Below are 69,641 nucleotides of genomic sequence, written 5' to 3'. Positions count from 1 at the left end.
GATCTGTATTTCTCACCAAACCCCCAGGAACATTTTTATTTTCTCCTCCTGGACATCTCTCCTGCTTTGTTTTGTTCAGTTTGTTTGCATGTGCACCCAAACTTCCTCATTAAACACCACCTGTACACGAACAATTATAAGAGAGTGCTAGTGCTTAATTATCATACTCTCACCTTCCTTTTCATTTATTGGTATTTCTCTTCTGTGGATTTTATTGCCCCCAAAGTTCTGCTAATCTGCCCATAAAAAGCCAAAACCTAACGAATTCTCATCCCATAATGCCGTTTTGTCAGACTCTGCCTGCATCTCTGCATTAAACACAAGGTGTCTTTGCTGTATCTGTGGGAGTATCATGCTCTTGTCCAACATAATCAATGCTAGTAGGCAGGTTAAAGGGGTGGTGGAAGTTACCAAATTATTGCGGCTTCCATGGCCTTTGGACCTTCATGTTTTTCCTTTGTTTGGCTTCATTACACCTAATTTAGCCATTTAGGTTTTTTTCTTTTTCGTTTTCACACTAACAAACCCACAAAATCAGGTTTAGGAATTAGAAATTACTTGGTTATTTTTACACAATGAAATCAAATATTGGTTATGTTTGGACTCCACATAGTACACAGTTGGGTTTTATCACGAAAAACTGCTCAGATTTAGGTACTAAAAACTAGCGTTCTTTTGGTTGAGGCTATCAATGCTACTCGATTAGCTGTAGGCACTGAAAGCCAATGTTAGGTTTAGGTGCTAAAAACAAATTGGTTAATTTTAGGCACTAACAAATATTTAATTAGGTTTTGGTGCTAAAAACTTCCAAGTTAGGTCTGTGTTCTAAAAAATGCTCAAAAGGTTTACACGGTAAAACTTGCTTGGTTAGCTTTACAGGCTAAAAACAGTTGTTAACTTGACGTACTGATATCTAGCCTACTTTGTTACTACACAGCTTTAGGTGCTTAAAACTTCTCCATTAAGTTTACATATTAAGGCATGGATGGTTTTAAACTTCCTTAACCTAACCTTTACTCTGGTGTTAGTCTGTCATCAGTTAGCCGCCTGCAGCCGGTCCAAAATACTACAGCACGGTTACTAACTGGCACACGCAGGCAAGACCACATATCCCCCATACTGGCATCATTACACTGGCTGCCAGTTAGTTTTAGAATTAATTTTAAGATTTTATTATTTGTTTTTAAGGCATTGCACGGGTTAGCACCCTCATACCTTTCTGATCTTTTAAATTGGTAGACTCCTGCAAGATCACTGAGGTCTACAGATCAAATGCTCCTGGCTGTCCCGAGGTCCAGAGGAGATCGGGCCTTTGATGTAACTGCTCCTAAAGTGTGGAATGAACTTCCCCTTCACATCAGGACCTCCCCAACATTGGACACTTTTAAAACCTGTCTGAAAACCCACTTTTATTCCTTGGCTTTAAATCAGAATGAGTTTGAATTACTTTTATTTGTCTTATATCTCACTCAAATCTTCTAATTTTATGATTCTTTTTGTTAACTCTTGTCATATCTCCCTATGTTTTCATTTCTTTCAATTATCTTAATTGTACAGCACCTTGGTCAACGGTTGTTGTTTTAAATGTGCTATATAAATAAATTTGGCTAAAAACTACTTGTGGAAATTTACATGCAACGATCTACGAGTTAGCTTTAGTTGATATAAACTACTTGGAAAGGTTTTGGTGTTTAAAATCTACTCGGTTAGCTTTGGGCGCTAAAAACGTATCAGTTAGGATTATGTTCAGATTAAGATTATGTACTTAAAGCTACACAGAATTAGATGCTATAAACTATTCTGAAAGTTTTAGGCAATAAATACTACTTGATTAGTTTAGGTCCTGAAAAGAGCACCTAAACCACTCATGTTTAGGTGCTAACAACTACTCATTGTGGTTTTGGTGCTAAAGATTCATTAGTTGAACTAATACATTTGGAATTGCGAAAAACACAAAACAGGATTTGTTCCTGATTAAAATTCTGACTGGGAACTCAGAATTTCCAAGTATGAAGTGCCAACATTTAATTTCAGCGTGAACATGTTTCCAAACAAATCATTACCAACCTTTCCTCATCTGGTCACAGTTAGGTTTCCTCCCATTGGTGGTTCTGAGAGATGACAGCAGATGAAAAATGTTTTTTGTTTTTTTTTGTTTTTTTCAGAAAGCCCAAGCTGGAGAGGCAGAAAGAAAGAGTGAGACGGCGATTAAAACCAGAGACAGAGAAATGGAGAGAAAAGAATAAAAAGAAGCTCAGAGTTCCTCTGGGTTCAACATCGAGCTCCTCAAACTTCTGCAATTTTAAACTGAGAGAAGAAAAGACAGAAAAAACTGCCTGTGATCAGGAATTAGCCTCCTCCATCCCTCCAGGATCTCTGCTCCATCATCCTTTCTCCCATCATGCCTCACCTGACAGAACATTACAGATGCATTATGGGGTCTGAGGGAGGAGGGCGAGGGGACGCAGAGCTTCATGAATATTTGATAAAACATGAGACGACCAAACAGAGGTCGTCAGGAGAGGAGGAGGGTCATCAATATTACATCAGAGCGCCACATTGACTGCCTCGCTTCACTCTTTTATTTCTGCTCTTTGTTTCATGGAAATTTAGGAAAGTTTGAAGAGAAGAAAGAGTTTATCCTCAGTACACCTCTCCGCTGCTGGAAAAAGAAAAAAAAAAGACAAAACTTTCCTCTGCAGGACTTCAGACTCCAGTACAGTTTTCCTGCATGGCTGTTTTTGCATGCAGGGTTTTGTGTTGTAGCTCCAAAAGTCATCAAATTAGAGTCAATTGTTTACTATAGTGTATAAAATTATCCTTTATTTGATCTATCATTTTTTTTAATTTTCCATGATGGTGGATTTTTTTTCTCTGTAAATGCAGATGGACTCAGCAGACAACACTGAAGTTATGAGCTGCAAAGATAATCAATAAGCAGAAGATGAGGGATGAAGCCTGTAGGGTTCAGATCTGTCACATAATTAAAGCTAACTAAGAATCAAAAGTGGGTTTCTATGGAAGCCCGTTTCCGCCACTAAAAAAAAAAAAAGGATCCATAACTCGAAATTTCGAGATAATAACTCGAAATTTCGAGTTATTATCTCGAAATTTCGACATATTAACTCGAAATTTCGACATATTAACTCGAAATTTTGAGAAAAGCAACTCAAAATTTCGAGTTAGCGCTGCCAATCAGTAATCTACGTGAATGACATCATTTCCATGTTACCCGGAAGCTGAAGCCCTCAGCTACAAATGCTACAGCTAAGCTACCGGTATTACATCCAGTCGTGAATGCACAGATTGCTGAGTGTTTTCAGCCTGGCTTCACAAATGATGAAATCCCTGTGTTATTAGCTGAATCGCATGGTGTTACTATCAGCAAACATACTTTAATTTGTTGGGATCCGTTTTTGAGTGCGCGGTCCTGCGCCATATGCTTCCGGGTAACAAGAAAGCGACCTCATTCACGTATATTTTTGATTGGCAGAGCTAACTCGAAATTTTGAGAAAAGTAACTCGAAATTTCAAGTTATATTTCTCGAAATTTCGAGATAATAACTCGAAATTTCGAGAAAATAACTCGAAATTTCGAGAAAATAACTCGAAATTTCGAGTTATGGATACTAGCTTTTTTTTTTTTTTTTAGTGGCGGAAACGGGCTTCCATAGGTTTCACTCATACAACCATGAATGTTTAGAAGACCTGCTATGAAGACTGAGATGGAGGTGGAAGAGTTGAAGATCATCCGTCAGAGAGAGCTCAGAGTCAAAGAAAGTGGAGATGGTTTGGATATGTGCAGAGGAGGAAGAGTGGATATACCGGAGCTGCCAGGCAGGAGGAGAGGAGGAAGACCTTAGAGGAGGTTCATGGATGTAGTGAAGGAGGTGTGACAAAGGAGGATGCCGGGATAAGAGGAGATGGCAGAAGATGACCCTGAAGGGAGCAGCTGAAAGAAGAAGAAAGATTTCCTGTTTGACGTGTAGAAGCTCAGCTCCTTAACTTTTAATACTCCATGTAAAAGTTCTGTTCTGTATGAAGATATATTTATTTTTTAAATCTGTGTGTTTTTATGTGCACTCGTTTCCCCTGATAAAATCCAACTGAAGATAAAGAAACCACTGCACTTCACAGTTGCTACAGTTCATTTTGTACCTGTTTGCAGTGTCGCTACCTTATTAAAAAGGTAAAAACCCACGACAGACTGACTATAAAAGTTGGACAGAGTACTGTGCTGTCAGCTATGTGTTTTTAAACAGGATGTGATGAACAGTTTCTCTGACTGAGAAACTGAGCATGGCAGTGACCTTTTATTGACACTGTAGCTCGTCCCCGGCTTTATCGTCTTTTTTTACTCTAGTGATGTCAAAATTTACAAAATGAAAACTATTTTTTATTTAATAAGAGTTAAAAACAGCAACTGAGACCATAAAGTCATCACTAAAACATTCACTGAAAACATTAATCAAGTGAGCAGTAGGGTCATTTTCTCATAGACTTCTATAGAGTCAGACTTCTTTGATCAGCGGGTGTGTCGCCCCCTGCTGGTCATTAAAAAAGTGCAGGTTCAGGACATTTTATTAATTTTGTGCTCGTTTTGTTGGTTACGTCTCGCTTTGACATGTTCTCCAGGCCTTTAAAATCAGCTGTAGTCTGAAGTATGTTTATACCTGTATTTTCCTTTGTAAATATTATGAGTTAAATGACACTGATATAAGAGCAGGTGGCATTTTTTGATGCCTCTCATTATAAAATTATTAATAACCTTCCTGTCAGGTCAGCGCTGGCTCACCCTTGAGACTCACTGTGATTACAGTCGTCTTTGTGTTCGGAGCGTCTGTGGTCCTGCGGGACGAGCGGTGACGCTGGCGGATCTGCCGCCGTCCCGCAGAGTGTCACACTGCAAAGGGGATGATGCTGAGCTTGTTTCACGCCGGCTCAAAGTGATGAAGACGTGACTTTGATCGCGGCCCTGTTGATGAAGATCAGACTAAATAATCAGGTTGTCGAACATGGAGGAAACATGAAGCCGTGAAGGAGATCGGAGAACGCAACTTTGAACCGTGAAAGCATAGAACTCACATCATTCATGAGGTGCAGCGACCTTCGACCTCCACCCAAGTGCAGCGTCTTTAACTTTTTGAGTATGAGATGTACATTTTTTGAGAGTTTAAAAAATTTGTTATTGGGTTTGTTATAAGAAGCTCATGACAAACACTTTAAATCCAGAAAGTCCACCTTAATCCGTGTTAAGGTGGACTGATTGTTAAAAGTTGAAGCTTTTTTATGATGCAAGTTTTCATAGGGCTCATTCATTCTGTTATCTGGTATTAAAATAAAACTAACTACACTTATCAAACAGAGGGATAAGGAAACAGCTCCATCAGTCCTTTGTGACCTCCTGGAGGGCTGCAGACCTCAGTTTGGACCCCTTTGCTGGGCTCTCTGAGGCCTGATGGGTCCCAGAGGATGGATTCAGTGTAATAGTCCTCCTGAATGTAGCAGGGTTATTTAAATTGCTAATTATGATGGAACAAATAAATAAAACATGACCTTAGCGTGTTTTTATGTCGCACTGTAAAAACTTTGGGCGACAGTAAATCTGTTCGCTGATGACTCGCCTGTTGTCGGGTAGAAGCTGCTGCTGCTGGGTAAATGTCACAGTGTTTAAACAGCAGAGAATCCACTTACATTTGTATTTAATTCTGCTTTTATGTTTTGATGCAATATCATTTTTGTCATGTTACACTTTACATATCAGCACTGTTGTTCAGTATAGCGCCTCAGTGCTTAATAGCTGACATTTCAACTATGATTTTCAGTTCTTTCTTTGCCTTACATCAGGTTTTGGTTCATTATCTATATGAAAAATGCTGTTTTAGCTCCTCCCTCCTCTCAGTCAACTTCCTTCTGATTGGTTGCCCTTCTGAAACTGATTGTTTAAACATCAGGTGGGTGGGGCTTCTGTGCCTGACATCACTGATGGCATCATACAGATCCAACAGTTGAAAGCTCAGCCTTCAGACTTCACTGTTTCACTGTTTGTTTATTTTGGCTCTGTGTGACGTCATAGAGGGATTGTTTACTAAATATTGAGCTAGAAACGAGCCCTGTTCTGACTCCATTAACTGCTTGTGAACAGCTTCTTTAGTGGTTTTGCTGAACACAGTGGGATTGGAGATTCTTCTGTAGCAGCTAATAAGAGACCTCTCTAAGAGGGCCTCCTTCGATGGTGGTTTAAAGCTAGCAGATTAAAGTGAGGTATGACATTTAACAAAGTGTAGAGAGGCAGTTACAATCGTTAAAATCTTCTTAGATTAACAGTTAGAAGTGCTTTTAAAAAAGGATGGAAAGGTGGGGTCAAGGGAGGTGTGGGAGGAGCATGACTTTGCCTTGATAGTCATATTTTTGTTGCAAAATCATCGCACCTGCCAAGTTGAAATAAAATCACCTGGTCCTGCATTTACAAACTTTCAGAGAGCTTGTAGCTTACCCTAAAAATATCAACAAGCACTCCCAGCTCAAAGCTCTGCCCACATGGGAAGCATTCAGCAGACATGTCAGTGACTCTCTGTGGTCTCTGGTCATCACCTCGCTGCTGGTTGCTTCTTGTGTGGACGCCCCTTCACAGTGGTTTAAAAAGACTAGAATCCAGTGTGGCTGAACCTGTCATTGAGTATGATATGACATTAAAATCAGCGGAGACCTGCATGCACAATCCGACTCCTTTCTACAGTAATGGAATCAATGAAAACAGAAAACAATCAAAGTTAGGCTGCAAATGTAGTTACTGCAGTCAAGAAACAGTCGCCATCTCTCCATTGTTTCTTAACCCACCTTGAATATCTCCGCCTTGTTCAGTCAGTTTGTTTTTATTGGTTCTCTTGGATGTCATGATTGGATCCCCTGGAGCTTAAAGGTGAAGATTAACAGGATGTTATGTCATGTAATTTCAGGTCTCTGCTCCTTACGAAGCTCATAAACGACCTTTAAGCGATAAGAACTCCTCAGATGACTTCTGATTAACATTTATTTTTACCGTGATTTAACTTTCAGGGTGAGTTCTTAGAGCACAAGGGTTGTTTGTAAGTTTGTCTAAAGTCTATTATGGTTAATTAAATTTCTTAAATCAGCTTTCTGAGGAAACCCGGTTGAACTAGCAGCGTAATCTCGTGCGGTATAACAGCGCAAACTACACTGGACAGATGCTGATGTTTTAACATGTAGTAGAGGTCCAAACATTAACGAGATTATTGCAAAAACGAGATGAATGCATGTGTCTTTGTTTTAACACGGGTCACAGTGCAGCATGATTTTTAAATTAGTTTCAGGCCATTTATTTTTATTTATTGTGAATTCTGACTCATGTGTTGCATGGTGAACCTAAATATGGGCCTGAAAATTGTAGGTTGAGGGGGGGGGGGTTCTTCCAATTAGTTAGAAGCTCGTATAAAACAATTCTTAAACTCTTAACAAGGATGTCCAGGCAAAGTTATTGAAGTAGCACTTTCATTTTGTTTGCTGGCTTGCTTTTGTAATAGCTAAACTAAACTAATTTATTTTTATAAAATATGGATCATTGAACAGTGTTTTATGGTTTTCGGAGCAGTTTAAAAACTCGCCTCGATGTTCAGGAGCCACTTTAGCTCGAGCTGTTGTTACACAAATGCAGATTAACTTCACTGATGAATATTTTACTTTAATTTCACTTAGCAGGATTGTGTTTGAGAGAAGTGATGTGAGCTGCTCCTCCATTTTAATGACAAAACACTTGATTTAAACATTAATGCCGCTGCAGATGTATATCCAGAGGAGGGAAATGGGGCAGAAACCTGAAGGAGAGGATCTCATCAGGTTTGGACAGTAAGTGCTCCGACGAACAAAACAGCCATACATAATGTAGAAACATCCATTTGTCATCTCTGAGTGTGACAGGGAGCAGAAACAAAGATCACCTCATTACTGTCATTATCACAGAATAAAAATCTAAAGGGAGGTTTGGAGAGGGCACAACATGGTCCCACAGTCAGCTTTAATTTTGGAGGGATTGTTCCTTTAAAAGCACCTGCTGTCAGATATGACTCCCACTAACAGAGAAGCAGGATCTTAATTATCCCCTCAGGACCAAATGTTGGACCCCATCAGCTGATTAAAGACACAAACTTCTTGTAATCAGTCAATGGACGAGTGTCTACTGGATATTTTTATCTCTTTCCATGTATGAGGCTGACTGTGGAGATTTTTCAGCTTCTTTTCTTTTACATTATAAATAAATTAAACTTCAAGTAAGCGTAAGCCTTCACTGTGGGCTCCAACATTTTCCCCTTGAATAACAGCTGAATACATCATTACACACCAAAAATAACATAAAACACTTAGAAAAGCTAAACGCTGTAATAATCACTTTATTTCAGTCGGAAAAAACAGCTTCAAGCTTTAAAACACATTAGGCTGGCAAACACCAAGCAGATGTAGCTTTAGCTCGGTAAGCTGCCTACACTGGCTAACAGCTCATTTAAGCACAACTGTTTACCTCCAGTTAGCGTTCAGTTGAAGAGAAGGACAAATATATACTTAGCTGCTGTATAATTAGAAAAAAAAAAGTTTTATCCCTGTTTACTTTATTTAAAGAATGCAAGAATATTACATAAAAAACTACTAACTATTATATTATATCATATTATATTATATTATATTATATTATATTATATTATATTATATTATATGATATTATATGATATTATATTATATTATATTATATTATATTCTTTAAAAAAATACTTTCATTTGCTGAAACCGATAATGACTTAAGAAGACGAGGCTCCTGTAGAAAGGTACCTCAGAGTACTTTGCTATCAAAATTGGAATTAAAGTTCATTACAGTGTGTACTTAATTAAAGCTCTTTGTATAAATTTCCAGCAGCTGAAGGATGGCTGTTTGTCATGCTTCCACCTGGTGACAATAAACAGTTACAACATGTAACTGATGGGCTGACGGCTCTGCATGCAGTGGCGTGTCTAGAAAATTTTTGTTGGGGGGGCCAGGTAGGGGCACAGATTTGGAGAAGGGTGGCAGATGTAATTGGCAGATAATGTTTAAAAAAAAAATTCTACCAACCCTTAACCATAATTCAATAACCCTGTAAACCTAATAACCAAATGCACTTTTAACTCTTATTAGAATGAGATTTTAACCACTACGGTGCAAAGTTTTTAGATACTGCGTTGATAAAGTACAAGAGATACAATCAGTGCTTTGTCAGTGTTTACTCAGCAGTCAAGGACATCAATATTTGCATAGTATTTTTACTGACATATAGTGCACATATGTTTTGGGCAAAAACATTTTTGAAAATTAAAATACGAACATTTGTAACAAACAATTGACAAATTAGCCAATGCCAATGCAAAACTTTATCTGCCTGTTAAAAAAAGAAGATAATCTTCTCACAAACTGGTGTTTGATTTTGAAACAGGAAAAAAGTGGGGAAACAACTGAAAAGACTAACATTTGAATAAAACCTGAAAGCAAGTAAATACTTTCTATGCTGCCTTATGGTAAACTTTGGTAATATTGATAAAGAACAACACTGGCTGATGATAAAATACAGTCAGCTGGCATGGTGACACTGCCAGTATTAACCTGCAGGGCTGGACTGGGACAGAAAATCTGGCATTTTGACTACAGACCGACCCACCAGGTATTAAAGCCATAAAGACTTTGAATGAAAACAAATGCTGTTGTGACAGTGATGTACAGTCTTTTTGGTATATGTATGATTTCTATACATTTTACGTCAGATAAAAACTTTGGTTGTAAGATTTAGATAATTATTTAATAAAAGCGAGATATTTTAAATGAGAATAAGAAAGAAAAGTATTTCTTTGTGCCCACCTTTCCCTGTTAATGCCCTACCTGGCCCCCTGGCAAAACTTTCCTAGACCCGCCCCTGCACAGTTACCAGCTGTCAGCTACATAAAAAAGGATCCTGGTGTTATTTGTCTCTCAGAAACAGTTCATAACTTCCCTTCAACTCATTCATGTCACCTAAAAGGTAAACCTGTTTCTCCATCACCTGTTCAGCTCTGATGATTCAGTAAGGACATCTCCTGGTTTCATCTTCATGTTTCCCTCTCACCACATATCTAAACAGACATCATGACCAGCAGCTTTACAGCTGTGGCTCCAGCAAACATCAGCTGATACTAGAAATTAATATTAAATACATTCTAACAACAGCTGATCAAGCTTAAACGTGCTGCTGTTGTTTAGCGCGACATCTGCAGGTTTCCTCTTTCTGGCGCAAAGTGAGTGATAAACAAACAAGAGAGAAAAGCCGATCAGCTGATCATTGATCAGTTTTATGATTGAAGTAGAAACAGGAGAGGGAGGGGGAGAGAATGAGAGAAGAGGCAGCTGTGCAGCATAAAGACAGAATAAATCCAGCTTTGTGTCTTTTTTCCATTATAGCTAAAGTCCGGGACAAACTGCGTCTCTTCTCAGCTCAATACGAAACGTGTAATATTTTCTCTGAATGAGGGACCATCCCATTTTTTTAAGGAGCCGTTGGCAACTCTACTAACCTTATGAATAAAATAAAGTTCACTATCAGTAACATCACCCACCTAAAAACTCCATCAAGCTGGCTAGAACGCAGTACGAGTTATTGCAACTGACAGTAAAAAGTCAGCAACATGAAAATAAACTCCACCTAAACTTGGTTTATATCTGACCCAGAGAGACTGCAGGTCATAACTTCTTACCTGAAGTTCAGTTCACCTGACACTCGGACTGGCGGCTGCTTCGGGGCTCTCCTCCTGCCTCCCCTTCCCTCATCCACCTGCTGGCCTCTGTGGAAGCCCCGCCATAGACACCACCAAACAACTGAGTTATTTTTACACATCTGCCAGCATCTGGCCAGCCCACCACCTGTCATTGTTCATGCCATTACAAAAAAAATTTAAAAAAAATAAGCCACCGGGCATATGCCCGGTATGCCCGATGGCCAGTCCAGCAATGTTAACCTGCAACCAAATCTGCAGCTCCATACAGCAATGTTACGACTTAGATGATATCTTATAACTCATGACTCTTATGTTAGCTGCCCTCAGTAGCATACTGTCTGAAATATACGACGGCTGCAATAATTCTTTAAGTGTTATTTTCTCCTTGGGATTCTAATTTCACCGAAGTTTACTAAACTCAACAAACTTAATATTACTTACCGGGACATTTATTCTGTCCTCATTTTCTTTCACCGAAAAATTGTTTCCTGCAGTGCCGTCTTTCGCGCTTGGCTCTCCTACCTTTGCTAACGTGATGCGCATAGCGCAGAAGCCGATGCTGCATTCACTTACACTCGGATATCTGAGCTTCACCGTGAAAACATAATCGTACATTTGATTGAATTTTATTGTTTTACCTTTGGGGTGGCACCTGGGGTGGCCAGTCTGGTTGGGGGGGTGGCCTGTGCCCCCCCAGGCCACCCCGCTGGACACGCCATTGTCTGCATGGAACCAACACACAACTAAACTACACCCGCAGCACTGCTGCACAGTGATATATATATACACAGGAAAGGATTTGTATCAAAGGAAGAATTTTTATAATAATAATAATAATAATCGTTGAAATTGTATGTGCTATCATTAAAATTATTACAGCTATTATGACTAGTATCAATACTGTTTATATCATCACCATTTCCATGAATGAAGAATTTCTTGATGTATCATTTATGTATAAATGCATATGTAGACTGGTATTAATTTAGCAGTAATGCATCCTGAAAACCTGAATATATTAAAGACAGATTTTTCCCTTTGTTTGAATGTTTGAATGCAAAGTTTTGTGACTGAAATGTTTTAAATACTGCATGTTTTATGTTACATTTACAAATTGTTACAAATTTTACAAATTACAAATTGTTCCGATTTTGTCGATTTTATCAGCAGCGCTGATAAATGAACTGATTGTGAAATTTGTTGAGGTTGTGTATGAATTTATTGCGTAGTTCAAGAAGAGTATTTTACTGAGTTATTTGAAACAGTACAAATACTTATGGTACTTGCAGTACACATTCTGCTGTACTCACAGCTCTGATAGCGGCCTCAGTGATGTACAACATGTGGTCTGTGGCTCCACCTGCTGTATGACTCCTACTAATAATAACAAGTTTACTTTTATTTCAGCAATTTTTCAGTGAGATGTTTTTGTTTTTATTGTGTTTCACCTTCATTTGTTTCAGCTGAAACATAATTTACTGTCATATTTTTAATGTACGGTATATGTTGCTGAATAAAGTGTCCTTATTCTTATGATATTTGTGTCTTTAACAGTAAATTTTCTATTTTTGATTTTAAGGCAACAAAAATGAGACAGGCTCAGTTTCTTCTTTCTTTCTCTCCTTTTTACGATTCTTCCTTTTTTTTTGTAAGTGTTATAATTTTCGTGTATTTCTTCTCCTGGTTTGAAATCTTGAAGTGAAAGTGAAGTGAAATCTAGATTTGTCTTGGATCATTACAATACACACACATATATATATTATTATATATTATATAGTTTATTAATTCAATGTATTTAAACCAGTTATGTTATTCTGCTGTTACTATATTTATTGTATTACGTTTTTGTTTATATTTTATTTTCATTTTGATATTTTATCTTGTTAACCTTTTATTAAAATATTTTACTGTTTTATCAAAAATGTATAGATCCTTGTTTTGTTCCTTTTTAACTTGTAAAACATGTAACGTGTTTTAATATTTAAATATTTATTTATATTAATTTACCCAGTGATCATTTTATTTTTAATTGCAGTATTTTGCAATTATTTATATTTTGTAACTGTCATATATTTACTGCATTAAAACAAATTTCCTTTATTATTATTATTATTATTATTATTTTATTATTTATTTATGGTTTATTTCTTGATTTCTTTTTTAATTTAGCTTTTAAAAATGATTTTAAATTTTTGGTGTGTTTCGTTAGAGACCGCCTGGTTATCAGTATATTAGTATACATTTATTAACATCACTTTGTTGTTTTTTTTATCCTTTTTGTGAATAAATGTTTTTGTTATTAGTTAAATTTGTTATATTTAGTGCGAGCGTCATATGTAAAGTATATCGTGTTTTTATTTTTTTTACTGTCTGCTCTGAATCTGAATGTTGTCTTCTTCATCTGCCTCAGCTTTCCAATCCACACAGGGAGGAGGAGGAGAGGTAAACGTTTAACAAGCACACCGAAGTCTTAGATCGCCACCTTGTGGTTACACACAACAACACAACAAAAAAATTACTGCAAATGAACTTCTCTAACATAATTCCACAAATTTATCCCAAAACATTTCATTTATCTATCAGATGAGCACCAGTAGGAGAAAAAACAAGTTAAGATTTTAAGTTTGGAGGACAGAAATTGAAACTAAACAAATTAATTAAATAAACTAAAAAACAAAACAAAAACAAAGTACATTAAAAGTACTTAAAAGCAAAATGCTGAATCACTTTGGGTAGATTTGATAATATACATCATATATGATCATATACACTTTTACTGTATATAAACAGTAAACACAAGCCATAAGAATATAAAAGAATAAGTCCCTCTAACAAATAAAGTATCTCAACACATAAAATTACAACAAATTAAGCGTTCACTTTAGTAAAATATAGCAGGTCAGTAAAACACTGAGTGAAAAGGTCAGTAAAATACAATAAATATATTTCTATAGACCAGTGCTTCTCAAACAGAGGCCAAGTGGGGCAATCAAAACATGATTTGCGTCCACTAAAATTAGTTTTCTGATACTATTCAGCTTCCTTGTTTTTCATTATTTTTTAAAATAGTTAATTCAGACATTATGTGTGACATGTGTGAAAATGTTGATAAGCTATAAAGTAACTTTAGTTATTTTGATTAATTAGCATTTATTTACATCCATATTCTCTAATATTTTTATTATATACATTTTATTTAATTTCCATTAATTTTATCTCAAATGATTGTTTTGTTATTTTTATTATTACTTTATTATTTTAGTACATACATTTTTGAATGGACTGTATTTTATTACTTACATTTTTTACATCATGTCATTTTACATTTAATCTATAAATATGTCTTAATTTTATTCATTATTTATAAATTTTAGTGTTTGTTACTTTTATCTCTGAAAATATTGTATTGTATTAATTTAGATTGTACTTTAAATTAATATAATATTCAATATATATATAATATATTACTAACCTAATATATTTTTTATGAATTTTAAATTTATGTATATATTATGCATTATTTTCATGTTTATTAATGTTTTCTTTAATAAATAATTTCAAGTGTAATATATTAATATATTAGCTTATTTTATATTTTAATAATAAATGTGTTTTCCTCCAAATTTTTTTTATTTTGGTTTAATTTAATTTGACAAAATTTTTAATTGATCTATTTTGTTTCAACTTGTTTTTCCCCACCAGCAGAGGGCGAGAATGCGTCGATGTACAGACCCCTGTAAACCGAAGAAGAAGAAGAAGAAGAAGAAGAAGAAGACGACGAAACAGCTAGGTTGCTTGCGGCTTTCAATCGTCGACTTTCTGCATCTGTTTTCGTGGAAAACGAAGCCAGCGGCAGGTCCAAGGTCCACGAGTTGTTTTTTTTGCCTGGAGCTGCGTGGATCACCTGAGAGGGCGCAGCGGTGATTTGAGGTGAGCCGCTGATTTTATTTCCTCCTCTACGTTTAGCCGCTAGCTAACTGTTAGCGGAGTTGTTTTCTACAAAGGTTAGAAATTAGACGGGTTTTTTGGTTCGGTTTTGTTCGACGATGTTTCTGATTGAAACTCGGCATTTTCTTAGATCACACTTTCAGTTCGACCACAATGAAACCACTGCGCGCTGAATTTCCTAGAAGCCTCTTTCTCTGAACGTTCAACACATCTCTGATCAGAGAGGATTAATTCGGGTTACACCAATCCTGCACAAACCCTGCTCTACATTAATGAAAATTACATGCATTTTTCCCGCTCTATGGCCAACATTTTCTATGTTTCTGTGTCGCGTTATAGTTCCACCTGTAAAACACAGTCTACCTGCGTCAGTGTCTCTATATTTAAACAGCTGGTTAAACTGATACTCCCCCCCCAAATAAAAATAAAAATAAATAAATAACAAAACAAAAACAAAACACTGATAATAAAAAATGGTCAAAAGAATATGGTAGGCAGAGGAGAAACTGATGCTGCATGAGGAAGTCAGGAGTGGTTGAGAAGTGAAGGTATAAGGGCAGGATATAAATGAGGACAGCGAGATGGTTTCAAGGTGGGATTGCATCAGGGATCTGCTCTGAGCTCCTTCGTGTTTGGACAGGCTGACAGATGAGTTCAGGGAGGAGTCTCTGTTTACTTTAATGTTTACTGACGACACTGTGATCTCTAGCAAAAGTGTGGAGAGGTGAATATATGCTCTGGTGAGGAGAGCAATGAAAGTCAGTAGAAGCAAGACAGAATATATGTGTGAATGAGAGGTGGGGAGGTGGACATGTGAAGAGCAGAGAGAGTAAACGTTTAGATAGGTTTGAATATCTGGTATCATGGACATTTGCAGAGGACGGAGAGTGGATGTATCGGAGCTGCGAGGCAGGAAGAAAAGAGGAAGACGTCAGAAGATGTTCATGGATTTAATGAAGGAGGACATGGTCTGGTGTGACAGAGGAGGGTGCTGGGATAGGAGAAGATGATGGCAGATAATCTGTTATACAGACCTCTAAAGCTAGCAGTTTAAAGAAGAACTGTGTTTATTTTTTATTAATTTCTTCTTTATTTTATTGAAGCTTAAACTAACAGCATTTAGGGATCAGCAGGATATTCTTATCACTTTTCTGGTTTTCTGTAATGTTACGTAGGGCTGTGTGATATGACCAAAATCTCATAACCTGATATAAGACATCTATCATCCCGATAACAATACAAATCACAAAATTTAAAATTTTCTGTAAATTCTGTGAATCTCGGGCAGCTCGACCTGCGTGAAGCGTTTCTAGTACCTGGAGTCGAGTGTTTTAACTGATGCATGAAACGATGCATTTTTAGACATAAGTTGTAACAGCCGCCGTTTGCTCTGTGAGTATTTATTACACCACGTTCTGCGGGGAAAAGCCTGTTCTAACGTTTGAGTCCAAGGTTTATTTTTTAGCACCTGGCGGCTCTTTTTGGCTTCTCATCCGTAAATACTCTGCATACTCTTTCACGTGATTCGGTTTATTTTGAAAAGTCTCAACAGGATCTTGAGCTTTATTGTGAAAGGTTTATGTGCAAAGTAAACCAGCGGACACGCGATGGTTTTACCGTCGTTAACAACGCATAAAGCAGGCGCTTGTCCGTCTGTAGTGTGGTTATATTAAATATAAGAGAAAGAGAGAACTTTAAGAAATTAATATAGCCACTACGGTGACCATCAAAACGATGAAAAAAATATTGCCGAAACAAACAATAGCATAAAATGAAAGAGACGTTTTTATATCGTCATCCGATATATATCGTTATATGAACAGCCGTAATTTTACGTTAACTGTGTACAACTATGGTTAAAAAGAAAAGTACACCTGCTTCAAATTCAAAGGTTTTCAGTATCAGGATGTAATGAAAATCATCTGATTCTTAGCAGGCCTTAAAATCATTTAAATACAACCTCAGATGAACAGCAACAGATGACATATTACATGTGTCATTATTTATTTCACAAAAACCTAGACAGAAGCAGAGTGTGAAAAACAAAGTTCATCCTTACGGCTTACATGGGAATGAAGAGGGTAAGTAGCAGCCGGGTGCTGGTAATCAAACGCATTGATTAGTTGATCTTCATCGAAGCGGAATTATGGTGGTCTGGATTACTCAGGTGTGTTAACAGAACAATCTTCCCAGGAGGGGACATCCCAGCAAATTCACCCGAGCTCAGCCCGTGCAATGATCAACTACAAGAAAACCCAAGAGCTCCGTGTCAGACTACAGGCCTCAGTTAGCATGTTAAAGTTCATGACAGCACAATTAGAATAACAGGTGTGGCTTGTTTGGAAGGTTTTCCAGGAGAAAGCCTCTTCTCTCTGAGAAGAACATGGCAGCACAACATAGGTTTGCAAAGCACAATCGCCTCAAACGAGCTGTCGGCACGGTGGTGGAAGGTTCATGTTTTGGGTACCTTGCAGTCCCTGAGTGAACAGTGAACTCTTTTCTCTACTAAAGTATTCTTGAGTCAAACGTGAGACCACCTGTCCCACAGCTAAAGCTCAGCTGATGTTCAGTTGTCCAGCAGGACGGTGATCCAAAGCACAGAAGCAAATCTCCACCAGTGGCTGAAAAAGAAAATAATCCCAATGCTGCAATGGTCCACACCTCAGCCTGACTGAGATGCTGTGGGTGGGACATTCACAGAGCTGTGCATGAGTGATTGCTGCAAACCTCAATGAACTGAAGCAAGAAGAGTTTGACCAGAACTCCTCCACTGCGATAACTCAGTTATTGCTGCTGGGTTTGTCGTTTTTCACACGCTGCTTCTGCATGTCCTCATACTTAAAACCTTACATCTGACAGAGGGTGTACTTCATCTTTCACCAAAACTGTATCAGGATGAACACTTTTTATGTTTTTGTTTACATTATCAGCAATTTCCTATCATAAAGTAGCCGAGGCAGACGTGACACAATCTAGAAAATAATGTTTTTTTTCCTTCTTCACTTCCTGAGCACGTGGTGTTCACTCTTAAGTGTTTTCTCTCAGGGCAACTCGTCCTCCACCTTCACATCACCTTTTACGTCTTCTGTCTTCCCTGACACCTTCTGTCTGCAGGAAACGCCCAGAGCGTTTCTCCACAGCTCGCCATCATGTCTCAGAATTACCCGTACAGAAAGCCGCCGCCTGACACCGACCTCAGAACTGATCCCGGGCCTTACAGATCTGTGGACTACCGCCACTCCTCAGCGGACCGTGACTTTTACAGGCAGCCACAAGACTCCTTCTCTGTCTCCTCCTCCTGCCCGTCCTCGTCCAGGGGCTCTGGAGTGCTGCAGTCATCGCAGGACAATGTTCTGAGCATCCTGAGCAGCTGCGGTCTGGAGCCCAGTGATCTGGCGCTGCTAGCTGAGCTGCCCGAAGACGTCCTCACTATTGAGTCTCTGCCACACATCCTCAGACAGATCAAATGCAAGAAAGGGACCGTCAAACCTTTCCCTCCCCGGGCTCCGTCTCCCTCCTCCTCTTCCTCCTACCCTCCCAGCTCCTCCTCCTCTAGAGACTGGGACCAGCTCCATCGCACGTCGGTCCAGTACCCGCTGGACCACCTGCCACCACCACCTCCTCCCTCGGAGCAGCTCATGGATCGCTGGAATAATCCGATTACCGTGAGCTCCGGCCGAGCAGAGCTGCCACCATCGTCATCCTTATCATCGTCGTCGTTGGGGTACACGGTGGACTTCCACCGCAGGCAGGGCCCCTCTGATTATGGTAAGGCTGGTCCAGTTCCTTCTTACAGCCCAGCGAGGCGAGGAGATAGAGCGCCGTCATCTCGATTCTCTGAGGCTGGACCAGCTGATTACAGGTCATCAGCGCTGGTGACGGCTTCTCCTCTTCCTAGCGAGCACCAGTCCAAACCTCTGGCAAGCCGCCGTGACACGTCCTCCACGAGGAGCAGTCAGTCCTCGCCCTCAATGCCTACACGGAAAGAAGCTCTGGATTTCCACGGGAAGGTCCCGCCGTCGTTCCCGTACTCGTGCTCGCTGTGTGATATCACTGTACTGTCGCAGAAGGTAAGTGCACCTGTCCTCGAATCTCTCTCTGCAGTCTGTGTGGGTGGTGTGAGGGTCTACATTCAGCAACAAAGGATGATGGGAGCTGCACGTGTCCTATGAGACCGGAGTGCCACAAAGAGAGATGGTAACGGGTTTACTTCCTGTTGTTTTTAGGTTTGGATTCAGCACGTGACTGGCAGGCACCATGCAGATGGACAGCTCAGCCTCCTGCAGCAGTGAGTTTACTTCACATCAACGCCAAGTTTCTCCATCTACTGCTTGCAGGGTTTAATAACACTCTCCCATCTCCTCCACAGGTTTCCTAACTGGGACTGCCGCATGCAGACGGTCCGAAGGTCAGTGACCGAAACCACATCATCGTTCTCACGCCTCTGAACAGAGATCTGAATTTTATCAAAGTGGAAAACTTTGGCATGTCTCAAAGATGAAATGTTGTTTTTTTGATGTGAATAAATAATCAGCGAGCCAAAAAAAACATGGATCAACTGAACAACGTGGATGTTAATGAACCCTGAAAAACGTTGACCAATTTACAAGGATATGACATTTAACCAAAGCGCCACATTTCAACAAACGACTGTAAAAATATTTTTTAGCAAGTTTCCCATTTTAAATTGCTCGATCTTTTAAAACTACTTCAGCCTGAAATATAAATGTCAAGTATCAATGATATAGTTCTTTAAAGAATAGGGACCCCAGCTGAGGTGGAGCAGAGGCTGCAAATGGACAGACTGGTTATTGCGTGTAAGCTTCCCACGTGGCACTGCTGGCTCTTCTTCTGTTCGTGCAAAACTCACACCGCCCTTACGCATGCTGAGGAGAGGGGCTTGCAGCAGCAGCAGCCAGCAGATTTGAATTGATTAACTTTTTGACTTGTGACCACCGAAAATGACCACCGAATTACTGTGTCCATGCTTTGAATAGTAAAAAGTAGTGCCATCTGGCGGACAAATAAAATAAAAATTTCAAATTGAAGGCGAGTGATCCAACATTAAAGAAATGCTTTGGTTGATGTCAGGATAAATGTGGGATCAGCGATTTTCAATTGAGCATTTTTTGGCTCCAGGATGAAATGTGGCCATTTTTGTGTAGCTTAGCTATTTTAAACTAATTTAAGGAACTGAGAGAACAATTCTAAAATTAAAAAAAAGAAAGAATGGCAAATATGAGCGATGTTCATTCAGCACAGCCAACTAAGTCTGGGAAAAAAATTAATAAAAAGCTGTGACCCTGCCAAAAATCAATCTTTTATTTTTCTAATAATTGAAGGACGGGTTTTTGGTCCAGATGTTAGCGGTCCTGATATTGATCCAAAGCTGCTGTGATCAGCTTTTTTTTATTTTTTATTGATAAGATGTTTGTTTTTCATTCAGTGGCTCTGTTTTTAATTTGTTTGATCGTCCTCTTTTTGTCATTTTTAGGGACGATAAATCTGAGAAGAAGAAAGATGGAGGAAAAGGCGCCCCGGCAGCTAGTCAAAGTAAGTCTGCCTCACTCGGCTGTGCCTTTGTGTTTACACGTTTAGGTTTTTCTGCTTAAACTTGTTCTTTCTGTTCTGCAGCATCGCAGTCGAATAGCAAGTGGAAGCAGAAGAAGGTAAAGAAGGTAGAGACACGTGTCTAAGATCTCGATGAGGTTCGCTTTAGCCCCTCCTGAATCAGCTGAAAGTCTTTGTGTTTGTTTCCTGTCAGAATTTGGAGAAAGGGAAGGTAGTGTGCATCAAGTTTCCGTCTCAGTCTGTCGATGAGAAATACCTCAGGAAGCTTGCAGAACCGTTCGGGAAGATCATCAAGGTCATCATGTTTCCGTCTCTGGTGAGTCTGCGAGGTTCTTCATCATCACACCGATGATATTTGCATGTTCGTTCATTTAAAGACGAGCAGCAGCTTTCTTTCTCTTTTTTGCACATGAGCATTATTAAAGTGGGTTTAAACCCTGCAGGGCTTCGTGGAGATGGGCTCGGTTGATCAGGCCAAAGACTTGGTGAAGTTTCACAGCAATTATCCTCCAACTGTGAACGGAGAGCAGCTCGTGTTCAGCGTCTCCAGCGCCTTCAACTTTCTCCAGGTAGAAGAGAAACACTTCCAGTGTCCAGTTTTTCCTGCATACGAAAAGTACAGAAAGTCCCAGTGTCAAACGTTTGGTTATTACTGAGAAAAATATCTCAGTCTGGAAAAGCTCCCGTCTCACAAACACAGCGAGAGGTGTCAACATTTATTTTTTATTTTTTTTACATGCAGGGAAATCCCTGCTTGCAGGCAGGTGGGGCTTCTGTGTTACAGCCGGGCCATATGAGAGTATTCCCTCTTTGTGACGTTGTACAGTTCAGTATTTAGAAAAACGTCTGTTTTCATTGTTGATAAAGTCTCTTCACACTTTGATGTCTCCTCAGAGCTCCCGGGTGGTGAGTTTCACGCCCGCTCCATCGGGAGAAGACGGAAAATCCGACCTGATCAATATCATCAAACGCTTCGGCCCGCCGCTCTACACCCTGTTCCTGCCATCAATGGTAAGGCTCAGCCCATTTAAAAAACTATACCGGAGAGGAAGACAGTTTCTTTGTTTTTCTTAAATAATCACTTTAAAAGACTTTAGAAAACACATACAAGGTGTTGTTTTCAGGTGTTCGTTGAGATGAAGAACGCCCCTGATGCTCAGAAGCTGGTGGATTATTACCTGTCCAACACTCTGAGGATCAACAGTGACTTGATTTGCGTCTCCTTCTCTGGAGAGTACAAGACTCTCATGTGAGTACGACCGACCCGATAGGAAGGTAACTGGCGGATTATCATCCAGGGGTGATCAGTGATAATGGTCCTGCTTTTGTCTGGTCTGTCCTGTAGGCGGGTTTCAAAAGCCAAGAGGTACGAAGAAGAAAACGAAAGTACAAAGAAGAGTACCACCAAGAGGACAAGGAGCTCAAGCCGAGACAGAACGACAGAAAATAAGAAAAGAAGGTCCAGATCCAGAGACAAGGCCAGCAAAGAGGAACGGACCAGAACAAGGTCCAGGTCCAGGGATAAATCTAAAGAAAAATCCAGCAGAGATGCCAAAACTAGATCTAGGTCCCAAGACAAGTTGGATAGAAAAAGGAAGAGCAGAACCCGGTCCAGGTCCAGAGATAAGTCCACTAGTGAGAAGCGGACCAGGACCAGGTCTAAGTCAGGGTCCAGAGAAAAAACAAAAGAAAAATCCAACAAGGAAAGCAAGAAAGGGTCCCAAGCGAAGAAGCCAGACGAATCGAGAGAAAAATCCAACAGAGACCAGAAGACCAGGTCCGCATCCAGAGACAAGTCCAGCAGAGAGACAAAAGCCAAGTCTACAACCCAAGAAAAGTCAAGCAAAGAAAGAAAAAGCAGGAGCAAATCTAGATCCGTGGAAAAATCCAGCAGAGATAAGAAATCCAGGTCTAGAGAGAGATCCAGCAACAAGTCCTCCAGACGGGACGGAGAAAAGACTGCAGAACCAGAGAAACCAGGTAAGAAAACGCAACACGATGCCAGGACCAGTCGCTCCAGACAGGCTGGTGTGAAATCTTCTTTTCTACACAGATGCAGAGTCCACATCCAAAAGACAACCGTCTCCTCTCGAAGACTCCAAACCTGAAGTTTCAAACACAGAAGAAGTGGAGGGGGAGGCAGCGTGAGTTCCTCATGTTGCTGTTTTTTGTTTTAGGTTTTTTTTTGTTTGCAGAAAAGCCTCTGCAAGTGAAACTAGAACAGTCTTAACTAAAGATGCCACTTCAGGTTGCCTGGAGAGGAGAGCGACATCGAGGGGATGGAGGTGATTGCTGAGGATGGAGAGAATCTGGCAGATGACGATGAGGAGGCTCTGCAAGAGGAAGAGAAAAAAGAGAGTCCTAAAGAGAGAGCACCTGAAAAAGGTAGAAAATGAGAGCTGAGCTTTCACAGCAAAGCTGGCTTTAAAGGAAAACAAAGGAAATGCTTGACTTTGTTTAAAAAAAAAACTCCCTTACAGATGAAGTAAAGGAGGTGATAGGTGGAGAGCCTGGCAATGAGGAGAAACCTGCGTCGGAGAAGGAGATAAAGAAGGAAGAGAAGGAGGAAGTAGAGGAGTCAAAGGAAGCAACAGAGACTCCTCTACAGGAGGATTTGGTAAAGACTTTTAGATGAACATGTTAGTGTGGACATATTTTAAGCTTTAAAGTGGAAAAAAGGGATTCAGTTGCAGCGATGTGCTTTTTCAGGAGGACTTCCCTGTAGACCTGGAAAACTGCATCACTCTGGATGAACTGGAAGAAGATGACTCTGACGACCAAGGTATACCTGGAAGTCTTGTGATGCTGAACACAAAACATATTGTTGTACCAGCACGTTTGGTTGACTTTTAAAGCTCACTGTTCAGTTTCTGATATTCTTCCTGTTTGATTTTGTTGCAGGTGGAGAATCAGCAGATGAGCCCAAGGTAAGTGTTACCTTTAATATAACGGCTGAGTTTTTGTCTGATATGTTGCTGATTTAACAGTTTGTTCTTTCTTTGCTTGTAGTCAACATCGAAATCCAGCAGGGTTTTTTACTTCGGCCACCTGCCACCTAATTACGCCCTCTTTGACTTCTTCCAACTGCTGCGAAATTTTGGGAAGGTGGTGCGCTATTACCTGATTGGCAATCGACGAGAGGTCAGTAAGAAAATGAGATGAGATTAAAAAAATTTTTTTTTTTTAGCTTTTTAAAATTTAAATACCGATTATAAATACATGATACAAAGGGAATATCTTTGTAAATGAAAATCAAATTTGATACAGTTATTAGCCTGAATACAAACTGCATAAAGGATACATTGATCATATACATCATTCATCACAGTCATTTTCATGACCTCTGTCAGCTGATAGAGGAATCCAAACTGTGTTGATTCAGCCCAGCAATAGGAATGATGATTATAATCCCTGTGCATCATCAGGCGGCTATCTTACATTGCTGTGTTTGTGTATGTTGGCTTTGGTATTTGCTACTAGCAGTAAGAGTTATAGTAATTGCGTTGATCCTGTTTATGTTGTGACCCTTAGAGTTCAGAGTTGAGTGGATTCTTTACCTTTGGGACCATTTTCAGACTCTTTTTGTGTTTCAGGGTTTCATTGAGATGTCGAGTTCTTCAGCGGCCCTGAAAGCTGTTGAAGAGCTCGTCAGCAAACCAGCCATCCACAACTGCCCCAAACTCAAAGCCCGCATCTCCACCAAATACTACAGACTTGACAACGGGTCCGAAACCGCCTCTTCACTCTTCCTAATTTCTTTTCTGTGAACTTTTAATCATGAAATTCATACTTTACCCCTTTCTTGCAGATGGGTTGTTCACTCGGACGGCAGCAATGACAAGGACAGTCGAGGCAGGAAGCGCGAGAAACGAAGCAAATCCAAGACCTCAGACCAGGACGAGACCGACAGGAGGTCTAAAGGGAGGAAGGAGTCCCCGAAGAAGACATCAGAGAAATCAGGCAAAAAGACTCCAGAAAAAGATTCTGGGTCAAAAAAGCCTCCAGAGAAAGACTCATCAGGGAAAAAGACCCCAAAGAAAGAGTCCACATCCAAAACGTCTCCAGAAAAGGATGCCAAAAACATCTTGGAAACGAAATCCACTGGGAAAAAGACTCCAGCGAAAGATTTGCCATCTAAAAAAACTTCAGGTAAGGATTCTACAACAAAAAAGACTCCAGCGAAAAAGTCCGCATCCAGAAAGACTCTGGAAAACAAGTCTACATTCAGAGAAACTTCAGCAGAAGAGTCCAAAAAGTCTCCAAAGAGGGAATCGTTGGACAAAGAGCCTCCAGAAAAGGTCCTTAAAAACGGCCCGGAGAAGGAATCCGCAGGGAGAAAGACTCCTGAGAAAGGGTCATCGTGTGCAGAGATTCCAGACAGCGAGACGCTGGAACCAAAAGGAGCTCCTGACAATAATTCAGTGCCTCAGACAACTGTGAAGAAAGAACTAAAGAAAGAAAATACTCAACAAAATGAGGAACCAGCAGCTGATAAAGCGCCATCTGAAAAAGATTATATCAAAAAGGAAACACCACGCACATTCAAGCAGGAGGAGGAGGAAACACCAATAGACGTTTGTATGGAAGCAGGACCAAATGTGAAAGATGCAGAGAGTCCAGATCCACCAGTCTCCTCTACAGAGCCCTCAAAACCACCACCTGAACAGGTATAACTGAAAGCGAAGGTGCTGTGATCCCAGCTCAACAGAAATATTAGTTTCCCCAGGATAACATCAAAGTCTTAAATGCCATTTCACATAGTTTCAAAACGCCAAAACAAAACGGCCTTTTTAGAAACAAAATTTCTAAAAAGGCATTCCCATTGTGTTTGACAGATCTCAAATGTTGAATCAGCTGTTAAAATAGCTCCATTCATTTTATCTGCAGTTCAGTCTTAAATATGTAGTTTTGTTCAAATTGCCTCAGCCATGAAATATTTCTTATTAAAATTACCTGTGCGATGAATAGACTTTAAATGTAAATATATTGCACAGCAGTTAAAAACACAGTTAATGATGGAAAAAGATTTTTGGCCATAAATAAATGAAAATCTGCCCTGAAGTGCAGGATTAAAGCTCATGACTGATTTGTTACTTTCAGGACGCGAAGCCCCAGTTTGAACCTGCAGAGGGCGCTGCTGAACCTCAGAAACCCACCAAACCTGTTGGTAAGAAAGCCTCTGAGCTTATTTGAAATCCCATTTAGTTACAGTTTAGTTTGTTGCTTCCTGTTGCATAATAAGGAAGTTTAAACACGTGCAGCGGTGCATTCACTGTCGCTTGTTTGTTTTGTAGGGACGGAGTTCGTGCGACCGGTCGTCGGTTATTTCTGTAACCTGTGTCAGCAGATCTTCGCTGAAGAGGATGAAGCCAAACAGCAGCACTGCAGCAGCCTGTCGCATTACAGCAAATACCAGGTGGAGGGAAAAAAGGTTTTAATGTTATTTTTCAGCTGAATTTAAATTAAGTCCTTGTTTTGTTTGGTTTTTCAGGAGAAGACTGGGAGGGATCCGTGGACGAGCTGAACATCTGCAGAGAAATTGGTTACCTTCAGATTTTATTAATTGACTTTATCAGAGCTGAAACGGGACTGAGATCCTAAACATGATTTGATTTCTGTCTGTTCTCCACTGGACTTTGAGTTTCTGTACAAAGATTTTGTTTTTTAAAAAGCTTCTGCTGAAAAATCCAAAAATGTATAAATATTTAAGTTTTATGTCATGCAGAACAGCAACTGTATGTTTGAGAAAGGGTGAGATGTGACTGTAAAAAGCCACTTGCCTACATTTCTGTTAAGCTCCAGGCTCTCTCCTACTCGAGTGCTCTAGTCCTAAAAGGTGTTGATTGGTCAACCCAGAAAATTTAGAAACAAATACCAGGTTCTAGTGCTGTCAGAATATTAACTGCTCCCTGGGCTCTAATCAGTTTTTGTCCAATTGTACTCATGCCGCACCTTCACAGAAGCTATGTAATTTAAGAATCTGTGGTGTTGTCAAATAAATAATCTCACATGAACAACAGTGGTTTTATTATTTTATTTTTCTAAAACATCAACAGAAAACTCCAAAAAAAGTGAGACTTTACAGTTCAACATGTCAACCCAGGAAGTCGTGACGCCGTCATAGATCAAAGACTAGTTCACGATCACAGCCATTGATCTGTCGCTTCATTGTTTACAAACGTAACACTGATGTAGCGGTGAGACTGCGGTAAAGAGATGAAAATCGAGCCGTGACTAAATGGCACGAGACCAATGGTGACAGCACAAAACACTGGGTCTTTTATTTTGAAAATAACCAGATTATTTTAAGATCACGGAGGTAATCTGGAGTAAAATCACATTTTTATGTGACCTGCGTGAACTCAGGTGACGTGTAAGGAGAGTCCATCTTCAGGACGCTGTAGCTTAATCATGGGAAAGATCTGAGCAGAGGGGGAGTTGGGGTCGCCTGATGATTCTGTTGATCCGATGTTTTTAGATGAATAAAGAAAGTGATTGACAGCTGTGTAAACACCTGTACGGTATCAATTTTTTGTTTAGTTTTAAAATTGGGATCTTAAACACAGTATTCCTTTTCCTGACCGTTTAGACAGAAGAAGAACCAATAAAAGAGCTAATCAATACCTGCAGAAATGAAGCAAAAAAAAAAAAGGAGGCGTGGCTACAAACAGAGTCCTTCAGGGTTCAATGCCACAGAGCGGCAGCAGAAAGTCGCTCCGATGTGTGCTTCAAACGTTGCTATAGAAACAAAGATTTTTAAAAAAGTCCATCCACACTTCTTCCTCAGTTTCAGATGTTCTCACGGCGTTGTCGTCTTCACCTTCTTCTCCGCTTTGCTTTGCTCCTTCTCCAGGTATTTCTGAAAAACAAAACAAACTTCAGTTTGTTTGGTGGAGCCGTGTGTCAGATGTGTGGAGCTGATTCAGGCTCAAAGGTCATGTGTGGGTGGAGCTATGAGTGGGGCGGGTTCTCACCTGGAGCTTGTCGTAGTGCGCCTGGCTGCTGCAGTGCGTCTTCTTCGCTGTGTCTTCGTTGGAGTAAAACAGGAAACAGATGCGGCAGTAAAAACCTGCTTTCACATGTTCGACACCTGCAGGAAAACAACAATCGTATTGATGATGACGCCTTTTTTTTTTTTTAAACATAAACCAGCCAACTGCCTGGTGATCAGAAAGTGTCCTCACCAATGGGTGTGTTGGGGTCGTACGGTGGAAGCGGCATAGACGCCACACTGGGTTTGTTCTCAGCAGGAGGAGCAGCCTCGGTCTCCCCGCTCTGATTGGTCGATGTCTCCATCTGCTCCACCAGCTCCTCCTGTTTCTCCTGAGAGGAGAGAATTTGTTTAATCCAACTGTATTTTAAGTAATCAATAATCACGCCGTTATCGGTCATTAAAGATCTTCAGAAACGACTCACGTCCTCGCTGCTCCTCTCAGCAGAAACTTCAGGAACTTTCTCCGCGGCCGACTTTTCTTCCACCGCTGTCTCTTCGCTCACATCAGGGGTCTCCATTTCCTCCTCCTGCTGCTTCTCCTCCTTCTGATTCTCCACATCCTCCTTTTTCTCCTCCTCCACCTCTGGTTGGGCCTCCTCTTTAGGTTTCTTGGCCGGTGGTTCCTCGGCATCTTTCGAGAACTTTTGTGGCGAGTCGTCACTCGCTCTCTTCACGGTGTTCGGCGTTCGATGGCTGAGTGAACACAGTGAGATGAGACAGAGCGTTTAATGTGACACAAACACAAACTCCCAGCATGCACCTCAGTATGCTCTTCACCACAGCCTCAAAAACAGGACTGCAGATAAAACTGAACAGAACCTTTGGACTAACAAGGTGTGACCCTTGGTCAAAGCTTTAAAATGTGATGTTTCACACAGAAGACGACGATGACGCTCACCCGTGTTTCAGTTGCTTGTACTTCCTGCTCACGTAGATGGTCAGGCGCTTCCCGTTTAACTTTGGCGACTTCGCTTTATAATCGGCAGCCATCTTCTCGGCATCCTCGGCATTGTACATCTCGAGGAAACACTGAGGAAAAATGTTGGACAGTTTTAAAGCACCAGTAATTAAACGGATTCAGTTCAGGCGTGCGGTTGCCCTGGTTCTGTACCTCTCTCCGGATCCTGTTCAGGAAGTACTTTTTGACCTTGCCAAATGGCTCGGCGAACTTCAGGATTTCCTCGTCTGTGTATTTGCTGTTGGGGAGCTGACCGATGTACACCACCTTGCTGGAACCGGACTGAACAGCAAGCAGAAAAGAAAACGTGATCAAATCAAAGAAAGGAGTGGGGGAAATTCAAAAGGTCTCAAAATTAATTCATTATAATCCTAAAGGCTGCCGTAAAACAGACGTTACTGATGCAAACTGAGCTTTATAGAACCTTAAATACACTCTGAATCAGTTAATCTAGCTCATAATCTGGATTAAGAGTATTTATATAAATCTCTTAATCCAGAGTGACCGTAGATTTATTGAGGAAGCATTGAAGCTATTTTTTTGATATGTGGAGAATTTAACTTCAGACACTTCCTAAGCAAAACTGACTATTCATCCACTGCCCTGTTGTCCATCGTTACCAACATGAAGCATACTGGGAGTAATCCTTGAAGCCCTTTTCTAAACTGGAGTAGTTGCTGTCATGTTTCAAATGTTATGAGGGAAAGAGTGTGAAATATACAGACTCTCGTGCAGAAGGTCAAACATCTCGCTTCGATGTTCACAATGTTTCAGACCTCGTCTGTATTTACAGGGATCAGAAATGACCTTAAAACTCAAGATGAGGAGTTCAGTTCCCTTAAATACTTTCTCACTCCATACTAAAAGTCTAACATGTTACAGTCAGATCATCAGCCTGCTTTTGTAGTTTAAAACTGGTTAAAAGAGACTCTGAGCAAATGAGTCTTCCGCTGCTTCTTTAAACAATCAACAAAATCAAGACAGTGCAAAGATGGAGGTAAGGCATTCCACAATCTGGGGTTAAAAGGAGATTGTGGGACCATTAACAGCCTTTGTCTTCTGTGGGGATATGAGATTTTGGCCATATCGCACAGCCCTACGAGAAGCTCAGAAATATACGCTGGAGATTAAAACTGGGGGCTGCCTTTATCTTCACCAGTTTTTTGGATTTTAGATGGCCGATGTTTCACGTGGTGCATTTCATTTGTTCGTGGCTCAGTTCTGTGACAGAGCAGACTCAGACACATGAATAGAGGTTTCAAACATGTCTGACAAAGTCAAACAAAGTCGCGTGGTGTAATGAAATAAAACCAGCCGAATGCTCACCTGGATGGTGGGGTAGCTCATGGAGTGACTGATCCTCACCGGCCGCCCGCACACTGACGCCGTGATGTTCCCGTTGTAGAAGTTGGCCATCGCCCGTGCTTCTTCTTCTGTGGCGAACTGAAGGAACGCCTTACAAGGGAGAGGAGACAAACAAAGAGGTGTTTAAACGGCACAGAACAAATGTCTGTAACGCGTACGCCTTAACCTTAAAAGATGCTTCACAAGTGACTGAAAGGAGCTCTCAGTTTTACTGATTTTCAAAATTAATCTCTAATTTTAAATATTTTAAATACTGTGAGTGAGTTCTGGAGTACCTCGGGTCTCAGGTCCAGCACCAGGTGTTTGACCACCTTCCCGAAAGGCTGGGCGAGTTTCAGCAGCTCGTTGAGGTACTGGTACCCTCGCCTGAAGCCGACGATGTTCACCACCCTCATACCCTGATGGGAGGAGCAAGAATTGAGGAATTCCAGTGAAACAGAGTGAATGAAAACAGGTTTCTGAACACAGATTATGTTGGAAATCTCAAAATGTCTGAAGCTAGCGCAATTACATACAAAAGCAAGGATATTATGGATCAAAAACCATTATTAATGCAAAATTTTCCTCTGTGTGGAGGTTTGAGCAAACACCATTATAAACATATTGATTATTATAAACTCAGAGTATTTATCAAAGTAAACGCGTCTGACGAAGCACTAAATAGAGTTAGAGTGACAGTGTGACCTCAGAGGATCAGATTTAGAGGGAGTGTCATGCAGCTGAGATGCAGTGATCCACAGAAACATGAAGTCAAATATTAAAGGTATCAGAGCGACGGCGCTCGGGTACGTACCCCTCGCCTCGTGTTGTCTGCAGAGAAGAGGAGACACAAACAGAGAGGAAGATGTGCGTTAATTTCAAACACCTTTTTGTTGATTGAAGACATCGTCCTCACATCCATGAAGGAAAATGACTTTTTAAGGAAAAGCTGGTGCTGCAGCACATTACAGGTACAAGTGTTAACTTTGATCTCTAAATATTGATCTGATCAGGTACCGATATTGTCCGACTCTCCATGGGCTTCGTCGTTGTCTTCCTCCAGCTCGTCCAGCGTCACAAAGTCCTCCATGTTCTCTGGGAAGTCCTGCTGGAAGAGACATCATTAACACACCTGTGCCACTCCTGGATTACAGACTGAAGGACAGAGCAGGTGCATCACCTCTTCTTCGGGTAGATCTCCCTCCGCTGCCTCCGGCGCCTCTGAGCTCTCTGCCGCCTCCATGTTCGCCTCCTCTTTGCTCTCGTGCTCCTCGGCCGAAGTTTCTGTTTCTGCCGCTTCCGTTTGTGGCTCTGACTCCGCCTCCTGCTTGACCTCACTCGTGTCTCCAGGTGTGTCATCAGTGACATCATCAGTAACCTGTGTGCAGTTCGGTTTAATTCCAGGAATCACTTTTGGCTTTAATATATTTTTCTTCATCTTTTTTGTTTTCTCACCTTCTCCTCCTCTTTCTTCTCCTCCTCCTGTCGAGCATCCTCAGACTCCTCTACCGTCAAATTCACAGACTCTGCTCCCTCTGACTCCTCCCCCTCTCCATCAGTTGCTGCCTGCTCCTCCCCCTCCCCATCCTCCCCTCCTTCCATCACACCTGAGACTTCCTTCTCCTCCTCCTCTTCCTCCTCCTCCTCCTCTGGCTCTGCCTTCACTTTCTTCTCCTCTTTCTCTTCCTCCTCCTTCTTCTCCTCCTCCTTCTCCTCCCTCTTCTTGTCTTCTTTGGACCTGGAGGTGGATGATTTGGATAAGGTGGTTTTGGAGGAGGTCCTGGTTCCAGTGCCGGAGGAGGTGGAGTTGGCTTTGCCACTCTTCCTGTTCGAAGCGTCTCCTCCGCCCTTCCTTGCGTTCACACTGCGTGAAGCACAGAAGCATTAATGCATTACTGACTTAACTTTTCTTACTCAAGTTAGCTTTATTACTTATTTACTTTCTATAATTACTTTTTTTTGGTCAAATTTACTTTATTTTCTTTACTTGCTTTTTGTTAACTTAATCCAAGTTACAAAATTCTGTTAGTGTTTCCTACTGCACAGAAGAGGAAAGAGTCCTGCACCAGGTCACAGACAATGTCACGGCCATCACGCGTCTGAGGTACTCACTTGAGGGTTTTGTACTTGGTGCAGACATTGAGGCGGATCCGTCTTCCTCGGATGGTGAGGGGGTTCACAGTGTAATACTTCACCAGCATCTCTGCATCCTCTGCAGTTCCCAGCTGGATAAATGCCTGCACACATGGAAAGTCAGACTCATTTTAGCTCATGGAGGGCGTACAGGCCAATTTTGTGACCAATAAAAAAAAACAACAAAAAAAAAAAAAAAAAAAAAAAAAAAAAAAAAAAAAAACACACTTTCCACACTATCCACAATCACGAAAAGCAGCATTAAAAAAACATTAATGAATAACTGAATGTTAGTTAGAACTACCAGACCACATGGCTGACATGCCAGGTTTAAGCAACACTGGTGTCTGAAAAATTTTGGGGTGGTGGTCGAGGGATGAGAAGTTTGGATCCAGACAGATCCCTGCTCGACTTTTAAGGCTTCAAACTTTCCTTTTTGCTAAAGCTTAAAGTCAGCGATGGCACCAGTACCTGGTCTGTTAAGAAGAGGTGTTTCTCCACAACACCAAAGCGCTCAGCAATGGTCAGCAGCTCCTTCTTCTTCTCATCCTCGCGGGGCAGGTTGGAGAAAAAAACTACCTTGCTGGCTTGACCTTTGACCTCCCTCACAGGTCTGTCCATCAGTCGATCCATCGGTCGGTCCATCGATCGCTCGTCTTTCTGAGGGTCAAAAACGGAAACCTGTGAGGGTCTGAGTGTGTCAGAAAGCAGTGAGTTTTATTTAACCGGCGAGGGCAACATTACCTCGATGAACATGAGGGTCTGGGACAGGTAGAAGGAGATGGATTTGCCGTACAGAGATGCCGGGTGCTGTTTGTAGTAGTTCACCACATCCAGAGCTTCTTCATGAGTGCTCATCTCCAGAAAAGCCTGATGGACACAGATATTAGACTTCAGGTCTTACTGTGAAACAGGAAACAGGTCAGATCCTGTGGTTTGTGATCTTTAGGACGACGATACTGAAGCTTGGCTCGTTTCTGTAAAGTGTGAGGGCTTGGACTGAGCGATGGTCAAAGTTTTTCCTCTATACAGACTTTCTGGGGAAGTTTTTCCTTAAGTTCAAGTCACCCTTCTCTTTTTTGGTTTATTTGGTGCGCTTGTTTAAAAATCCTTCTGAAAAATCAACCCTTATTTGACCCGTTTAACTTTATGAGTTATGTGACATATTCAGCTTAATTTAAATAAAATTTGTAGTTAACATTTTGTTCTTTTTTAAACTTTGATTATATTTGATCCAGACATCATTTTTTGCCATTTATGTAGATTTTAACTTGCTGCAGTCAGTACGTTATTAACTTATACTGAATTTTAGTTTGATTTTTATTAAGCTCACTTTGTTTTATTGAAGCATATATTATTATTATTATTATTATATTACACCATTTTATTTAAGATGCGCTAACGTGATATTTCTTTTTCTCTCCTTTTTAAAAAACATTTTGAAAATTGTTCTTCTGAGTCAGAGCAAAACACAAATACTTCAAACAACACATCAAAAAAATTATTTGTATTTTCTTAAAAAGAAGAAGAAAAAAGAAAAAGTCCAGACATCTGACACATCTTCGACTGACTGACCTTCCTATGACTCATTAGTCTTCCCTTTCTGATTTATATTCAATTACATGAGTCGTCACATTTAAAATCAATCGCTACCTCCGACCCAATCCCGACAGAATCAGCTAACCTCGCAAAGCCCAGCAAAATCTTACCTTCACACAATGAATATTTCCAGTTACAACCCTCAGAGTTCATAGGGGTGCTCAGAATTTTGCACTTTTAATTTGTGTTATTATTTTTACTTTAATTTCATGAGTACAGCTGGTTTCCACATCAAATTCATGTGAGTGTCCCAATCTAAAGCCAAAATCTGTTTGTTTTTTTGTTCCCTATGATTTTTAAAAATTATTAAAAGGTATTTTTTCCCTTCCTCAGATTTGAAATGAATGAAGTGGAAACAGCGAGGTGAGCTGTCCTACCTTGTTCTTGAGGATGAGGTGCTCCCTCAGGCAGCCGAAGCGCTCAGCGAAGGCGAACAGGGTCTTGTTGCTGAGAGGCTTCCTGTCGTATTTCACCACCACCACCCTGCTCCTCAGCTGAGGACACGACATTTAACACTGCTGCACCGTCACTGAAGCACCACAAAGCTTTTCAAAGATATTCTGGATGACGTGAACTTTTAAACAATGTGTTTGGCACAGAGGGAGGAAATATGTTTACTGAAACCCTCTGAAATCCACAGGGTCAGAGACACAGCAGGTGACACAAGCGTTCAGACTGACCTTATTCAGACCCAGCTGTCCAGGACCTCCACCTCCACCTGACACAGAAAAACACAATGTTTAGGCCACCAATTTAGGATCTTTTAAGTGACCAAAATGACCATGCAGGGTTTTTATTTTATACAGAAATAAACTTTTTAAAGGCTCTGATTACATTAAATTAGGGTTGTGCGATATGACCAAAATATCGCAAAAACATTTCCCATCCTGATAACACTTTATATCACAAAATAGCGCATTTTCTGTAAATGCTGTGAATCTCGGGCAACTCGATTTGCGTGAAGTGTACCTGGAGCACACGACGCCTGAATCTATACATTTTTAGATAGAAGCTGTAATGCCTGCCATTTTCATTGTGAGTATTTATTACATGGCGTGCTGCTGGGAAAAGCCTGTTCTAATGTTTGAGTCTAAAGATTATTTTGAGCACCTGACTTCTCTTTTTTATCTGTGATGGTTTTTGTGCCCGAACATTTTCAGAGCAATTATTTAATAAGTAATGTAAGTCAGCAAGTAAATAAAGTAAGATAAGTAAGTACAGTAACAAAAGTATAGTAAGTACACTAACCAAATTAATAAGGTAAGTATAACAAGTAAAGTAAGAAAGCTGAGTAAAGTAAGCCAAGTAGAGCAACTATAGTTTATTTATTTTACTCACTAAAGTGATCACAGTAAGTAAAGTACACTAAATACAGTGAGTACAATAAACAGTAAATGAAGTGAGAAGAGTAAAGAAAATATGGTAAAGTAAGTACAGCTAATAAAGTGAGTAAAGTCTGACAAGGAAGAAAACAAATTACAGGAAGAAAAGCAAAAGTAAAACATGTTTAGTTTTGCTACTTATCTTACTTAAATAGAGTAAGTATGTACAGTCAGTAAATAAACAGAAATAGTAAAAGTAAAGTTAAATAATGAAGTCATTAAGTAAGACAAGTAAACTAAATAAACAAAGGAGTACACTGAGTACATTGAAAAAAGTAAGCAAAGAAAGTAAAGTTAACAAAGTACAGAGAGTTAAATAAGTCAGTAAGTAAAGGACGGTAAGAGTAAAACTACATTAAAGAAAATACTGGCGGCAGCCTCTGCCACCTCTCAGCCTCCTAGTAGATGCACCTATGGTATGAATTTCAAAATCCTGCATCACCTTGTTCTCAAATTGTTCAAACCTAAGTCAAGTCCATGAGAAAAATAAGAAAGCTCTGGCTGATTCATTCAGATAAGTAAAGTAGGTAACAAAACTAGGTGTAGTAAGAAAAGAATGTGCGTAAGTAAAGAAGGTAAAGTAAGATATGTAAAACAAGTACCGCTAGTAAATGAGGGAAAATAAGAACTAGGTAAGTAAGTAAAGTAAGTACAGTATGTACAGTAAGATAAGTAAAGTAAATAAGACAGACAACTAAGTATTGAAACAAAATTAAAGATAATTTACTTAATTCCTTTAATTACATAAGTATAGTAATTAAATGAGTATATTATAATAAGCTAAAGTAACTAAATTAAATTGAGTAAAAAGACTAAGCTAAGGATGCAAGTGAAGTCAGTACATTAAATGAACAAATAAATGTTCATTATATTAAAAAAAATGATGGATTTAAAATATCACGATCGGCCCTTTAGAATTTTAAAAAATACATAAGGACAAGTTAAGACGATTTATGTCCTGGAGTGGACTAAAACCTCCAGCAATAATGATAACAGTAATAATTAGAAGAAGAAAAAGGCATCTGCATGTATCTTACCCCAGCTCGAGGACATCCCTCCCATTGGTCCTGAAGACATGGGGGCGGGACCCAGCAGCCCTGCAGACAGGTTGGGGGTCTCTGACAGACCTCCACTGGAAATAAATGAACTAGGGTGTGAGTCAGTTATCAAACATCTGGATTATTAGAACAAAATATAATATGATGTAATACAATATAAAAATTACTCAATTAGCACAAACAAGCTATAGAAGCTGCAAAGAGTCTGTGAACCCCAGAATTTGATTTTTTATGATATGATGTCTGATTCTCAACTGCAGTCTATCACAGATTTTACTTTAATTTGAAGTATTAAAGTATTTTTACTTCCAGTGTGTGAACAGACTGAAGTGTAATGTCCCCCTCAGTTGCCTGTAGCAGCATGTGGGCCGACTCTGCTAGTCCATGTCATGATTTCACTTCTGAGTGCTTCAATGACAGCACAAGCTAACTTAGAAATGCTAGTGCTATCATTGCTATCACTTAGCTTAGAAATGGAGTCCACAATTCAGTCATGATTACAGAGAGCAGCAGATGAATTATTTTCTACACTATAATTACTGTTTTGCTAACAGTATCAGTGTCTCTTACCCTCTGCCTGAGCCCATACCGGGATCCCACTCAGGATACCTAAAAGAAAAAACAAACAAACAAAAAAACATTCACACAATATTAAACATCTATTAAAGAGGGAAAGACCTCCGAGTTCAATCCAGCATAAACCAAGTAGGTGACACATCTTGACTGACTGCAGATGGTTTCAATGTTTTGGCTCACTGTTGTGTATTAAGAGCGACTCACATGTCAAGAAGCTGCCGTCTGTTTTCAGCATGGCGGAGTCCATTAATGTGTTGATTCCACTCCTACAAACACATCTAGAGAATGAGTGACGCTCAAACACTTTCATTTCCTAACATGGAACCTCTATATTAAAGGTCCAGTTCAAACAGTTATTAACCTTAAGTGGTTCATTCAGAAAAGCACCCAGGGAATTGTTTTTGTTTTGTTTTTTAAACTAAGTAAAAAATATATATATATTATCACCTGTTACTTAAAGGGTATGATAAAATGGTTCCTGTACCGTTTTAAAAATTAAAGGAGTGCTTTTTAAGATCTTTTAGAAATGACTTAAAAAAAGAAATGAAAAACAGCATTTGATGCCTTTTTTCCAAGAAAAGAAAAGGGTAATGTGGATCTTTTTGGATTCTAAACTGGCTAGACAAAACAGTAACAGTCACTGATTTTAAGAAGGTTATAAAATACCATGTGTATATTTCTCAAATCTTTAGCAAAGGCTTGGGAAATAGAACATTTTAAGACCATTTTAATTCCTTTTTTAAAAGTTCATACTTAATGCCCCAGAAGAAACCCTGACACCACAAACTAAAGAAAAACAAACACAAGACCCCAGCTGCCAAAAGTCTCACAGGTTTAAAAGCTGCCAATTCGATAAGTCCATGAATGTGTGAGGAGCTTTAAATGTTTCATGTTGGAGACACAAGGAGCAAATCAAGATCCTCCCAGGACTTTGTTAAAGCTAATGAAGTGAAAAGATCAAGTATATCAGACTGAATGTGTAACATGAACAGCTTTACCAGCTCATGTGAACAGATACTAATTATAAAAAGAGATTTTTGGTTTAATTGGATGACCGCTGGAAAGATCCAAATCTAACTGGTCAATGCTGGAGAGCTTCAGCTGAGAAAATGGAGACAGGGAACATGCTGTGAGGAGATACAACAAGGAAATTATATGAAGTAAACCGGACCTGAATCAGCGCCTGTCACTGACTGAAGGAAGACTGGAGCTCAAACAATTACAGTTAGTCCGAGAAGAAAAGAGGAAGCAGGTTGGACGTACTCACCATGGTGGAATGAACGTCAAAGTCACAAAGAGAGCACACGTGGGGGAACATGGGGGGCATGACTCCCAAGAAGTCTTGGACTTTTCCGTTTGACGGGGAGCCCATCCTCCTCTGCATAAAGACTGGCTCAGACGGGCCCATGCCGAGCCCACTGCGGTGGGAAAGCTCAGAGTATGGCCTCTCTCTGCTCCCACCTCCACCTCCACTGCTGTAATTTAAGCCGTAGCCCCGGCCGGAGGAGACGTCCTGCAGGGAGCTGTACCCAAAGTCTGTGGAGGACTTGGCTGAACCTTGTCCCAGAGAAGAACCGCCCATCCTCCCCACGTGTCCCTCTTCCCAGCTTCCTCCTCGATACGCAGCATCAGAGGACATGGCCGCCCGCCGCTCTCCTGCTTCCCCCTTGCGACTCTTCAGCTGTCTGAGGATGTGTGGCAGCGTCTCCACACTGATCTCCTCCTCAGGGATTTCAGCCAGAGCGTCCAGGTCAGAGGGCGACAGCCCCAAACTGGCAAACAGCTTCATGGTGCTGCCAAGATTGCTGGTGCTGCCGCCACCGCCGCTGCCACGTCGGGACATCTGCCCGCTGCCGTCCTGGCCCTCCATGCCCATGCCCATGCCCACACCCACACCCATTGGTCTGTTGGGACGCTGCTCGTTCATGTTGAAGTTCAAGGTTTCTGCAGCGGCCAGGAGCCCCCGACCCACAGCGAAGTGTTTCTGAGCACCGTCAGCCTGCGTCTTCTGAGACATGATATCAAAAAGTCTGTCCCGCTCTCTGGATTCAGCACAGAGAGCCAAGATAAAGAAGGAAACAGGCGCTGGAAAGGTCTTCAAAGATGACAGGAACTTAATGTGGTCAAAGAGAGCAGGAGCTCCTTTTCTTCTGTGGTGGCAAGTCTTATTTCTGCTGAGACACAATGAGGTAGAAAAAGCTTCAAACAAAGCCTCTCCTAAGAAAACAGGAGCCAGTGGAGGCCCTGAGCAACAGACGGAGGAGCACGACTCTGATCTTTACTGCAAAGGGAACATAGGAGGCGGTTAAAGGAGGAGAGAGAGAAAGATTCACCTCAGCCCAGCAGGAGGAACATGACCTGATGAAAACAGAGTGATGGAGACCGCCTCACTGAGGAAGAGAAACTCTGAGTCCACGAAAACATCGACAAGAGGCGAGATTACAACGAGCCTCTGAGTGAATCACAGCCTGACACAGACCAGGAGTAACATCTGTGCAGGTACAGTGAGAGGAGAAGGAAAGCTGCAGCAAACACGCCTACGGGGGAGGGGCTAACAGCTAAACTAAGCTAAATGCGCTAATATCATCCATAAACACTACTCTGTTTAGCCTGACATGTTTTAACTAAAAGCATAGATAATTAAAACTAGGCGTCCAAAAGTGAGTAAAAGCAGACCGACAATGACTCAGACAAGCTGTGTAGCTAAGGTAGCTAACATTGCTAACACACGTCGCCTGCTACATGCTAACACTAGAATAGGTAAAACCCTTCAATTATCTGATATTTAACGTGCAAACTGTACATGAAGCTGTTGATATATAACGTGTATAATGAGGATTAATCTGTAGACACAGACGCTCTTACCCTTTCTCCAAAACCTTTTAGATCAGTTATTTATGAGCCTGCGTGAGAGACAACCGCACACTACGAAGTATCGCGATATTTCGTCTCAACTCACAGCGGGTTTTACTGAGGTTTCTCCGCTCTTCGCGGTTCTTTTTCTTCTTTCTAGTGCAAATAGAGGGCTCGGCAAGTTCTTCTGTCTTTATTACTAGTTAATTAAACTACTCTTATCATCAGCAAGACCGAAGAGCTGGAAGGACAGTTAGGGCTTGTGAATAAAGTTTAAACAATGGACTCTCCCCCCGTGCTCCGTTTAATGGTACGTCTCAGTACGATCACGTGTCTGAATGTAACGATCAAACAAAAGGTGTCTGTTCAGTTTGTATGAAAGCTCAAAAATCTGCAGCCAGTTTTAAATACATCATTTAAATACATCATCTTGAATGTCATCTTTTTGTAATTTTAGGATAATAAAAAATAAGAGGAGAAAGGAAATAAATCTCCTTCGTTCACATTTATTTTAGCTTCACAGGTTTACTTATTTTTGCTTAAACATCTTGTTTTTCTGAACAGCAGCATCAGTCAAACTAGAGGAAGGTAGTGAGGAAAACTGTTGAGAGAATGAGGTTGATTACCTGGCAGAAAATAATCCAGGTAGATGGATCACCTGATCAACCGGGTAAATTACAGTGGAAGCCCAGCCAACCACATGCTGCCTCATGCAGAAGTAAAATTTTTTTGCCCTTTATGTGGTACTGAAACTGAAAATTATCAAAGAAAAACTGATGTCTTTGAAAAAAAAAAAAATCTTTTTATTATTTTTGGAACAAAAAACTACAAAAAAGCTAACCCTAAATAAATAAAAATACAAGATAAAAATGTCTATTTTAACAAAATTCTAACACATTTTATTGAGAAACCAAGAACAAAATCAAGTCAGTTTCAGACGTTAAACAAATATTCACATCTATGAGTCTTAAAAAAATAATTTATTGTTCAGATGTTAGTTTGAAAAACCAGATGTTTCAAAAATCAAAGGAAAAACCTGCACAGGCAAAATGTTTTTATACTGTTTGGTCAACATTTTGTTTTGTCTAATCAATAACATAACTAATCAATAACAGAGTCTTTGAGGCTTTAAGCCCACAGAGCAGCAGCAGGAAGTCACTCAGATGTGTGTTTCACACATGGCTAAAGAAACAAAATTAAAACCTTAAAAAAAAAATCTGACATTCACGTCTCTTCCTCAGCTTCAGGTGTTCTCAGGTCGGCAGCGCCTTCTTCTCTGCTTTGCTCTGCTCCTTCTCCAGGTGTTTCTGAAAACAAACATATGCTGTAATGTGGGCGGGGCAGTGTCGCATATGTACTTCAGGTATGTTATAATGTGGCTAGGTCTAAGGTGTATCATTATGTGGGCACCTGCAGCTTGTTGTAGTGAGCTTGGCTGCTGCAGTGCATCTTCTTCGCCGTGTCTTCGTTGGAGTAAAACAGGAAACAGATGCGGCAGTAAAACCCCGCCTTCACGTGTTCGATACCTGAAATAGTAACAATGACGATGATGACGGCAAGTTTTTTTTTACGTGAACCTGACGATGACCTGGCGAAGCTTTCTCACCGATGGGTGTGGAGGGATCGTACAGCGGCAGGGGCAGAGACGCTGTGCTGGATTTGTTCGCAGCGACAGGAACAGCCTCTGTCTGCTCATTCTGATTAGTCGATGTCTCCATCTGCGAAAATAAAAGAGAAAAACAAAAGATTCGTCTTGTTTACCTGTTTTATTTCAAATCAAAATTTAAAAACAAAGTTTCCCCATTGTTAGCATGTTAGCAATTAGCTCAAATCTCTGGTCAGTTGATGGAAAGATGTTTAAATGAATTCGATGTCACCGAAGTCGTCTTTGATTGAACGTTTCAATAACGAGCTGTACAAACGACTCACGTCCTCGCTGTCCTTTAGCTTCTCAGCACCCAAATTTTCATCCATCACCGTCTCTTCACCACTGACTTCACAGCTCTGCACTTCCTCCTCCTTTTTCTCCTCTTCCTCTTGTTTGACCTCCTCTTTGGGCTTCTTCCCTGGAGGCTCCTCGCTGTCATGGGAGGATTTTAGTGGCGGGCTCTCGCTCGCTCTCTTCTTGGTGTTCGGCACTCTATGGCTTAATGGACAGACGTGATTGAGGGGTTCAGAGGCTTCAGCTTAAAGCAAAGTACATCCACAAGCTGTAAAAGACAGGTGTCATCTCCAGGTTTACATTTAGATAAAAGGCCTGAAGACGACTGCTGCTGTGAAGAGAAACTAATAAATCAGACTCGTGCAGCGAGCACACAAGAAGTAAAAGAAGAAACTCACCCGTGTTTGAGCTGCTTGTACTTCCTGCTCACGTAGAGGGTCAGGCGCTTCCCGCTGAATCTCAGTGGCTTCGCTTTATAATCGGCAGCCATCTTCTCTGCGTCCTCGGCATTACACATCTCGAGGAAACACTGAGGACAAGCATCAGACGGCTTTAAAGCAGCAGGAGTTATGTGGATTCAGGTCGGACGTGCATTTGTCCCAGTTCCGTACCTCTCTCCGGATCCTGTTCAGGAAGTACTTCTTGACCATCCCATATGGTTCGGCGAGCTTCAGGACCTCCTCGTCCGTGTATTTGCTGTTGGGGATCTGCCCGATGTACACCACCTTGCTGGAACCGGACTGAACAGCAAACACAGAGAAAATGAGCCCACAAAGAAGAAAACAAACACCGACTGTCCTCATACGGTCGTGTTTCTTTTATCTGACAAATGTCACAAATATCACATTTTTACTGGCCCACAATAATCTGGAACACTAATAACATCCACATCTTCTCTGATCCTGCTTCCTGTCACCGATTTCCAGTGTAAGTCACAATTCATTTTAGTTTTACTATAAACATAAAGCCCAACACAGCCAGGCATCTGCTTATGTAGCAGACCTGCTGAAACCTTAAAACAGCAGTTTGATCATCTGATCAGAATCTTTTAATTGATCCATGATCTTATTGTAAATCCAGAGCCGATCACACTTCGAGGTTGTAGCTCGTAAACATTGGAACAGCTGAATCTGGGGTTTGTTTTAAATGACTGCTCAAAGATAATTTTACTTATTTATTTTTTATATTTTAGCTTTAACCAATGACCACTGCAGTCTGGCTAAGGTGTATGTATTTAGAACATTTTAGACACAAACCTTATTCTCAGGTTTCAAATTTTGTAGAAATTAATAAATCAGATGAAAACATAACATGGAGGTTAAAAAAATTTAAATAAATCACCTGGATGGTGGGGTAGCTCATGGAGTGACTGATCTTCACCGTCCACCCGCACACTGACGCCGTGATGTTCCCGTTGTAGAAGTTGGCCATCGCCCGTGCTTCTTCTTCTGTGGCAAACTGAAGGAACGCCTGACGAGGGAGAGGAGACAATGCGATATTCAAAAATACTTTTCAGGAAATATCCAACTACTTCAATTGGATGCAGGTTCGTTTACCACTTCTATATTTACCACTTCTCCAAATTTGCATTTGGAACATTTTTCAACTGATGTTTGAAAAAGTTGCTTTACTGGTGTGATACAAATGTCCAGGATTAAACTTTCACTTAACACTGAACAGAGTACCTCGGGTCTCAGGTCCAGCACCAGGTGTTTGACCACCTTCCCGAAAGGCTGGGCGAGTTTCAGCAGCTCGTTGAGGTACTGGTACCCTCGCCTGAAGCCGACGATGTTCACCACCCTCATACCCTGATGGGAGGAGCAAGAATTGAGGAATTCCAGTGAAACAGAGTGAATGAAAACAGGTTTCTGAACACAGATTATGTTGGAAATCTCATAAAATGTCGAAAGTAGTGCAATTTCATATAAAACTAAAGTTATTGTGAATCAAAAGTTCAATTGCAGTTGAACTTTGTCAATCTCCCCTCACTCACAAACTATTTGAACTATTCAACTTGAGGGAGTCATTAATTCACCAATGAGCTCTCCACCCTTCAGTTGTAAAACAATAGACCACAGAAAAGGTCAAAATATTTCAAATGTATTAATAAAGTGAAAAACTGAGATTCTTGAGATGCAGTGATCCACAGAAACATGAAGTCAAATATTAAAGGTATCAGAGCGACGGCGCTCGGGTACGTACCCCTCGCCTCGTGTTGTCTGCAGAGAAGAGGAGACACAAACAGAGAGGAAGATGTGCGTTAATTTCAAACACCTTTTTGTTGATTGAAGACATCGTCCTCACATCCATGAAGGAAAATGACTTTTTAAGGAAAAGCTGGTGCTGCAGCACATTACAGGTACAAGTGTTAACTTTGATCTCTAAATATTGATCTGATCAGGTACCGATATTGTCCGACTCTCCATGGGCTTCGTCGTTGTCTTCCTCCAGCTCGTCCAGCGTCACAAAGTCCTCCATGTTCTCTGGGAAGTCCTGCTGGAAGAGACATCATTAACACACCTGTGCCACTCCTGGATTACAGACTGAAGGACAGAGCAGGTGCATCACCTCTTCTTCGGGTAGATCTCCCTCCGCTGCCTCTGGAGCCTCCGAGCTCTCTGCTGCCTCCATGTTCATCTCCCCTTTGCCCTTGTGCTCCTCGGCCAAGGTTTCTGCTTGTGGCTCTGACTCGGCCTCCTGCTTTACCTCACCCGTGTCTCCAGGTGTGTCATTAGTGACATCATCGGTAACCTGTGTGCAGTTCGGTTTAATTCCAGGAATCACTTTTGGCTTTAATATTTGTTTCAACTTTTTTGTTTTCTCACCTTCTCCTCCTCCTGTCGAGCATCCTCAGACTCCTCTACCGTCTCCTTCACAGACTCTTCTCCCTTAGGCTCGTCCTCCTTCTCCTTGCCATCAGGTACCTGCTCCTCCTTCTCCTTGCCATCAGGTACCTGCTCCTCCTTCTCCTCGCCATCAGGTACCTGCTCCTCCTTCTCCTCGCCATCAGGTACCTGCTCCTCCTTCTCCTCGCCATCAGGTACCTGCTCCTCCTCCTCCTCGCCATCAGGTACCTGATCCTCCTCCTCCTCGCCATCAGGTGCCTGCTCCTGCTCCTCCTCGCCATCAGGTGCCTGCTCCTGCTCCTCCTCGCCATCAGGTGCCTGCTCCTGCTCCTCCTCGCCATCAGGTGCCTGCTCCTGCTCCTCCTCGCCATCAGGTACCTGCTCCTCCTCCTCCTCGCCATCAGGTGCCTGCTGCTCTTCTCCGTCCTCCCTTCCTTCCATCACTCCTGACACTTCCTCGTCCTCCTCCTCTGTTACCATCTTCACTTTGTCCTTCTCTTCCTTATTTTCCTGTCTGCTCCTGGAGCTGGATGAGGAGGTTTTGGAGTTGGAGGACTCGGCTCTGCCATTCTTCTGGCTCGAACTGTCTCCTCCGCCCTGTTTGTGCTTCACACTGTATGAACGAGTGTGTATGAGTTTAAGCTTCCATGTGTATCCTGACATATATACACTGTGTTAGCAGTTAGCCAGCTAACACCACCTCTCATAACGAGGTCAGAGATGATGTTCAATTTCTAACTTTTAATAAAGAGTCGGGTTTGCTCACTGGCTAATCTGGAGCTACTTCTGCTGACACCCTGCTGTTTTCAACATGACGTCTGCTATGATCTACGAAAGCTGAAATATCATGGATCAGCTGTGCTGCACCAGTTTAAAGTCTGTGACACAGAGGAACAGGAACAACCATTGGTACCCTGCATGTTTTCTTATAATTGACTTGACAGAACTTGAAAAAATGCATTCTGGGTACATTTTCACAGCTCGTATCACCACAATTTAGAGCAGGGGTGTCAAACATATGGCCTGGGGGCCAGAATCAGCCTGGCAAACACTCCAATCTGGCCCACTGGATGGCTTTGGAACATCTGGAGGAAGATCTTTAAGTGTCTTTTCATAAGTTTTGCAGCTTTAACTACTGATACAGATGCTCCCCATACCCGTCCATTTTTCTTATATTAAAATATCTCATGGATTAGATACATAGTTATGGTTCTGCACATCGGCAGAAAGGAGAGTTCTGGTCAGGTAACTGTCTTTTATGTCATTTATTTCCCACAACCTCCAGTCAAAGGGTGTATCTGTCCCTTTCACTGCATTTCATTCATGTATGTGTTTACAGTTCCTACACCATGTCATGGTAGCAGTGTCTGAAGCCGGGCACTCACTTGAGGGTTTTGTATTTGGTGCAGATGTTGAGACGAACTATTCTCCCATTGAAGACGAGGGGGTTCTCGGTGTAATGATTCACCAGCATCTCTGCGTCCTCCACAGTTGCCAGCTGAATAAACGCCTGGACACACAGACGAACACAAAAGCAGCCATCATTCAAACTTATTCACCTTATCACAGACTATACTCAGCCAAATCTGATCTCCACACTTTCTGTAGTAATGCTGGCATCACATGAGCACTCAAAGAGTAGCAGTGTTTCTTGCTCTGTCTTGATGATGGTCAATCATCCAGGTAAGTAAATCTCCAAAAGTTGATTCTGTTCATCTGGACGTAGCGTTTTGTGGGAGAAACGTTTCGTCACTCATCCAAGTGACTTCTTCAGTCTCAGCTGACTGCAGGTTTCCCCAGTCTTATAAACAGTACATTTGCATAATGACTGAAACCAGGCCACTTAAGGAACAATGGGCTGGGAGGTCAGTTCCTTAATCTTAATTATGCAAATTCTCATGACCATTGATCTACAACCACTGACCAAAGCTCACTGATCAAAGCCCACTGATCAATGGCCATGAGTACCATTCACAGAGAGTTGGGGAATGGCTGCAATCACAGCATTGTAAGATGGTGAAAGATGTACCCTTAGGCCCCCTCCTCGATTCAGAGATGGTTTTTCCCTTTTCACGTAAATGGCCTCCTTGACTCCGCACTCAAACCAGCGTTCCTCCCTGTCCAGGATGTGCACATCCTCATCATTGAAAGAGTGTCCAATGGCCTGTAGATGTAAATAGACTGCAGAGTCCTGACCTGACGAGGTAGCTCTTCTGTGATGTGCCATCCACTTCGCCAGAGGTTGTTTGGTTCCCCTGATGTATAAGGCTGTTTATAAGGCTGGGGAAACCTGCAGTCAGCTGAGACTGAAGAAGTCACTTGGATGAGTGACGAAATGTTTCTCCCTCAAAACGCTACGTCCAGATGAACAAAATCAACTTTTGGAGTTTCCTGCTCTGGTTTATTTACCCGGTCGGTTAAGAAGAGGTGTTTCTCAACCACACCGAAGCGTTCGGCGAGGGTCAGCAGCTCCTGTTTCTTCTCGTCCTCTCGGGGCAGATGGTAGAAGAAGACCACCTTGCTGCCTTGACTTTTGACCTCTTTCTCAGGTTTGTCTATCGGCCGCTCCACCCGCCGGGTCATCGGTTGGTCCCCTGGTCGGTCTACCGGCCGCTTTGTCAGTCGGTCCATCAGTCGATCCATTGGTCGCTCGTCCTTCTGCAGGTTAGAAACAGAAACTTCTGAGGATCTGAGTCTGTGGGGAAGCGGTGAGTTTTATTTAGCAAGCGAGGGGATGTTACCTCAATGAACATGAGGGTCTGGGACAGGTACAGGGTGACGGGTTTGCCGTACGACAACGGTGGATGCTGCTGGTAGTAGTTTACCACGTCCAGAGCTTCTTCATGTGTGCTCATCTCCAGAAAAGCCTGATGGTCACAAAGATTAGACTTCAATGCTGAAATTCAGTTTTCCTCAGAGAGGTTTGCTTTAAGTTTCACAACCACGTATTTAATGTTGTTATTACTGGATTATATTTAGACTTCTTTAATCCCCAGCTATCTATAGTCTCTTATCACAAGCTCAGTCTGACTCCATTTCTACCATCTTGGACTGCAGCTGGTGCCAGCAGTCCTCCTCCTGGTGTGGAGATCCTCTGTGAGTGGGTTCAGCTCAGCGAGGCTGCGAAGGAGAATGAGTACTACCAGCTGCAGTTTCAGATTGAGGAGATGAAGTTCATGTGCAGGATGAAAGAGTGTGAGGCAGCTGATTGTATTGTTCAGTTACATTTATGAAGAAGAAAGTTTAACTAATGTCTACATCTAAGTTAGAAGTAACTGAGGTGGAAACAGCGAGGTGAGTTTTCCTACCTTGTTCTTGAGGATGAGGTGCTCCCTCAGGCAGCCGAAGCGCTCAACGAGGGCGAACAGGGTCTTGTCGCTGAGAGGCTTCTTTTCATATTTCACCACCACCACCCTGCTCCTCAGCTGAGGACACGACACATAGTCTTTACTGAAACGAGCTGAGCTCTGCAGAAATGAGCTGATCCACAGGAAGACACAGCAGAGAGACAGAGGAGGTCAGACTCACCTTATTCTGTCCCAATGAACCGGAACCACGTCCTCCACCTACTCCTGACACACAAACACACCGATGTTCGCACATGACCAAAGACAGATTTCAAAAGGTGTCTGCAGCTTTCTGAGGGCACTAAACAGCTGGGTCTCTTAACCCTCACCCACTCTTTCTAATGGCTCTCTGTATTTACTGTACCTGAGCTTTTTAACCATTTTTATCCCAAAGTCAGCAAGCGTGGCACATAAATGTAACACTGAGCTCACAGGAGAACCAGACTTGATCAGTTGGAAGTTAAAGACTTGACGTCAGCTGTCTGAAACCATCTTTATGAATAAAATAGTGACTCCCCGCACAGAGAGAAAGTGACAAATGACTTAAAATAATACTAATAGTATTAATAGTGATAAAATAAGACATCTGTGGGTCCCTCACCTCCACCCCAGCTCGAGGACATCCCTGCCATTGGTCCTGAAGACATGGGGGCTGGTCCCAGCAGTCCTGCAGACAGGTTGGGGGTCTCCCAAGGACGACCACTGGAATTAAAAACATGAGATCGTCAGTTATCAGATACCTGGATTATTAACACACAACACAAAGCTTTGTTAACACCAGGCCACAGAGACAGTGTGTGAACCCTCTGGAGGCAGGAGAGTTTCTGAATCTTTATCTAATCTAATGAAGCCCATCTGACCAAACCGGAAGTTGCCTGTCAGGTGTACAGTATGCTTGCTGCTCTCTCTGCTGCTGTGGCCCATACATGACATACAATGCAAACAACAGAAAGACAAATCAGTGCAGGACAATCTGTTTGGGCACAGCTGTCAGTAATAACACTTTTCCGAGGTTAGGTCGAGGTCCTTTAGGACTCTAAATCTAACATCTCAAACACTAAATGAGGAGCTTAATGTTAGCATCTCTTACCCTCTGCCTGGGCCCATACCAGGGTCCCACTCTGGATACCTGAAAAACAACATTCAGTGTTACACATCTGATAAAGAGGAACAGACCTCAAAGGAACATTTAGTCAACAACGATGAGCTGAATGATTACAACCTCCTGCTGAGGTCAAAGAGAGATCGGTACTACGGAACAGGATTTCATCTCATTCGTGTAACTTCAGGGTTAACCTTAAATTTTCTATACTACAAAGGTCGGTTTACTTCTTACCAGGTACGTCATAAACTAATCTGACTAACGCCAGAGTCATCCCCGTCCAGCGCTGGGATTTTGGAGGGCTGCACAGGAGCACGTTTGCGTTGGTTTGGGTACTGAAACTCTAAAAACCAACCTAATTTCTTCTGATGTGAACATGCTGTTAACAGATTTATAACTTAATCTGTTTTGGCTCACTGTTGTGTATTAAGAGCAACTCACATGTCCAGAAGGTGCCGTCTGTTTTCAGCATGGCGGAGTCCATTAACGTGTTGGTTCCACTCCTACAAACACAAACAGAGCATTACTGACACTCAACAGGCCGTTTCTCCTAAAATACAACCTGTATATTAAAGGAACAGTTCACACAGTTATTAACCTTCATAGCGTCACCCAGACAATCACTTAGGACCAGATTTACTAAGAATTTAAATGCACTTCATCAGGTTTCCATTTTAAAACCAAAAATTCATGATTAAGATCTTTTTAAGACCTACAAAAACGAATAATTCATTATATTTTGTGTGCAATAATCACTATAACAGACAGTATTTGATGCTTTCTTAAGCCATCAGTGACAGTCATACAGGCAAGAAGAGCTCACCCGCATATCTTCAAACCTGCTCACTGTGTGACTTTGGTCAGTAGATTACGAACTTCCTGTTGATTTTTGGTAAATTATGTTTTTGTCAGCATTGAAAAGAACCATGTTAAAAATTTTTGCTTTAAAGCCAAAAAGTGTACATTTCTTCTCAGAGAGAATTTAAATTTCCAAATTCGAGTGATAATCGATTAAATCCTTCTTTCTCACTCCTGACACCACAAACTAAAGAAAAACAAACACAAGACCCCTGCTGCCAAAAGTCTCACAGGTTTAAAAGCCGCCAATTCGATAAGTCCATGAATGTGTGAGTGTGAAAAGTGAAAAGATCAAGTATATCAGACTGAATGTGTAACATGAACAGCTTTACCAGCTCATGTGAACAGATACTAATTATAAAAAGAGATTTTTGGTTTAATTGGATGACCGCTGGAAAGATCCAAATCTAACTGGTCAATGCTGGAGAGCTTCAGCTGAGAAAATGGAGACAGGGAACATGCTGTGAGGAGATACAACAAGGAAATTATATGAAGTAAACCGGACCTGAATCAGCGCCTGTCACTGACTGAAGGAAGACTGGAGCTCAAACAATTACAGTTAGTCCGAGAAGAAAAGAGGAAGCAGGTTGGACGTACTCACCATGGTGGAATGAACGTCAAAGTCACAAAGAGAACACACGTGGGGGAACATGGGGGGCATGACTCCCAAGAAGTCTTGGACTTTTCCGTTTGACGGGGAGCCCATCCTCCTCTGCATAAAGACGGGCTCAGACGGGCCCATGCCGAGCCCACTGCGGTGGGAAAGCTCAGAGTATGGCCTCTCTCTGCTCCCACCTCCACCTCCACCGCTGTAATTTAAGCCGTAGCCCCGGCCGGAGGAGACGTCCTGCAGGGAGCTGTACCCAAAGTCTGTGGAGGACTTGGCTGAACCTTGTCCCAGAGAAGAACCGCCCATCCTCCCCACGTGTCCCTCTTCCCAGCTTCCTCCTCGATACGCAGCATCAGAGGACATGGCCGCCCGCCGCTCTCCTGCTTCCCCCTTGCGACTCTTCAGCTGTCTGAGGATGTGTGGCAGCGTCTCCACACTGATCTCCTCCTCAGGGATTTCAGCCAGAGCGTCCAGGTCAGAGGGCGACAGCCCCAAACTGGCAAACAGCTTCATGGTGCTGCCAAGATTGCTGGTGCTGCCGCCACCGCCGCTGCCACGTCGGGGCATCTGCCCGCTGCCGTCCTGGCCCTCCATGCCCACACCCACACCCATTGGTCTGTTGGGACGCTGCTCGTTCATGTTGAAGTTCAAGGTTTCTGCAGCGGCCAGGAGCCCCCGACCCACAGCGAAGTGTTTCTGAGCGCCGTCAGCCTGCGTCTTCTGAGACATGATATCAAAAAGTCTGTCCCGCTCTCTGGATTCAGCACAGAGAGCCAAGATAAAGAAGGAAACAGGCGCTGGAAAGGTCTTCAAAGATGACAGGAACTTAATGTGGTCAAAGAGAGCAGGAGCTCCTTTTCTTCTGTGGTGGCAAGTCTTATTTCTGCTGAGACACAATGAGGTAGAAAAAGCTTCAAACAAAGCCTCTCCTAAGAAAACAGGAGCCAGTGGAGGCCCTGAGCAACAGACGGAGGAGCACGACTCTGATCTTTACTGCAAAGGGAACATAGGAGGCGGTTAAAGGAGGAGAGAGAGAAAGATTCACCTCAGCCCAGCAGGAGGAACATGACCTGATGCAAACAGAGTGATGGAGACCGCCTCACTGAGGAAGAGAAACTCTGAGTCCACGAAAACATCGACAAGAGGCGAGATTACAACGAGCCTCTGAGTGAATCACAGCCTGACACAGACCAGGAGTAACATCTGTGCAGGTACAGTGAGAGGAGAAGGAAAGGTGTACCAAACACGCTTTACGGGTCGAGCTAACAGCGCTATGATGTCTACGTTGTTTAACCTGACATGTTAACTAAAAGATTAAGTACGCTGTCATTAATGAGAAAAATGAAACCAAAAACGACTCAGATAAGCTGCGCAGCTAACTTTGCTAACATACATGTCCTCCTACCTGCCAACACTGGCATAGCTAACAGCCTTAAGTTATCTGATATTTAACGTGCAAACTGTGGATGAAGCTGTTAACTGTGCATTTACGTGTATAATATGATTTATCTGTAATTACGGACACTCTTACCCTTTCTCCAACACCCGATCGCAGCTGATTAGTAAATAGCACGAGACGGGTGACCAAACTAGAGCATGTGAAGTATCGCGATGTTTCCTCTCCTCCTGCATCAGGCGGTGTTTTTGTTTCTGTTCGCTGCTTAAACGTTTTCTATGAAAATAGCTATTAACACAACACACACTTAGCTCCTCTATATTAATAATTTCTCTCAGGTTCTCTTATCACTATAGAGGATATGTATTTGGTTTAAAAAATGGGTTTAGGCTTGTTAAATCAGTGGATTTTATAAACTTTCGGAGGAAGGCGGGCTTTCAGAGTTTGGACTACAGTTTGGACTACAGTGCTGCATTCAAGGTCAGAAAAGGTGCCAGCACCTAACGTGATGATTTACAAAACAAACAAATATGCTGGGTGTGAGTGGATTTCCAGATAAAAAACAACTACACAAGGACTGCTCAAACATGGACTTTCTTATCCTAGGCAGATTATAGTTGTGTAAAAGATCTACAAACATTTTACTCTACTTGTAAACCCACACAAAATAGTTATCTCACTGTTTGCTTTTTAATCCAGACAACACTGAAACCGTTCTACATAAAAGAATCACAACACCTACACCTACTGAACCTTTATACTTTGGCTGCTCCCCTTATGGGTCACCGCAACACTCGTCTCCAACCACTCCACTTCACCCAGTGTGCATGCTCTTCTTCCCCTTGTGCAATGTTTATTGCTTTAGATTGTTGACTCCAATTAATTAAACTCATCAACCTTCAACCTGAGCTCTTTTCATGTACACCTTTTCACCTGTTTCCTTCTCATTTACATGCATGTATTCTGTCTTGCTTCTACTGACTTTTACTTCTCTTCTCTCCAGAGACTACCTCTCCTCCACCTGCTCTCTGCTCTCACTGCAGTTCACAATGTCATCTGTAAACATAATAATCAACAGAGACCCATGACTGTTCTCTCGAATGGAAACTGTAGCTACATCAATTTAGAGAAATACCTAAGCTGATATTTATTCATGATGTCCAGTGATCTACTTACATTGATGACTAAATATAAAAAAAAAATAACAAGCTAAAGTGTAGCGTCAATTATAATGTGTATCCAGACATAAGGTTCTGTACCCAACTGTGATATTTAGTGAATGAATAAAAAAATGAAACAGAGACCCAGAGGAGATTCTTAACCTCTGGTATAAATAACGTTTACCTTATGTGGTCCTCTTGTCAGATTCCTATTTTCCGATGTTAAACCACGAGGCCCGTGAAGGCAACACGTCAACGACCAATGAGGAGCGAGCGCACGGTGACGGTTACGGTGGAGATGTAAACAAACAGAAGCAGCGCGGCCATTACAGCAACAACCGAGTTCCAGCGAGTTGACTGTTTGTCTTCTCTGTCGTCGAATAAATCACCCCCGAAGGTATTGTGCTTCATAAGAACACAGATGCCCGTCCCCCCGTGCTCCTCTAACGCGGCTGGGTGCTCGCGGTGGTGTTTTCGCGGTGATATTTTTCTGTTTCTGTTGTGTTCTCGCCAAAAATTATTCGCTAGCTGCTTGCTATTGTTGTCCGTCAGACAGCGGCCATGACAGCGAGCATTATAACGGCCGAAGCTACGTGTTTGTTCCCGCTGACCCCTGTCCCTCTCCCTCACTGTGTCCTCTGGTTCTCCTTGTAGACATGAAAGACCCGAGCATCAGCAGCGGGGGCCCGAACATGACCACCGGCACCGAGTTGATCCTCACCAGCCAGTTCAACGCCGAGGACGACCCGTTCGCCGAGTATATGTGGATGGAGAACGAGGAGGAGTTCAACAGGCAGGTGAGGAGCTGGGACGAGGATGACCTGGACTGCAAGTGAAAAAATCTGCGTTTAGGGCGGAAAAATGGTTAAAGAGTCTGAAATTAAGTTTATTATGGAGGAGGAAAAGTCATCCAAAACAAAGCAGGTTGATCTTTTCAGGTAGAACACATTTAAAGAGAAGTTATACCTCAAATCAGTAGCTACAGAAAGACTCAGTTGACTATTAAGGTGGAAATCTAATATTTGAAAAATATGTTGAAAGAGTAATTATTGCCTGAGATTACAGGCTAATTATCTTTTTATTAACTATTGTTTTATAGATACATTATGTCCAATGTAAGGTGGACTCAGATAACTTTTAAGGTGGAAATCTGTTTTTCACCTTACACCCAGAAATTGTTCTCTAAAACTTGTGTATGCAGACAAATATAGCTTTCTCCTTTAAGATTGAAATCTGTCATTTTCCAGACAGATTACACCTCAAGTCTGTATTCGTCTACTTAAAATGAAAGATCAGCATCTGCACATCTCCTCTGACTGCTTTAAGGTTTGACTTGAGGGTGATTTATTTTGGGAGTCAGACAAGGCATCTGAAAAACACTCCAAGATTAATTTTTAAGGTGGGAATAAACACATGAAGTTGCAGATTTGTTCATTTTTATATGAGCTCAGTGAGCTCTGTTTCTAAGGTGGAAATCTGCAGATTAAGATAAGTTGTACCTAAACGGTTGTTTTTAGTTGTAAGCAAAGATCAGTATTTTCAAACAGACTCGGTCAACTTCTAAGGAGGAAATCTGTTCTTTTTTTTATAGATTACACTCACGTTGCTCTAATGTGAAGCTCCCATATGCGGATAAAGCAGTATGTTATGGTGTAGATTTCTGCAGACAGACTTTCCTGGTTGGAATTGGAGGTTTAAGGGAAACTACATGTCAGAATTTTGTTGTTTTAGTCATAGTGTTGCAGTATAATTCCAATCTGCTTTGCTTGGAAGATCAGTTTCCATAGATAGACTTTTAAAGTGCAAATCTGGGGTTTATGTTACAAGAAAAAATAGCCTTAACTTGGACTTGTTTATTTGAGAAGTATCTAGAAACATATTTTTAAGGTGGTAATGTGAATTTTAAATTGTAGTTTATTGAGATTAAGAGAGATAAAGTGAAATTAGGTTGATTTGATTTGAAGGCAGGGAAAGTATCCAAAAGCATGATGGGTGACTTTTTAAAGTGGATATCTGTAATTATCTTTACAGGCTAAATCCAGAAATTGTGCTGTTGTACATCTTGTATATACAGATGACAAATCTTAAGGTAAAAATCTGGACTTCTAAGTTGAAGATAAAAAGAAACTTTGTATGTTTACGTACAAACTCAGCTGATTTTGGTTTTTAAGGTGGAAATCTGTTTGTCAAAAATTGTGATTTTTACAGCAAAAAATGTGCACTTTAAGGTGAAAGTATGATTAAATAGAATATTTCCAACACCTGTGTTGTTCAACTGAAAACAAACGTCATTGCCTACAGATTCACGTTTTTAAGGTGGAAATCTAGGGGTTTGTTTACAGGTTAAAGGAAGGTTAACATTTGGAAATTGTGCATTCTTAAAAGTAGCTGTGATTTTAAGGTGGAAATTTACAGTTTGAAGGAAAATTACACTGAGCAGCTGAAGCCTGTGTGCACCACAAAGCAGTGGCTCCTTGAGCTGGAATTCAGGTCAGGCAGTGGCCTGATTATGCAATCAGCTGACAGCGTGTGGAGTCGGTTAACAGAGGAGTAGGTGGGAGGCGTCCGGTTGGAAATTTCCATAAGGATGTTTTGTTTGGAAAAAGGAAACAGTCTGTGGAGCTGTGTTTTAGAGAGCGTTACGTTTCACAAAGGAAGGAGGACTGCAGCTGCTGTGTTACTTTAACTCTGTTCTGTGTTAAACTCTTTTCAATGTTTCCGATTTATATTTGTAAAATCAGCCACTCTGTTTCGAGTAGTCGTCTCGTTGTGATTGGTCAGGTGCTGCAAACCCCGCCTCTGACATGTGAACACGCTCATTGCTAGATTAGGAAAGCCTGGGCTTACTTATTGAGCTGCTAACCAGCATCATCTTAGGCAGAGAAGGAAACAAGGATAACTGGATTAGTAGAAGGGGGTGCAGAGCAGATTCACCCGAAGAACATTGTAGCATCTCTCCTTAAAGTGTTATCTGTGTGATGTTCGCTCTCAGGTTGGACGACATGTTAAAAGTTTTGGTTCTTCGTTGGTCCAACAAAAGTGTGACTGCTGCTTCTCTGCCTGTGTTTTCGGCAGGTGGAGGAGGAGCTGTGGGAGGAGGAGTTCATCGAGCGCTGTTTCCAGGAGATGCTGGATGAGGAGGAGGAGTGGGAGTGGTTCATCCCGTCCAGAGATCTCCCTTCTCAAAGCGTCAGCCAGCTGCAAGAGCAGATCAGCCTCCTGGTCCTCGATGGCGACAAAGACCTGGATGTGGTGGTGAGTTTATCACCTTTACCATTGGTTACAGAGAAAACTCGTGTTTTGGCCATAAGAATAAAAGGACACCAGAAGTATGGAACGCCAGGACTGCCATAATGAATTAATTAAATACACCATTAAATAATTAATTAAATGTGTCAATAATTAATTAAAATTGGAATTAATTAATTAAATAAATAGTTATGACACATGTAATTAATTAATTATTGACACATTTAATTAATTATTTATGTATTTCACATTTTAATTAATTATTGACACATTTAATTAATTAATTATTGACACATTTAATTAATTATTTATGTATTTCACATTTTAATTAATTATTGACACATTTAATTAATTTTTGACACATTTAATTAATTATTTAATGATATATTTATTTATTTCATTTTGGCAGTCTTGACGCCTGGCTCTCATCATGAAATAATTTTATCTGTCAGCCTCACCCATCAAACTCAGGGGGCGGGGTTAACGCTGATCGAGTCAAAACCATTGCTTTGGCCTGGTGGCCATTGTTTCTAGCACACAACAACCGGCATGTGGAAGCTAACAGAACTGAGCTTTGAAAAACCCTGTTTGTGTGTCACCAAATACCGTTTTAATATTTTTTTAGCCGAGAATGTAGTGGTTTAATCTTCATGTGTCTGGTCGTTTTGTCAAGATACAGCCTCTTTGCAAAAGTGTTTCGATGATTTCGGAGATGTCTGCCCAGTCTCACGGCAAAGCGTGGGATAGACCCGCTCGCCTCGCAAGCAATCCCACCGACAAAGCGCAGACCCCGGTACACAGCTGTAGTAACCCCCGCTGAGTTCTTTTACTGAGGTTATATTTATCGGTGTTTTATTTCCTGATGTTCTTATGTGTCCTACGTGTTTCAGTCGCCAATTCTGAATTCTAACTAACATTAAAAACATGTTTAAGGAGGAGAGAGAGCAAATAAATCTGTTTAACATCTGATCTTTGGGTTTTTGTTCAGTAATCAGCGTGACCTGTGTATAAACACATAAAAGAGATAACGTTGGTGTTTCCGTCATGTAGTAACTGCTGGCTTTAACTGTACAAAGGTTGTTCGACACTATGAAACACATACAGACTTCATGATGTTCGGCTAATATTTTTATTGTGAATATTAATCATGAGGGTAAACGGCCCTGTACACCACGGAGCGAGGTCAGCATAGCCACGATATCCACGATATCCTCAGCTCCATGAGTTAACACAAAGTTTCCCAGCTGACTATCTAACTTCCAACTATTCCAGAGACGTGAAAATATATCAAATCAAATCACTTTTATTGTCACATCACATGTGCAGGCACACTGGCACAGCACATGCGAGTGAAATTCTTGTGTGCGAGCCCCACAAGCAACAGAGATGTGCAAACACAACAACACAAACGAGCAAAATACAAGAATGGCCAACCTGAAACTAATAAATATATGTACAATATATAATAGTGTATGCATTTCTGGATGTGTATACTAAATATTTTCCTGTGTGTGTGTGTGTGTGTGTGTGTGTGTACACATTTTTACAAATTAAATAGTAAAATAATAATAATAATAATAATAAAATATATAAAATATACAGAGTTGAATATGTGCAAAACAAGTGGCATTTATATACAGTATGGAGTGCATAATGTTGAAGTTCCAGTAGTGAAGCTGAGGTGTCTATGACGTGTTCAGCAGTCTGATGGCCTGATGGAAAAAGCTGTCTCTCAGTCTGCTGGTACGGGACCGGATGCTGCAGAACCTCCTTCCTGATGGAAGCAGTCTGAACAGTTTATGGCTGGGGTGACTGGAGTCCTTGATGATCCTCCCCGCTTTCCTCAGGCAGCGCTTCCTGTAGATGTCTTGGAGGGAGGGAAGCTCACCTCCAATTATCCGTTCAGAGCACCGCACTACTCGCTGAAGAGCTTTGCAGTTGTAGGCGGTGCTGTTGCCATACCAGGTGGTGATGCATCCAGTGAGGATGCTCTCAATGGCACAGTGATAGAAGGTCCTGAGGATGCGGGGGCTCATGCCGAATCTTTTCAGTCTCCTGAGAAAGAAGAGGCGCTGCTGCGCCTTCTTCACTGTTTTGTTTGTGTGTACTGACCACGTAAGATCCTCAGCCAGATGTACTCCAAGGAACCGGAAGCTGCTCACTCTCTCCACAGCAGCGCCGCTGATGGTGATGGGGGTGTGTACTTCTCTGCACCTCCGGAAGTCCACTATCAACTCCTTTGTCTTTGCGACGTTGAGGGTGAGATGGTTGTCTTGACACCAGTGGGTCAGGGCGCTGACCTCCTCCCTGTAAGCCGTCTCATCACCGTTGGTGATAAGACCCACCACTGTAGTGTCGTCCGCAAACTTCACAATGATGTTGGAGCTGTTAGTGGCTGTGCAGTCGTAGGTGTAGAGTGAGTACAGGAGAGGGCTCAGTACACACCCCTGTGGAGCACCATTGTTCAGTGTGATGGGGGATGAGGTGATGCTGCCCAGTCTGACCACCTGGCGTCTGTCAGACAGGAAGCTAAGGATCCAGCTGCAGAGGGAGCTGCTCAGTCCTAGATCCTGCAGTTTCCTGTCCAGCTTCGAGGGAACGATGGTATTGAATGCTGAGCTGTAATCTACAAACAGCATTCTCACATACGTGTCTCTCTTCTCCAGGTGTGACAGGGCAGTGTGTAGTGTCAGGGCTATGGCATCATCAGTGGACCTGTTGTGGCGGTATGCAAACTGTAGAGGGTCCAGTGAGTCGGGTAGTGCAGAGCAGATGAAGTCCCTGACCAGCTTCTCGAAGCATTTGCTTACGATGGGGGTCAGGGCTACAGGTCGCCAGTCGTTCAATGAGGAGATGGTGGAGGATTTGGGTACAGGGACGATGGTGGCCATTTTGAAGCAGGCTGGGACTACAGACAGAGAGAGAGAAAGGTTGAAGATGTGCGTGAACACTCCAGCCAGCTGAGCCGCGCATGACTTGAGGACGCGGCCGGGAATCCCGTCCGGACCAGTAGCTTTGCGCGCGTTCACCTTCCTGAAGCACTTCCGCACATCCTCCTCAGACACAGTGTGCGCACTGACGTCATCCGCGGTGCGCACACTGTCCGGTCTCATGGTGTTCGCTGCGTCGAATCTAGCGTAGAATACGTTTAGATCCTCACACAGAGAGGCCGTGGTCTGCGGTGTGCTGGTTTTCCCTCTAAAGTCTGTGATCGTGTTTAGTCCCTGCCACATACTCCGAGGGTTGTCAAACTGTTGCTCCACCCTGTCCCTGTACTCACGTTTGGCTGCTTTGATCGTCTTCCGGAGTTGGTAATGTGCGTGTTTGTAGTCCGATGTGTTCGCGGAGGCAAAGGCGGTGTGCCGCGCGAACATCTCCGTTAATCCAGGGTTTTTGATTTGGGAAGGATTTGACTGTTCTGGATGGGACGACATCTTCCACGCATTTCCTGATAAATCCACAGACTGAGTCTGTGTACTCATCAATGTCTCTGGCGGCCACGTGAAACATTTCCCAGTCCGCGTGATCAAAACAGTCCCGCAGCGCAGACTCCGATTGGTCCGTCCAACAGTGCACCGCCCTCCGGGTTGGAGCTTCCTGTTTCAGCTTCTGCCTGTAGGCGGGCAGGAGCAGGATGGAGCAGTGATCTGATTGGCCGAATGGGGCGCGGGGGAGGGCTTTGTACGCATCCCGGAAAGAGGTGTAACAGTGGTCGAGTAGCCGGTTTCCACGTGTGTTAAAAAGGATGTGTTGATGGAGTTTTGGTGAGACTTTCTTCAGGTTTCCCTTATTAAAGTCTCCGGCTGTGATAAACGCTGCTTCTGGGTGTGCGGTTTCCTCACTGCTGATCGCGCTGTACAGTTCCCTGAGTGCACGGTCAGTGTCGGCTTGTGGGGGAATGTAAACAGCCGTAATAATCACTGCAACAGCCGTAATAATCACTGCATAAAGAAAAGTGTAAGAGACTCAGCAGCAGATTAGAATAACAGTTATACATTTAATAAATCACCAAATGAATCCAAGAAACGAGCAAACCTGTTCCGACAATTTGAGTTTGTATTCCCTCAGCTGCAGACTTGCTGCTGTTTAAATGTTTGAAAAGGAAGATTAGATATAAACAAACGTCAAACATAGACTCAGTCTGCCTTCACATTTGATATGAGGCCAGCACGTATAGTGGCCTCAGCTATTACTGAAATACACGTGCTATATCATAAAGTATGATATAAATAGGGAGGTCCTATTAACATGTTTAGTTTTAAAGGACACCTTCCTGCCTTTAGTCTCATTCATGAGCAGTATTAGTTTTCTTCTAACATCCAGAAGTCTGCACGATGTGTTTCATAGTTTGTAACAAGCCTTTGACAGGTAAACATAACATGACCGAAAAAGCAAAAAAAAAAAAAAAAAAAAAAAAGAGAGAGAGAGAGTGTTGACATAAGAAGAGAAAATGCTCTCAATTATGGAGACAGACAAATGGTTCATTTATGTTTGATGTGTGATTATTCCTCCCTAAATATCGTCGGTGAAGTTCACCATGCACGTCAGATTTTCCTGCGCATTTTTATACCTCTGCCAACAGAGAGAGAAAAAAAATCACATTCTAACAGACAGCTGGTGCTTAGAATACAGTTGAATAACTATTAAAAACAGATGATATTTAGATGATAGTTCAGTCTAACACATGTGCCAGTGAACCATTAAACGTCTGTGAAACTATGCAGTTATGAAACGTAACTTTAACCTCAGCCAAACCGATTTGCTCAGTTGTAAATAAAACAGCGAAGTAAACGTGACCCGACAGACAGAACCTGAGTGAATGAAGTCCAGCGTTTAACCACTGAGAGCTAAAACTCAGCTGAGGTTTCAAAGCTGTGTGCTGGTGATTGGACATCAGCCGCTGATGAAGCTGTTCGCCTATAAAGTGCTCTGTAAGGAAACAAGCTCCAGCAGCTCTGCGCTCGGGGAAAACACTATATTTACTTATCTTGTGCAGAAAAATGCGCTGACATTGCTTTATATCGAGCACCGGCTGCCCAGTTAAACTGTGACTATCACCAGGTAACGTAGGTGTGTTTCTTGAATTAGCAGCAGGTGTTAAACAGCTGACAGATGAGGAGGAGGATGCATGCAGGTAAACTGAGGGTCTGTTGAGCTGATCGCTGGTTTCGTGAGAAAAATGTCAGCTCGTTCTTTATGTTACAGAAGCACAGAGACACAAGACCAGGCGGAAAGAGACGATCGTTCGGTGAAAATGAGAATCTGCGAATGCAACATGTGGAACACGGAGAGTGGAATATGTAAACAAACCGGTTAACGTAACCCCCTCGGTGCACTCTGCATGCTAACTGTTAGCAGAGCTAGTGAAATCTCTGAAAACATCTGAGCACTTTTGCAAACATGTTCTGTGTTGACAACCTGACCAGACATACGGCGCGACATTCGCGGCTAAAACACTGTTAAAAGTGTAGCTGGTGACAGAAAAACGGGGTATTTTAAAACTACAGCACCACCATTGCTGCCTGTGATTTGATCTGCATTCTGGGATACCTGGCTGCCCCAAGTCTACACAAGCAATCGATTATCTAGGATCGACCTGTTTTGACTTACTTTGCACGGCAACCAATCAAATGTTAGAGAAGCTGCATGGGCAGCGTTAACCCCGCCCCCTGAGTTTGATGGGTGAGGCTGACAGATAAAATTATTTCATGATGAGAGCCAGGCGCCAGGACTGCCAAAATGAAATAAATAAATATATCATTAAATAATTAATTAAATGTGTCAATAGTTAATTAAATGTGAAATACATAAATAATTAATTAAATGTGTCAATAATTAATTAATTAAATGTGTCAATAATTAATTAAAATGTGAAATACATAAATAATTAATTAAATGTGTCAATAATTAATTAATTCCATGTGTCATAACTATTTATTTAATTAATTAATTCCAATTTTAATTAATTATTGCCACATTTAATTAATTATTTAATGGTGTATTTAATTAATTCATTATGGCAGTCCTGGCGTTCCATACAGAAGATGGCGTCCTGTCAGCTGACATTATTCCAACACATTATAAAAAAAATGTAGGATTACAGCAAATATAATCCAAAGCCAAAACATTAAAAACAACCACTAATAAAATAAAATAAAGTTTGAAAAATAGAATAAAAACTACACAAATAATTAGTATAGCCAAATGGAAAAAGACAAAGGACCTTTAATTCAGTAAAAATCTGAAACACTGAAACACGTTTAATCTGAATGTAAAGCTGAATATGATACAACAATGTGTAAAATAGTGCAATAAAAAAGGATGAAATCAATAATACAGAAAGAGCTGCTGAGTGAGACACAGCACAGTGCCTGAACGTGTCTGATAACATCTCCACACTGATTGGTTTCTCAGGTTTTTTTTCTTCCCAATTAGTTGATTATTAAATTAGTCTCTGACTGTTGACCCTCATCTGTCCAGCAGAGGTGGCTGTTTCTTTATTTTCTTCACAGAAATAACAATGACGGATTTTCTTCTTCTCTCCTTCAGGTGACCAGCAGCTTGAACCCCAATGCCAAGGAGTTCACCCCAGGCATCCAGAAACATGCCATGTGACCCGGCTAGGCTCCTCCCTCCCCCCAACCCTAGTCCGCACTGTGACATCATCACCAAGATGTCTGCTGTATTTTCCAGCTGCCACTCGACCTTCAGCCTGACGTGTTGCCAAAGTTCTGCGCTCGCATGTCTTCACAGTTACAGGTGTGTGTGTGTGTGTGTGTGTGTGTGTGTGTGTGTGTGTGTGTGTGTGTGTGTGTGTGTGTGTGTGTGAACTCTCTGAATGTACATCAGCTGAGAGGAGTGTTTGTATGACTCTAAATCAGAACAAACTGCTTCCTGTCTCCACTTTAATTATTATTTGGGGCACTTTTATAAAACCTGAAATCAAACTGTGTGCTTGTTTTTTTTGTTTTTGTTTTTGTTTTTTTTGTTTTTGGTTTTTTTTTGGTTTTTTTTAAATTCGACTTCCTGTTCAGAGGGTCGCCTTCGCCGCCTCGTGGCGTCTAAAAGCACTTTTCCGGTCGTGGTTTGTTTAGCTGGCTGTTCTGCTGTTTCTTGCTCTTTTTCCCAGCATCCTTGGCGTTTCTGTCAGCTCTGACTTGTCTTCGCTCTGCTGCCTACATCAAATAACTCGTGTTGACTTTTTTTCTAAATGCACAGAAAGTACTGTATAAAAAAATCATATAAACAAAAACAATGTAAAAAAAATCTATTTTTTCTTATACTACTTGAAATAAATGTTTATGAAAGGAAAAAAAAGTGTTTGTCTGTTAATAAAAAGCATCCACACAGCTAGGAGAGCAAAAAGGACTGGGTAAAAGTCTTGAACCACCCCAAAAGTGCAGCGATCAAGCGAAACATAAACATACATGGAGATGCAGTATATGATTTATGTAAGTATGGTCATTTATAAAGTAAGAAATATATAATTTTTTACGTTTTTTAGAATGTTCTTTAAAATTGTTAAATACTAATTTTTAAAAATAAATATACATATTTTATTTATATGCTAGACACTTGACCTCAAATAGTTCACTGAAAGTTAAAAACTTGTGTTTTAAGGGAGTTTTGCAGCTCTACCTGCAGGGGGCGACACAGTCTGCCCAGCCTGTAGGCCCTCAGCAGGGTTTCTAACCTCCTGAGCTGCTTTCTGAGCAGGAATTTAGAGCGAGGACTAATTTATCTGACAGGAAGTTCCTCCTGCTTGCTCTGCTCTCTCTTCTTCTGTGACAGAGGCACAAAGCAGCGGCGGCCATAGATCAGCCGCAGCCCCCCATTGTTGCCCGACAGGTCAGATACAGACCAGGACTGCAGCCATGCATGCTGATGAGGGTGTGTGTATCAAAGGAGGCGTGGCCTCAGGGGTGGCAGGTCACACATTCTCGCCGAGTGCTGATTGGTCAGAGGGAGATGTTGGGGAATGTGCAACAGGCACAGATGTCTGCAAAGTGCTGCGAGGTCATGACCCCTGTGTTGGTGTCAGGACGCCCAATCCCCACCCATCCATCTGCATGTGATCACCTTCAGCATCATCTCCATCGGAGCGTCCGACTGGGAGTCCTCAACAGAGGCTCATTGTTCCTCTGGTAGAAGAGGAGGAGTCTGAACATCATGCTGCTTGTTCTTCACCTCCGAGACGAAGGTTCAGGTTCAGGAACCGTGGCGGTTGGGTTTGGTCAAAGAAACACCCGATGAGACCTTTTCTTACATTCGTTGGACGTGATCCTTTTCGCCGCATGGAAGGAGTGGTTCTCATTCCAGATCTGGGCCACAAAAAAGCCAAAACACGAAACAGATCAAACTTTAGTGGACCAGACTGAAACATGGTTTAAGTTACTTTTTTCATGTTACATGCTTTCCAATTACTCTTATAGCCTTCACACACCGGACGCCTAAAATTCCTGAGAATATTTAATGCGTTAAAAATATTTTTCACCTTTTTCGGACCAATCAGGTCACTGCATTTGACAACAAGTGCACTTGAAGTTTAAAATGAGCACGAGTACTGAATACACAGAGGTGACTTTTGAGAAGTTTCTTGAAAGACTCTAGTGACGGCACATTGCGATGCTCAGTGCTCATGTTAACTCCATTTATTATCGGTCATCCTCATTCACCTAAATCATCCAATGAGCAAAAGGAAGGAAAAACAAATCTCTTTTAGGGTAAATGGGCCTAAGAAAATCTGACAACTCCAGTATGGGAAGCTACCTGCTGTGGTTTTAAAAGACGTTATTTGAAAAAAAAATTGCACCTAAACCCAAAACGAAATCAAAGCTATGCCGGAAATAAAACTTTTGCAGAGAACAGCTGTGATTGGCTCATGCAGGCACACCATCAAGCATTGATTTGGGGAGCGGTTGATTTGCTTTTCTTTGCGTGTTAATTGGTAAAACACACACTTTAAACATTGCACAGTCATGCTAATTTAACTGTGTCAAGTGAAAATCATAATCAAGATTTAAATTTAATTAATTGTGCAGCAGAAATAATACGAAAAAGTTGTTCTATCCAGTGAAACCATCTGACCGTACATCGGGGTTCAACATCAGCAGGACACTGAAGTCGTGGAGGAATTATTCTGTTTTCAGGATCAAAGAAAGAATATTTCTTCTTGCTAAACTAAGCTAATGCTAGCCTGCCTGCTAACATGGTCAAACTGTAAGATTTTATTAGGTTTTATTAGTAAAATGTTATCTTGAGTGTATGAGGGTTGGCGTAAACATTCAGAACTCCGGAACTGTTTTAGTCACTTAGCTGTCCATTGTAAGATTACTTTATCAGCTATAGTTACAACTGGATTCATCCATTTTAACTTCACATGATAAATTCAAATTCAAATTTTATTTGTCACGTACACAGTCATACACAGTACGATATGTAGTGAAATGCTTGGACAACTGCTCGTGACCTAAAGAAAACAAAAAAGGAAAAGGCTATGAATAAGATAGGAAATAAATATGAAAAATGAAAAAGGGTAAAGATAAGATAAGATAAAAAGAACTTTATTTATCCCGAGGCAAATTCTTTTGTCATACACATGCTCAATGCAGCAAGAGAGACAGAGGAGCAGAGGAATAAGATATACAATATGTACAATAGAATACAAGTATACAGTAATATACAGTAGGATAGTGCAAAATATAATATCAAATAACTGTAACAAGTAACAATATAACTATCCTGAGAAATAAATAGCTTAGCTTAGCTATCAGTGCAGATGATTCTAAAAGTGACATAGTATTGTGCAAATGGATAAAAAAATCAAAACTGTGGATTTTTTTGCCATCCATAATTAGAAATTTCAGGTTATTATCTCAAAATTTCAACATACTGACTCAAACTTTGGAGAAAACAATTTGACATTGAGAATTTATTAACACGTTTGTAAAACACTGCAATTCCTCAAATGTCCACTAGAGGCTCCAGGAGTGAGTCAGTCCACCTAGACTCCCATGCTAAAATAATATATCACAGGTAATTGTGGGGCTAACTTAGCAGTCTGCACTCTTTTCTACTTATGGTCCCTTCTGGCTTCAGAAAAAAACCAACATGGGTGCAGCTTAAATATTCCCACTGAAGCTTCGCAAACCAAAGGGTGACGTCTGAGTGTTGGCGTGCATCTTTGAATAATGTGTGTGGTGCAGACTGGGTTTTATAAATAACCGTCAGAGCTTCGGTTTGACCCATTAGACATCTCTTTCACGTGTTTCTGTTTGATTGATGCTGGGATGCTAAATGAAGGCTTCTCTTTATGGAAACCTGCAGTCTTCACACTCTGTATTGGAGGCTCCATGATGAGTTGGTGTCCAACCCGGTGACTCTTTTCAGGTGCTGTGTTTTCTGGTCGTGACGTTGTCATGACGCCGGGCAGCCGCAGATAAATCCAAACTGCTTCCCTTTGTGGCTGTTAACGCAGAGGTAAATTATAACCCTGAGCAAACAGCCTGCAGACAAGTGAAAGGGAAGCAGCTCCCAGAATGCATCAGCAGATTGATGGAGGTGGAGGCCGCGCGGCGCTGGCGGCAGCAGCATTCATGCGCCTGATTCACGGCGGCGTTCCATTACATTAAAACCTTCCTGAACAACAAGACGGCTGTGAGGAGAGGGGAAGATATTCATAAGAGCAGACAGATGGGACAAAGGACTGTATTTGATCATGTTTGTGCGCAGAGACGTGATGGAGGAGCAGAGGAGGAAGAGGAAAAGGAGGAGTGTAAAGAGTGTTTACTGAAGCATCACTCTTCGACCTGGAGCTTCTATAAGCATAGACACAAAGGTTCTGATGCATGTTTTTAAAGAGCTTTTACAAACCGAACCCAAAGCTCACCATACATTCAGTTAATTCAGTTATTTTGAGTTTTAGCCAAAAATCTTCAAATATTACACTTTAATAATTAAAACTAGATAAACTGATTGTATCGCTAGATACTCCATAACCAGGTCATTTTCCAGTTTGTTCTTTAATAGAGAGTCTTTAATAAAGAGTCAGGTAGTGAAAAACATAAAGACAAAGCATATGCAGAAGTCGAAAATCACATCTCGCAGCCGTCCCTTCTTTATCACACATCAATCTGTTGCATGCATGTGCGAAATGGGTTTCTTCCTTCCACAATAAAAGCCCAACCTTCATACCATATATGCTTGTTTATGTTCATCGACTTAATTTGTTCCATCTTTCCTGACAGTCAGCATGACTGTGAAACTAAAATATTTAAGAGGACTGCGGAAAGACTGAAATGTATGTTAACCTGTGGAGTTAAACCAAACCTAATGAGAAGTTTTTTATTGCCTAAATCTAGCTAACTGACTGGTTTCTCATGATATTGAATTAATAATGTGGTTTAATAATAATTGTGATTTCAAACCATTGTTTTTGATGGTGCCATCTATATTGTTAATGCCTCTGCATTGTTATACCTCATCCCTTCAAATTGAGAAGTAGATAAAAATATTCCAAAGAATCGGAATTGTACTTGTCTGAGCTCATCAATTCTTTTACTAATGCCTGCAGGTGCTGGCAATGCACAATGATTCCAAACCAGCAGTGTCATATATGCACGTCTTGCAAGAGTGCCATACATTTTATGCTCAGTCTTTGTGCACCACAAGTGTTGCTACTACTGTTCCGTAACCGGGAAGCTCATCTGTGTAGATGCCTCGAACAATTTTATCTGAGTAAGAAAGCCTGAATGAAAATGAATGCCATGCAAATATTCTCTCACATTCTCTCATCATTAAGTCTCCTCCGAGTGGTCACAGCATTATGGATCATATCCAAAATCCTTAATGGGCAATATGAATGGGATTTTCACTTCCTGAGCCTCACTGTTAAGTTCTGATAATGGGGAATCAACGGCAGTGAGGGGAAGGTGACAGGAACAAATGCTGTTTCTGGCACCCAAAGCTCCACCCTCTTTTGGGGGTGTGGCGATCAGTTTGAGCATTGTATTTGTATGAGATGCAAAGTGTTAACTCATCAGGCTCTAGGGTTGGGTATTGATAAGATTTTCACGATTCCGATTCCATTTTTGATTCTGTTTAACGATTCGATTCTCTTATCGATTCTTTTTAAAAAAGGAGAACACTAAGGTCGATTAGCTTAGAACTTTGTTTTATATCTTCTCTTTGAACAAGATAGAAATTTAGGAGTAACATGGCCTTACAAACCCAACAGTGAGATCTTAAGAGATCTACAGCCTACGGCTCTTCAATGGGGTGTCACAGGGTCCCCAGCAAAAAAAAATTGTAAAATAATAAAATAAATATTCTTCTGTAGCAATAACAAAGTATAACATAAATTATTCAGTAGCAATTACACAAGAATATCCAGTAATGTCCCTGCCTACAATTAAACACATTCACTTACCGAAAATTGGGGGCATCTGCTGCGGCAAATGGGTGCAAGCCTTTGACCACAAACTCAGTCACTGCTCGGTGACATTCGTCTATCCTGGCCTGAAAGGAGACGCTAACGGTAGACTGCAGTGAGAACTGCCAGCATCTGAGCCAGACTCTGTCTGTCTCTCTCATCATGGCCACCCAAATGCAGCGCACAGTAATGGCAGATTTTGTAATAACGCCGATCGCGCTAACATAATATGCACTGTTAGTTGATTATTTACCTGCCGCATTAACGGGAGAGGACGTGCAAACGTTACCGCTGCTGCTGGGTTGTGATTCACGAGTCCGGAGCGGAATTAAAAACATGACATTCATTTGAGGTTATCGTGTGTTTTGTGAGCAAATGCTTTTGCATATTCGTAGTGTTTCCTCCCTTAAATGAAATATCTACTTTGCAAGTATTGCAAGTTGCCCTGTTGTCATCCGTTCTCGTAAAGTATAATCACACTTTTGAGCGTGTGAGCTGCTTAGGCGCCGTGCCAGATAAATGATGCTCCGCAACGTGGTGACGTCATTCGGGGTGACTGGAATCGCTAAGGGAATCGTTTGCAAAAATGGCAAACAATTCCAAGGAATTGAAACAGTGGGAACCGGTTCTCAACAAGAACCGGTTTTCGACACCCATCCCTATCAGGCTCCATTTCCAAAAATAAGCTTAATTTTTTATGTGGATAGGAATGGTTTAAGCACTGAAAGAAGCAGAAACATGGAGGAGGAGGAAACACCTTTCAGTTTTTTAACAGACATTTATCAAAAGTAATTCTGCTGCTGATAATCATATGTTCCTCACACATTTTCTTACTTTTCCCCTCTGGTTATTTTTTTTTTATCTCTACAAACATTTTTGTTCAGGTAGTGCAGAAAGAATATTTTAATAATTATTTTTAAGAAATAAGTGCAGAAATCCTGGAACAATACGAGCTTGTACATGTCACTGCTTATAAATATTTAAGTTAATTGTCGCAGATAACAGTTTGAAATATTAATCATTTCAGGAAATAGAAGTTAAAGTGAAGATACAAACTCAATATTAAGGATTTTAACCGAGAAGTTAAACGTAAACAAGCGAGGTTTGAGAGGGGGAGAAGGAGCAGGCCATATGGTTTGGAGTGCAATAACTTGAATTTGCTCCAACAAAGGAGTAATTGAGAAGGGGAGAAGGAGCTGTGAGTCTTGACTCGACAAAGCTGCGAAAACTCTCTTCTTTCAGGCTAATGAAGCTGTTGTCTGGGGGTGTGCTGCAGAGTGCAGGGGGTGGAGGAGTATGGAGGAGGTAGAGCGGCCCTGGACGTGATTTGTCATACAATCTGAATCTTTAGGAGGGCCACAGCGGAGGGAGACCTCCTCTCCATATGTCTGCTTCGTTTGCATCTGAAAGCTGCAGGGCTGAAGGCTGGGGGACGAGGAGGAGGAGGAGGGTCACGCTGCTCTGTGCATCATCAGGTTTGAGGGTATGTGTGGCTCC

The 69,641-nt window shown here is 41.5% G+C and overlaps 4 protein-coding genes across 14 annotated transcripts; 2 read left to right on the top strand and 2 right to left on the bottom strand.

Moving 5' to 3' along the window:
- Positions 1-14,549: 14,549 nt before the first annotated feature.
- Positions 14,550-26,326, top strand: LOC146717020 (uncharacterized). Of its 4 annotated transcripts, none has more exons than XM_085470960.1 (22): positions 14,550-14,718; positions 17,851-18,806; positions 18,963-19,024; positions 19,106-19,144; positions 20,231-20,289; positions 20,371-20,405; positions 20,501-20,623; positions 20,751-20,876; positions 21,202-21,318; positions 21,432-21,556; positions 21,653-22,287; positions 22,361-22,451; positions 22,556-22,692; positions 22,788-22,924; positions 23,017-23,089; positions 23,209-23,234; positions 23,317-23,448; positions 23,901-24,031; positions 24,116-24,974; positions 25,408-25,474; positions 25,602-25,723; positions 25,799-26,326. In XM_085470960.1, the coding sequence occupies exons 2-22, from the start codon at positions 17,886-17,888 to the stop codon at positions 25,829-25,831; spliced, it is 4,050 nt and encodes a 1,349-aa protein (XP_085327086.1). In that variant the 5' UTR covers positions 14,550-14,718; positions 17,851-17,885; the 3' UTR covers positions 25,832-26,326. The 4 variants fall into 4 exon arrangements, with proteins under 4 accessions (XP_085327086.1, XP_085327070.1, XP_085327078.1 ...); XM_085470944.1 differs by having other exon boundaries at positions 20,371-20,414; XM_085470952.1 differs by having other exon boundaries at positions 17,782-18,806; positions 20,371-20,414.
- On the bottom strand, positions 26,327-38,806 carry LOC146717019 (uncharacterized). 2 transcript variants are annotated; one of them, XM_085471048.1, is made up of 22 exons: positions 38,685-38,806; positions 37,619-38,522; positions 36,556-36,617; positions 36,346-36,384; positions 35,755-35,849; positions 34,016-34,053; positions 33,713-33,829; positions 32,481-32,606; positions 32,208-32,396; positions 31,716-31,840; positions 31,059-31,467; positions 30,784-30,981; positions 30,621-30,711; positions 30,418-30,434; positions 29,900-30,022; positions 29,586-29,714; positions 28,413-28,541; positions 28,200-28,330; positions 27,724-27,994; positions 27,492-27,630; positions 27,282-27,397; positions 26,327-27,166 (listed from the first exon to the last, which is right to left on the bottom strand). In XM_085471048.1, the coding sequence occupies exons 2-22, from the start codon at positions 38,366-38,368 to the stop codon at positions 27,107-27,109; spliced, it is 3,354 nt and encodes a 1,117-aa protein (XP_085327174.1). In that variant the 5' UTR covers positions 38,369-38,522; positions 38,685-38,806; the 3' UTR covers positions 26,327-27,106. The 2 variants fall into 2 exon arrangements, with proteins under 2 accessions (XP_085327174.1, XP_085327166.1); XM_085471040.1 differs by lacking the exon at positions 38,685-38,806 and having other exon boundaries at positions 30,621-30,708; positions 37,619-38,444.
- A 1,270-nt stretch (positions 38,807-40,076) lies between these two features.
- On the bottom strand, positions 40,077-51,708 carry LOC146717018 (uncharacterized). 7 transcript variants are annotated; one of them, XM_085470981.1, is made up of 22 exons: positions 51,441-51,705; positions 49,901-50,795; positions 48,883-48,944; positions 48,430-48,468; positions 47,941-48,041; positions 47,521-47,564; positions 47,301-47,417; positions 46,734-46,859; positions 46,402-46,650; positions 45,378-45,502; positions 43,972-44,605; positions 43,715-43,897; positions 43,552-43,642; positions 43,349-43,365; positions 42,832-42,954; positions 42,488-42,616; positions 41,758-41,886; positions 41,545-41,675; positions 41,134-41,350; positions 40,811-40,922; positions 40,615-40,730; positions 40,077-40,511 (listed from the first exon to the last, which is right to left on the bottom strand). In XM_085470981.1, exons 1-22 carry the CDS (start codon positions 51,539-51,541, stop codon positions 40,458-40,460), a joined length of 3,795 nt encoding a protein of 1,264 aa, XP_085327107.1. In that variant the 5' UTR covers positions 51,542-51,705; the 3' UTR covers positions 40,077-40,457. The 7 variants fall into 7 exon arrangements, with proteins under 7 accessions (XP_085327107.1, XP_085327114.1, XP_085327130.1 ...); XM_085470988.1 differs by having other exon boundaries at positions 43,552-43,639; XM_085471004.1 differs by having other exon boundaries at positions 47,521-47,558.
- An 8-nt stretch (positions 51,709-51,716) lies between these two features.
- On the top strand, positions 51,717-63,031 carry LOC146717017 (polyadenylate-binding protein-interacting protein 2-like). The gene is made up of 5 exons (XM_085471057.1): positions 51,717-51,785; positions 52,671-52,862; positions 53,120-53,262; positions 55,541-55,720; positions 62,264-63,031. Exons 3-5 carry the CDS (start codon positions 53,122-53,124, stop codon positions 62,327-62,329), a joined length of 387 nt encoding a protein of 128 aa, XP_085327183.1. The 5' UTR covers positions 51,717-51,785; positions 52,671-52,862; positions 53,120-53,121; the 3' UTR covers positions 62,330-63,031.
- The last annotated feature ends 6,610 nt before the right edge of the window (positions 63,032-69,641 follow it).

This window comes from Copadichromis virginalis, linkage group LG2 (genome assembly GCF_057382275.1).
Source record: "Copadichromis virginalis isolate Kocher_CV1m ecotype Utaka linkage group LG2, C_Virginalis_male_GT1.1, whole genome shotgun sequence".
NCBI lineage: Eukaryota > Metazoa > Chordata > Actinopteri > Cichliformes > Cichlidae > Copadichromis > Copadichromis virginalis.
This window is presented reverse-complemented; position numbering and strand designations above follow the sequence as displayed.

Excerpts from the sequence above, each read along its gene's own strand:
- LOC146717020 (XM_085470944.1), top strand. The coding sequence starts at position 17,886 with ATGTCTCAGAATTACCCGTACAGAAAGCCGCCGCCTGACACCGACCTC. Across the intron at positions 19,025-19,105 it reads CAGCTCAGCCTCCTGCAGCA|GTTTCCTAACTGGGACTGCC; the intron begins GTGAGTTTACTT and ends TCTCCTCCACAG. Across the intron at positions 19,145-20,230 it reads CGCATGCAGACGGTCCGAAG|GGACGATAAATCTGAGAAGA; the intron begins GTCAGTGACCGA and ends TGTCATTTTTAG.
- LOC146717019 (XM_085471048.1), bottom strand. The coding sequence starts at position 38,368 with ATGTCTCAGAAGACGCAGGCTGACGGTGCTCAGAAACACTTCGCTGTG. Across the intron at positions 32,397-32,480 it reads AGACCCTCATGTTCATCGAG|AAAGACGAGCGATCGATGGA; the intron begins GTAATGTTGCCC and ends TTTGACCCTCAG. Across the intron at positions 29,715-29,899 it reads TGCTGGACCTGAGACCCGAG|GCGTTCCTTCAGTTCGCCAC; the intron begins GTACTCCAGAAC and ends CTCCCTTGTAAG.
- LOC146717018 (XM_085470981.1), bottom strand. The coding sequence starts at position 51,541 with ATGCAGGAGGAGAGGAAACATCGCGATACTTCACATGCTCTAGTTTGG. Across the intron at positions 48,469-48,882 it reads AGACGGCACCTTCTGGACAT|GTATCCAGAGTGGGACCCTG; the intron begins GTGAGTTGCTCT and ends GTTGTTTTTCAG. Across the intron at positions 44,606-45,377 it reads ACCAAATACAAAACCCTCAA|TGTGAAGCACAAACAGGGCG; the intron begins GTGAGTGCCCGG and ends TCGTTCATACAG.
- LOC146717017 (XM_085471057.1), top strand. The coding sequence starts at position 53,122 with ATGAAAGACCCGAGCATCAGCAGCGGGGGCCCGAACATGACCACCGGC. Across the intron at positions 53,263-55,540 it reads AGGAGGAGTTCAACAGGCAG|GTGGAGGAGGAGCTGTGGGA; the intron begins GTGAGGAGCTGG and ends TGTTTTCGGCAG. Across the intron at positions 55,721-62,263 it reads ACAAAGACCTGGATGTGGTG|GTGACCAGCAGCTTGAACCC; the intron begins GTGAGTTTATCA and ends TCTCTCCTTCAG.